The sequence below is a fragment of the Miniopterus natalensis genome, chromosome 19 (assembly GCF_054644295.1).
Source record: "Miniopterus natalensis isolate mMinNat1 chromosome 19, mMinNat1.hap1, whole genome shotgun sequence".
Lineage (NCBI taxonomy): Eukaryota > Metazoa > Chordata > Mammalia > Chiroptera > Miniopteridae > Miniopterus > Miniopterus natalensis.
In genome coordinates this window covers 14428684-14496244 of record NC_142099.1, presented here as the reverse complement: position 1 = coordinate 14496244, position 67561 = coordinate 14428684, and the positions used below count along the sequence as shown (strand labels likewise).

Sequence of the window (67561 nt, the reverse complement as noted above, 5' to 3'; positions counted from 1 at the left end):
AACTCCATCGTAGAAAAGGTTGGGAACATGGAACTCACTGGTTCACTATGAAAAAAAGTTTAACTCTGGCCGGGTTAGAGCTTCCTCCCAATGTGCCAAGGTTGTGGGTTCAATTTCCTGGTCAGGGCACATACAAAATTTCAATGAATCAATGCATAAATAAGTGGAACAACAAGTTGATGTTTCTCTCTTTCTTTTCCTCCCTTCCTCTCTCTTTAAAAATAAGTAAAAATTTGTCCTGCCGGGCATGGCTCAGCCGTTGAGCGTCGACCTGGGATCCAGGCGATCGGGGTTCAATTCCCGGTCAGGGCACATGCCCGGGTTGCGGGCTCAATCAATGACTCTCTCATCATTGATGTTTCTATCTCTCTCTCTCTCCCTTTCCTTTCCTCTCTCTGAAAGCAATAAAGATATTAAATAAATAAATAAATTTAAGTAAATAAATAAATAAAAATTTAAAAACCAACCAATAAAGTTTTTTTTAAAAAACAAGTTCAGCCCTGGCCAGTATGGCTCAGTTGGTTGAGTGGCATCCCCAAAAGATTGCTGGTTCAATTCCGTTCAGGGCACATACCCAGGTTGGGGGTTGGATCCCTAGTCACCCTGGTAGGAGTACATACAGGAGGCGACGGATCGATGTTTCTCTCTCCCCCTCCCTCTGCCTTCCTCTCTCTAAAATTGATAAAACAAACATTTAAAAACAAGTTTAGATACCACTCAAAGCACTTCTGGGCATGTGGGGGCCTGATGGAAAACTAGCAGGAAACAGAAGGAAAGTTCATCAAGGAATTATCCAAATAATTCAGAAAAGATAATAAATTTTGGTTTAGAGTACCAAAAAGCAAAGAGATGAGTAATCCAAATGATAAAAGATGTGCCATAATATACTCTGTCACCCTGGGGAGGGACGGAGGGAGGAGGAGGTACAGCTGCCTTGAAGCATTTGACAGGATAATCAATTTAGCTTCTATCCAGAACTGGCTAGAAGCAATGGGCAGTATTTAATTTAGACTCAAGGAGAACTTCTTTGATGGTGATAGGTACAGAAGCATATTGGGGGGTTTTCTTTATCATAGTAAAACACATGTAACATAAAATTTAACATTTTAACCATTCTAAGTGCCACTTAATTCAGTGGCATTAAGTATACTGATGTTGTGTAAAGATCACCACTATTTCCAGAACTTTTTCATCATCCCAAACAAAAACTCTGTACCTATTAAATGGTAACTCCCCATTTCCCACTCCCTACCCTCCAGCACCTGGTAACCACTGTTCTACTTTCCATCTCTATGAATTTGCCTATTCAGGTTCCTAATGTAAGTGGAACCATACAATATGTGACCTTTTGTATCTAGCTTATTATTTACTTAGCAAAAGGTCTTCAGAGTCCACCCATGATAGAGCGTGCATCAGAATTTACTCCTTACGGTGAATATCATTCCTTGGGATGTATGTACCATACTTTGTTGATCATTCTGTTGATGGACGCTTGGGCTGTTGCCATCTTTTGGCTATTGTGAGCAGTGCTGCTGTGAACAGTGGTACAAGTTATCTGTTTGAGTCCCTGCTTTTAACTGCTTTCATCTAGGAGTGAAATTGCTGAATCATACGATAATTCTAATTAGCTTTTTGAGGAGATGTTAAACTGATTTCCGCAGGAATGTATTAAACGGAGGCTGTGGAGTCAACTCCTACAGAGGATTAAAGACCAGCAAATGGCAATCTAAGTGGGTCTGTGCCACTGGGCCCAGAGAAATGGGTAATGCTAGAAATACCAGAGCACCCAGGGCTGGGAGAAGTGTGCTGAGCCAGAATAGGCACTCCCAAGTTTTGGAGGCACAACCCGGTTGTCTCTCTTAAGAAAGTATTTTATTTCTTCTTGGCCTCACAAGAGCCTGAACCTCAATGGCCACCACTGTCCTCTCTGCTCCAGCTGCCAAGAGTGACAAGATACACACACCCCGAGACTGCTGAGCAAGAACAGAAACAGACATTTTCCATTAAGCTAAGCCCAGTGGGATCTGCTAATCTATTGGAGCCTCATTCCCCATGGCAGCCTCCCTCTTATCTTCTCAGGCTCTGGTTCTCACAGACTCCCTCTCCGAAAAGCAATCACTAGTTGCCGGGGCCAGGAGCCAAGGAGGAAATAAGAGCCCAAGCACAGACAGACAGAGACAGAGAGAAAGACAGTCTCAGTCTCTCTCTCCACTACCCCACCACCCCCACTCCAGGCTCCAAACTCAAATCACTACTATACTCTTCTCTGCTATTATCCCAATTAGCTAGATTTGCCAACTTTTTTTACTCTTTGGTGTGAAATATCTTCTGCTTACATCTGCATTTTAGTTAGGTTATCATTTTCTCTCCCATGTTGCACTTCTGACTGTACTGCTTTCCTATTTCTGTCTGCCCAAGGCTCTTCTATCTTTTCTATAGGTATATGATAGACAGAACAAAACATATCTGGGTACAAATACGACTTCTGCTACTACCAAACTGTGTGGTTTTAGGCAAATCACCTCTGTTCTCTGAATTTCTAGTTCCTCACCTGTAAACTGGGAATAATACTTAGCTTACAGAGTCACTGAAGTGCCCAGCACAATGTCAGACATTAAGCAAGTGCCCCGCAAGTGTTAGTAGGGAACGCCTTCCCTTTCTATCCAGGGCTAAAACTTAGCTTATGCCACTGCAGTCAACTCTTAATTATTTGGTTAACAGCAATGACCAAAATTAGTGAAATCTCAATCTCACAGCTTCAACAGCTTCAACCTTTCCACTATCTGGGTAAACAATCTGAAAGTACGGGTAATACTAATCCAGATAACTATAAAATTCCTATTTGCTTTGGCATGCACATTCTTACAGAAAACTCTTCCAGGAGACTTCTCTAATTTTGGTTTTCTACATCTTAATTTTAGAAGTCTGCATACTCTAAGCCCATGAAATCAACAACAACCAATGTCTGGAGGTTGTGTGGGTTGAAGCAAGAAGAGTAAGAAGGGAAAAGGAGAGGATAGTTTCCATCTCATGGACCATTCCTAACTCCTCACATAAATCAAAAGCTGAAATTTGATTCTGCAATGCACCTGGAGAGAGAATACGGTACTAACCTGTCCCCTGACTGCAGCTAATGGATGAGTGACCCAAATCAAACCAATCTCTCCCGGAAAACCAGAACTGGGACTAAGATTGTAGTTCAATCTGTGCTGATCACTACAAGGAAGGAAGTGTAATCAAGAAGGTGTGGGTGGCATCGTTCACCTGCAACAAAGACCTTAAGAAGCAGAGGGAAAGGGTCTGTAGACAAAGAAGAATGAATGAAATGTGCAAGAAACCGTGTGGGTCCCAATTCCTGATTCCAAGCACTTTCCAAGGTACCTCTGTATATTTATGACGCATTACTATTTAAAGGAGCTCGAGTTAGTTTTTGATACTTGCAACCAATTAAATCTAACTAATTCACAATCTGCTTGCTTCCTTAATACCCTAAATAACTGGTACCACTACTCTCCCAGCTACCTGAGCCAAAAGGCAGGGAGTCAACCTTGAATCCTCCCCCACTTGATCCATGATATCCAGTCAATCCCTAGTCTTACCACTTTCTACCTCCTAAATAGACCTAGAGCCTCCAGTTCTCTCCACACCCAGCTACTCCCTTTTCCAGAACGCCATCATCTCATACATCGTGTCTCCTCCATCTTGCTCCCTCCAGGTCTTTCACCACTCTGTGATCAGAGAATTCTGGTTCAGCCTTAAGGACTCTTCACTATCCCCAGAATTACACAGAAAGGCCTTAGCATGGCATCTAAGGCCCATTATCATCTGGCCTCAGCCTTTCTCTGTAACCCCATCTTTCATCACTTCCCCTGCCCACCTATGTGCTCCAGCTACTGTACCTTACTCACTTCAGGTTCCCCCAAAGCATTTTCATTCTCTCACCTCTAGGCTTCCGCATATTTTATTCCCTCTGCCTGATGTGCTCCTCCCCACCCCACCCCTTTCTCTGGCTACCTCCTCCTCATCTGTCTTATATCTGTTAAGATATCTCCTCTTTCTGGAAACCTCCCCAACCTCTGGAGTGGTGTGCCCCCATGGCACCAGCTCTATTATGGTTCTCCTCTGACTTGACCTAAAATCTATTTCCTTGTTGGTTCCTCCAATAAACCACAGCCTCTTTTGAGCAGGGTCTATCCTGTTCACTACTATACTCTTAGCTCCTGGCAGAGAAGTAACTCAATATTAAATTAATCAATAAGAGTTCGGAGTTAATTACTTCTACTTTAACACCAAACTCAAAAGGGAAATTATTTAAGGAAACCCAATTCATTTCTTTAAATGTGTACTAAGAGCCTACTAAGTGCAAGACACAAAAGATTAGATCCAGAGGGACTTAGAACTGGAGGGGGCACAACAATTTTAAAGATAAAGGTCACCCTGGCCTGATCATCTTGAATTCTCTTAGGCCATCTTTCCCCAGGAATTCTGTGTTCAGAGAACAATAATAACTCAAACAGGACAAAAATGGGAAACGGAACCAGCTAAAAGCTGGGACTTAATTTTAACTATCCATGTCACAGCTCACCTCAGGAATTTAGTGAATTATACTTACAAAGAAGGGACAGAGTTAGGAGTCCTCAGAGTTTTCTGCCACTTCAGCCAGTCTAAATTGAAGATTCTATAGTCTCTACCAGCAACTCTTTCTACTGCTACCTTCACAGACCTAGAAATGAGTCTTTCCACTGTTACTATGGAAGGAGGGAGGCTGGTTCAAAATGCCACCTTCCCCCACATATCACAATTAGGCTGAGATAAAGTTTGGGAGAAAACTGTGAAGAGACCTGGAACCAAAAGAGAATGCCAAGGAAATGAACCTATTTTCCTCTGTCAAATTCAGGGACTTTTCCTTTATTTCAGATTAAATCAAGGTCAAAGTAAATTTCAGTGTGGCAACGAGGTTTTGGATCCTAGACTTAAAAATGACAGACTGGCCCAGCCTGGCGTGGCTCAGCGATTTAGCATTGACCTAGGATCCGGGAGATCACGGTTCGATTCCTGGTCAGGGCACATGCCCAGGTTGCAGGCTCGACCCCCAGTCAGGTCATGCAGGAGGCAGCCGATCAGTGACGACTCTCTCATCAATGATGTTTCAACTCTCTCTCTCCCTCTCCCTCCCTCTCTCTGAAATCAATAAAGATATATTTAAATAATAATAATTTAAAAATAAATCAATAAAAATGACAGATTCAGGTCCTGCCAGTGTGGCACAGCAGTTGAGCATTGACCCATGTACCAGGTCACAGGTTCGATTCCAGTCAGGGCACATGCCTGGGTTGTGGGCTGGATCCCCAGATCAATATTGATGTTTCTCATAGATGTTCTCTCTCTTTCCCCATCTTCCTTCCTCTCTCTCTAAAATCAATAAAAACATATTTTCAAAAAATGACAGACTTAGGTGAGAAAGAAGGGGGAAATAATCTGCCAGAAAGTTTGAAACAAGTTAAGGAGGGAGATTCTGGAACCCCCCCTTCCATTCACTTGAGTTCAATCACTCAGAAAATATTGAGGTAGTATTCAGTATGTGCCAGGCATTGCTTTAACTACTAGAGACATAGCAGTGAGTAAAACAAATCATAAGCCCTGTCTTTGTGGAGCTTGTAAACTAGCAGCAGGAGGGGCAACAAGACCAGATAGTATGTTAGATGGTGGTAAACGCTATGAACAAAAATAAAACAAAGAAAGGGGGAGGGAAGAGTGGGTAATAGGAAGTTGCAATTTAAATAAGTAGGCTAGGATGTCCTCGCTGAAAACAAGTCTTTTAAGCCCAAACTTGAAGGAGGTGAGGGAGAGAACATTAAGATACCTGGGGAAGAAACTGAGGGACCAGCAAGAACTAAGAATGGAAATGGCCCCTGGGCAGTGTTGGAAGTCTAAAGAAAAGCAGTAAGAAAAGAACAAGCTTCTCCTGGGGGGTTACCAAAGGTAAGCCAGGGTCTGACCAGTTAACTCTTCACAAGAGAGGAAGGAAGGAACTCAGGATAACTCTAAAACACTACCTGCCCCTAGGCTTAAAGTCTCCTTTATCCCCAAAGTACTCCAAAAAGGCCTTCTAGTTTTCTGTTCTAATACACAGAAAATATAAGGTTGGCTGCCTCTTCTAGAAATAGTACCCAAGCATCCTAATTCACCTAGGCTTGACACCACCAAAATGGTGAAACCGAGGCACAGACCTGGAGTTTAGACAGACCCAGCTCTTAATGACTCTGCCCTTTACCAGAGTCAGTAAATGCTGATCTTAAATGCTGAATAGCTGCTTTTCACCTGTAAAAGTTAGGTTATCTCCCACAGTTCTGTCATAATTGAAGGGTCAAAGCCTGCCAAATGGTCTGAACTCAATAAACACTCAATTTCTTCCTTAACTCTCCTCAAAAATAGAATCCAGGATTCCTATCCTTTTCATTCAGACCCTGATGCTTTTAAGTTCAGAGACAAAGGAAAAGGTTAGTCTTGAGTTCAGCAAGGGCTCAAGAATCCTGTTCTCCTGTCACTTCCTCAGGTACAAGAGCGAGCAAAACCAAGTGTCCCTAGGCCTGAGCTTGGGTCTATCATCAGTGCCAAGTGATGGTACGTGGCCCGTCCGCAGGCGGGTCCAGCTTCGAGAAACCGCATGGACAAATACCTTAATTCCCCAAAGTTGACCAACTTCAGCTCAATTAATTGCACTGTGCCAGGAATCCAGTGGTCTGGAATCAACGGGCGCAGTTATGGGAGGAGTCCTACAGCTGAGCCCATGCCCAAGCCTGATGGACAGTTTGGGGGTACCCTCCCCGGATACTCACATCCCCCTTATGTAGCTCTGGCGCGGCAATCTTCACCGGCTCTGTTCTCTTCTTTGGCTTGGGAAGCCCCAGGGGGGGCCCGGCACCGCCGATTGGAGGGGGCAGACTGAGGCCAGGGCCGAGGGCCGAGGGCATCCCCAATCCCAGCCCCTCCCCAACTCCCGCTGCTTCAGCCGGGCTCACGCCTGGAGGTGGGGGGAAGCCTCCCAGGCCGAAGGGCAAGGGGGGAGGAGGCTGGAGCCGGGGGTCTCCGCTGGGTGGGGGCAGCAACAGCGGCGGGGGAAAGGCTGGGGCTAGCATCTGAGGGGGCGGAGGCAGCAAGGCCGGACCCTTGGGTGCGGGGAGAGACGCGAACAAGCCCCCTACGGTGGGCCCAGATGTAGGTGCGGCCGCCTCCTCCTCCGGTTCAGCTTCATCCAGCTCACTTTCATCGCTGCTGGCGTAAGCAACCAGCGACATGGCGCCTCCGCTTTCGGGGCGCCCTTGCCGGCAGACTAGGCCTACTTGAGACCGGGGATGCCCGGAGGCCTAGTGGGCCCCGCCACTTGGCGGGGTAGAGAACCGTGAAGTCCACCTTCTCCGTATTCTAGGGCTATCCCCGGCAGGATCCCATCGCCACAGCTGATTTCCACCAAATAAGACTTCCCTCTTCACTTAAGCTCTTAGTCCCGGGCAACTACACACAGCTAATGGCCGCCGAGTCACTCCGCCCCCTCCTCGTCTCTCTAAAACAGGAACTACAACTCCCAGAGAACTTTGGACATAGCCCCATTCTCCACGCAGGGAGCTCAGTGCAAGGCACAGCGGGAGTTGGAGTCCGAGAAAGGATTAAGGGGCGCGCAGAAAGACAGAGGGCCAACCCGCCTCTAGCGCGGGGTCTTCTGGGATGAGTAGTTTTTTTCGAGGAGGGATGTCTTCCGACAATTCTTAGGTGACTGCAAGCCCCACCGGTCACCGCGGTAGTCACAGAGGCGGGTAGGAGAGCATTTCGGTGCTTGAAGTTTCCTAGGGTAGCCCCTTGAACGCTAAGATTTATGGGAGATGTAGTGCTCCTAAAAACTGCAAGTGATGTCGGGAAGGAGAGGGAGTCTGGGAAGGTGGCGGATTGGGGAAGATAGCTTAAAGGGAAAGGGATATGGAAATAAACTGATGAAGTTCCCCCAGTTGGCTGAAACCGGCGTTGGACCTAAAAAGAGCCAGGGCACTAGAGACCGCTACGAAATTGGGCTGCGAGCCAGAAAGAAGCGAGATTTCAAGGCTAACAAATATCTGGGAGCTGAAATAAATGTGACTTAAGAGGGAGGAGGTGATCTCCTTCGTCTTGACCAAGGTGCACATCCAGGAGCAAACCTAGCCCATCCAGCCTGGGGACTGGCCTCTCTCTGCAGCTACCAGTGAGACAGGGCCCTGGGAGTCAGAGCCAGGTATTTGAGGTTAATCCCTTCCCCTCGGCCCAAAGGAGACAGCTGCATCACAGCCCCCTGCACAGATCCGGGGCATCACCTGAGTCCATCACTGCTGTGACTCCCACGTACTCCTCTACACGTCCTCCACATCTGGCTCTGTCTGTGCCTGCTGTCTGTCGGGCCTTTTTGTGTGCCCTGTATATGCCCATGGTTCTGTACCTGTCCTTCCCTGTCCATCTGTGACCTTGTGTCCTATTCTTGTTTATCCATCTTTGTCCCTTCCTGTCTGCCTGTGACTGAGTGCCCTCTACTTGTCAACTCTGTCTCTATGTGTCCTTTACATGCTAATCCACCTCTGTGTGGGCGCCACCTTCCTGCTCCCAGACAGCAGAAGATTCTACTGAGCTCAGCCCAGAAAAATTGTTGAAGTTTGGGGAGCAGGCTAAAGAGGAAGATGGAAAGGATGTTGAGGGAGCAATGATGGTGGCAAAAACGAAAGGGCAGTGAAAGGCCCAGGCCTGAATCTTCCATGAAGCCTGATATGGCCCCCTCCACTGCACCCTCACCATGTGTCTAAACCTCACCCTGCCTATATAGGCAAACTCATATGCCACCTTCTCCGTGAAGCCTCCTTAAATATGTTTGCTCCCTGCTCTGGGTGTCCAGAGCATTTTTTCTGCATATCGAGTCTTTAATGTACCTGAGATCATCTGGAATGCTTCTTAAAAATGCAAATTACTGAATTGGTCGGTAAGAGATTCCTATTCAGTAGGGGTGGGGTGGGGTGCGGTGGGTTGGGACCCAGAGTCAAGATTTTTAAGAAACTCCTCAGTTAATTGCAAAGCAGGACCACTTTGAGAAGCTAGACCTTCCAATCCTGGTGTGCTCTGCACAATGCTGACTCCTAATACCTGCTTTTCAAATCTAGGTTCCCCAACATATTTTCTGGTGACTTTCGGCAGTCACTTATCTGAGTCTCACTCTTCTCTTTTGAAAAATGGATAAAAGTATTACGGAGCCCTGTCCTACTTCCGTGAGAAACACCTGCTATTAACACACAGTGAAATGATTTAGAACACTAAGAATCCTATCCTTAGTGTTCATACTGCCCTGCAGAGAAGAAAAGTCCCATGAGGTCAGGGACCTATCTTTTACAAATATTTTCAAAGTCAGTCCTCTTAAAGATTAATGATTCATCTTACTAGGTATATACCCTGCCCTCAAATGGTTTTTTTCACACAAGAAATTGATAATATAAACTTCAGGAGTGGGAAGGGGATTTATTTCTTATGTATACTCTTTCATACCTTTAGAAATTTGTAACCTGTACATGTATTATCTATTCAAAAGTAGTAATCATAGTAATAAAGTCTTCCAGTAAAAGATAGTGAATTGGACATATATCTAATTGGATGCTCTCCTGAAATCCTGCTAAAACTTCAATAAAGCAATTTTTTGTGAAAAGGTACTAAAGACCATTTTGAAAAGATTTTTTTTTTTAAATATATCTTTATTGATTTTGGAGAGAGGAAAGGAGAGGGAGAGAGAGAGATAGAAACATCAATGATGAGAGAGTCATTGATCAAGCCGGCAACTGGGCATGTGCCCTGACCGGGTATCGAACCCCTATCGCCTGGATCCTAGGTCGACGCTCAACCGTTGAGCCACGCCCGGCTGGGCCATTTTGAAAAGATTTAAACCCACAAAGATGGGACGTTGAGAAGAGGAAACCACAGTTACAACATTTTGGAAGATGGAAAGCAAATGCCCCAGTGGTAACTGACTTGCCACATCCAAGAGCTGGCCTTGGGGAATGTGAGAATCAATATGATCTATTGAAGAGCCTCAAAAGGCTCAGCAGGACCTCTGGAAGTGAACGAGACAGGAAGGGAACAAAATGAGGACTGGTTAAAAGCTGTTTAAGAAACAGCTATGGCCCCTCCCCTACTTCATGCTAGTGAGAGACTGGCTCTACCCAACCCCAGAAAAAAATAAAGGAAGGCTTGCCCTGCCTGGTGCTCAGTGGTTAGAACATCTTCCTACACACCGAAGGGTTTCAAGTTCGATTATAAGTCAAGGGCACACATCTGGGTTGCAGGTTTGGTCCCTGGCCCCAGTAGGGGTCCTTGAGGGAGGCAACCAAACGGTGTTTCTCTCTCTCCCTCCCTCCCTCCTGTCCCTCCTTTCCATTCTCTCTAAAAAAAAAAAAAAAAAATCAATGGAAAAATATCCTTCAGTGAGGATTAACAAATAAATAAAATTTTATTATGAAGGATATTATATAGTTATAAAACAAGCATTTTAAAGAAAAATAACTAATATTATCATACTAATAGTAAACACACAGTAGCCAACAGTACCTACTATTAATATATTACATATATCACATATATTAACTGATTTATCAACATCCCTCTTTACAGATGAGAAAACTGAGGCACAGATAGGTTGAGTAACTTGCAACAGGTCACAGAGTTGATAAGGGTGGAGGTGGGACTCAAACCCAGGTAACCTGGCTCCCAAGCCCATCCCAGCTGCCCTCACCCATTGTAGTAGTGCCAGGGCATAATGCTGGTACCTTAGAGGCTCACTGCAAAGGAACCCATTTTCTCAAACTAATTATCACTCAAGCACTGGCCAAGTAGCTCACTTGGTTGGAGCGTTGTCCCAATACACCAAAGATGCGGGTTCTATCCCCATAAATGGGTGGAACAAAATCAATGTTGCTCTCTTTCTCAAAATAAATAAATATCACTCCAAATATAATATAATAAATACAGTGATAAACAATTTTTATAAAATTGATCTTAGAGAGGGAAAAAGGAAGAGAGAAACATCAATCAGTTGCCTCCCGCATGAAGCCCCAACCAGGAATCAAACCTGCAACCCGGGCATGTGCCCTGACCGGGAATCCAACCCTCCACCTTCTGGTGCACGGGACAATGCTCTAATCAACTGAGCCACACCAGCCGGAGCAGTGATAACCAATTTTATCAAACACTTATTATGTTTCAGGCTTTGTTCAAAGCACTTTCAATACATTAATTCATTCCTCATTACAACCCATTTTACAGACATGGAAACTGAGGAACCCCATTTTACAGACTTACAAAGACTCAGGTCAATTAGATAGCTTTCCTAAAGTGACACGGTGTGTTCGTGATGGAGCAGGTACTCAGACCCTGTTATCTCTGATTCATAACCACTCTGACTACTCCTAAAATGCATAAAAGCATGGCTACTCTTTCATTTTGGGTGGCACTTATTAGATGGGGCAATAGAGATACCATTTTGCAAACCACTGGTCTAAACACCCATCTTCCTCTCCTGCATTTCCCAGTGGGGGTAACCGGGGGCCAAGAAGTGGTGATGGGAGTAGGTCACACAGTGCTTGAGGGCTGGAGCCAAACCCCTCTACTCTCTCTTCAAAGTTTAAAGGGAAGGAACTGACATTTCCGTTGAACCTAATGAGGTTTTGATACAGATGATCTCCTTTACCACCCCATAACATAGCTATTTGTATTTGTATTTTTACAGTGGAAAAAATTTTTGCTTAGTAATTCTAGTTAAGTCATTTGCCAAAAGCAAAATTCAAACCCAGGACCCCTGCATACAAACCCAGGTTGTTGCCACTAGATCACATAGCCCTTCCGCTAGCACCCTCAGCTCCATCCCTCCTGCTGCTGAGTCAACCTTCCTTCCTGATATGGACAGAATAAGTCCACCCCCTGACCTTGCTCCTCCACAGACATCCTTCAGAACCCTACAGCCAGATCTGCGCTCACAAGCCTTGTCTGCTTTGGGGCTTCAAGTCCCCTGACTTCTGTCCTGACCTCCCTCCCACACAAATGCAGGCGCAAGCAGGAGCATCAATGGCATCACTTCACTGAGACATTTGTGAATTGGTTCCAAGCTGGACTGGCAGTCTGGGAGCCTATGACCTGTGTGCTCTAGATCTTACTACTCAAACAGTGGTTTAAAGCAGCAGCAGCAGCAGCACCTCGGGGCTTGTTAGAAATGCAGACACCCCAAACCTGCTGAATCAGAATCTGCCTTTTAAGTGTTTTCCAAGGTGATTCGTTTGCACATTAAAGTCTGCACAGCACTGTTAGGCCTGAGTCCCAAGGGAAGCAGGCTTATGCCCACCTGCCCCTGTAACTGACCCTCTTCTGCCCTTGGCTGGGTTGTCAGGGGCAGCTGTGAGTTGGTTGATGTTATTGTAAAGAGAACTTGGATATTGAATTGCACCCAAGGCCTGGGAGATTACAGCAACAAAGGGAACCCTGGTTGGTTTATTGCAACCAGCATCTGCATGGTGGACTGAGACAGGCCCAAGAGACTTGTTGCGAAAAGAAGTTAGAAACCTTATTGCCACCGCCAGACAGGATTTTATGTCGGAACAAAGTGGAGAAATGGATAGGACTCTTGGTTCTAACTAAATTGACGTGTGCTAAATTGGAAATTAGTTTTTAAATGTTTGTTGCATTGAAACTGTGCATATGTATAATACTGACCTGGACACTAAAAGGAAACCTATTGTGACATTGGGTTTACTGAAATATCTTTAAAAACTTGTGACAAGAGTGTCTTCTAACAACAGTAAGAACAACAAAGAAAAGTACTAGCCTGACAGAAACTGGACTACTACACTGGCTGCATTTCAAAGTAGAGTGCATTGTAGAATAAACACCTACTGGAATCTAGCTGCTCTGTTGCAACAAGTTTGGGTTTGCTATTGAACGAATCTACAAGTCCCTGGCTAAAGGCATGCTCTTTTCTTGCAACAGGACCTTGTAGAGTGCCCCACTGTGCCAGCAGCCTGGGGCCTGGAGCCTCTGTGGACAGAGCCAGAGGGACTCCTATCACAAGGGGGGATGATGCTAGGAGAGCACATTATTATATAGGCAAAACTTATGAAGTAAATTGCCATGCGCAGGACAACCAGCTGACATGAAGGGCTGTAGAACTGCAGGCCTCAGCTAATGATAAGCTCCTATTCCATGCCTCTGGTGTTGGCAGGGCAGCAATGTTATCCCATCTTACGGTTGAGGACACCGAGACTCAGAGCTAAATTCAGGGGGTCGTCCAAGGTCTCATGATGGTGAACAGCAAGCAGGGTAGGATATGGACCTGGGCCTATTGGTTACATCCTACATTCCCCTGCAAGGAAACTACATATGCTTTGAAGTAGGATCAGGAAAAGTGTGGGAAGAAAAACATGCATATTTTACCTATTCAAACCTAGCATATTTTGTTGCAAAATTTTAAGGATCTGGACACCTATAACATATAATTCAAATATCTTATTTCTAAGAGACCATAGGTATCTGGAATTTGGGCAAATCCAAGACCAATACAGTGACAGTAAATCAAAGATGCAATTAAAGTCTTGTTTGGTTCAGTGGGAAGAGAGCTGAGTTCGTTTTGGCTTTAGGTAAGATATAACCTAGGTGAAAATGTAGTGTCTGGGATCCAGCTAAATCACATTCGTACTTTAAGGCCCAGCTCTAAGTAGCCAGCCACCTTTGTGAAGCCTTCCCAGATTCTTTCCCACTCCCAACCCCCAAGAGAGGTAGTGCCCGGCTCCTGGTCTTCACAGTTTACTGATGAGTTGGGATTTACTGGCTTCTACTATCTCTTCCCACTAGAATAGAACGCATCTTCGCGGGCTTAGCTAGTCCTACAGCCCAGCTCTCCTTTGCCGGGAAGTAGCAGAGAGAACTGGGATCTATCTAATGGACCTGGAACGTGGCCACTTCGTGCCATAATCCCTCTGCCACCTCCTGGCTACCAAACGCGAACTATTTCTCCTCAACAAAGACCACCGTGCGGTGCAAGCCCCGGGCGTTTCCGGGGCCACCCCACAGACTGTAAGCACGTGGCGGCCCGGGGCAGACGTCTGTGCTCACCCCTTGCCCCAGTGCCCGGCATGCCGCGAAGCACGGCCAGCGCCGAGCACAGGCTCGTGGATTGGGACGGAGCCGAGGGCAGGAAGCCTCGGCGAGTAGACGTCGCCACATGACTGAGTGGAGGCCACGGTTGTGAGTGCCCCGCGGGGCCGGGGGAGGGGCGCCAGGCCGCTCCGTCCAGCCGGGCGCCAGCTCCTCCCGCCGGGGCGGGTACCCACCGACTGCGGGCACACAAAGCCTGCTCAGCGAGCTCGGCGATCGGCTCCGCACGCCTGTGTCACCGCGCGCCGCCAGAGAGGCTTGGGGTTGGGCGTCGGGCGGCGGCAGGCCCGAGCATCCGGAAGCTGCGCGCATCGAACCTCCGCGGGTGGGGTGCGGAGGGGAAGAAGGAGGAGTGGGGGAGGAGGGAGCAGGAGTGGGGATCGGGAGGGGGGTGGAGGAAGAGGCCTCGCGCAGAGAGGGAGCAATTTAATTTCAAACACAAACAACTGCACGAGCGCGCACCCACCGCGCCGGAGCGTCGCCCGGGATCGGCGCCCGCCCCGTCCGTGCGGCGCGCGCGGGGGAGACGCCGTGGCCGCGCCGGAGTTTGGGCCGGGGGCCGCCATCGAGGCGGGGGCCGCGCGAGGGCCGGAGCGGAGCGGCGCCGCCACCGCCGCACGCGCCAACTTGGGCTCGCGCTTCCCGGCCCGGCGCGGAGCCCGGGGCACCCGGAGCCCAGCCATGTCGCGATCCAACCGGCAAAAGGAGTACAAATGCGGGGACCTGGTGTTCGCCAAGATGAAAGGCTACCCACACTGGCCGGCCAGGGTAAGCGGCGGGGCTGGCCGTCCGATTCCCCCTCCGGGCTTGGGTTGCATAACACCCGGGAGGGTGCTGGCGCTCCGCGAGGGGGGGGTCTGGGACCCCGACTTTTTCCCAGCGCCTCGAAGCCCGCTCGCCAGTTATATAATGGGGGAGGCGATGGGGTGGGGGCGGCGAACACCTGGCAAGACCGCATCCGAGCTTAGAGGCGTGTGCGCGGCGTGGGGACCCGAGGGCGCGGGTCACTTCCCGACTTGGCTCTGCGTGCTCACTTCTGCCCCCAGCCCCCGTTCTCCCAGCGGTTTCGGACCTGCTGCCTGGGTTTGGGCCGGTCGTGTAACTCCTCCCGCCCCCCAGGCGCCACCGCCACCCCCTCTGGGACCCCCTTAGAGACCCCCAGTTTCTTCATTGATTGTAGCCCCTGGCTCAAACTCCTTCCTGGGTTAAATGGTTCAAGAAGGATCCCAGCCCAGAAAGGAATAGATGGAGGCAGAGTTCGCTTCTAGAAAACTTTGGTTCAGGGCGTCCTTAAGAGGTCTGAAGTTGGGAGGGTCGAGCAGTGGTTGGGGTCGGTGTAAAAGGTGATCTACCTGGTTCGGAAATTATCCTCCAGAACTCTTCACTCCTAAGCCCCACAAAGATATGCCTCCATGTGCTGCCAACTCAAATTTGGGGCTGTGGGTGCAGGGGCCCTGTGGGGCAGGGATGTCCACTCCACACTGCCTCTTCGCGGAGGCGGGGCCCGGCGAGGCGCAGAGCGCGAGCTGCTGCTACAGATCCCCTCCACCCCCAACGTGAGCCTCTCGCGCCCCAAAGGCCGAATCTGCCATGTGGTGGATCAGCCCGCCAATATGAGGGCCCCTCCCCCCTTCCAGCACCTGGCCAGGTGGGAGGGTGGGGCCCAAAAGTCCTTCTGGGTGTGTTGTCATGTTTTCCCTGAGGACTGAGACAGGTGAAGTAAGGAGCGAGAAAGGTGGCCCGAGGGTGTTGAGGGTGTCACAGGGGCCAGTGCCTCTGGCAACTTATTTCAAAGTTGTTGTAGGGGAGGCCTTGGTGTTAGGTACCTAGAGTGCCTAGTGTAGGGCTCGAGCAGAGTAAAATCCAAAGGCAGAGAGGGGTGGAGGGAGGGCGTCTTCTGGGCTAGGGGGCCAAGTGTAGAATTTCCTTAAGGCTGTGGTTTGTTCTTCTTGGTGTGAGTCTGTGTCTTCATCTGGCCCAGATCCTGCTCTGAGTTTAGGAAGTTACCCCAGGCTCCCTGGTGTCCTGTTCAGTGTCAGGCCAACTTTGGGGTCACTCTGAGGAAACCCAGAAGACCCTTCCTCACTCTGTACCCTCTTCTGAGGAGTATCCCTAATCCCTTGAGCTCCTTATTTCCTGAAACTTTTAGATGTCTGGCCTCTGGAATGGGAATGAAGTGCAAAGAGAAGCAGGACTCTCCCAGCTTCCAGGGCCTCCTAAAGATTAGGGGAGGCAGCAACCACGGAAGCCTTGTGTGTGCATGTGTGTGTGTGGCATGTGAACACTCATGTACTTTACCCTGCACCTTTGATCCAACTTTCTTCTTGGCCTAGATGCCAAGGCCCTGGTGGGCAGGACAAGAACTGAATCCAGGTCTTTACTGCTCCTGCCTCCTGGGGTGGGACAAAGTCCAGAGACTAGGCTAAGGCCTGGGGAGGGGGTACAGCTGGAATGTAGTTTGCAGGGAACCCCTTCAGCATCGGGGAAGAGAAAAGGGATCAGGGAGACACTGATGGGCCTACATTGACCCTGTGAGGAATCTCTTAAGATTTCTGGCCTTTGGAGTGAGGGCAAGGCCTGGGGCTGGGGATGCCATCCATTTTGTCTCTTCCCAGTGGCCTTCAGGGCCGAGGGTGGGACAGGGAGGCCGAGGCCCTTCCTTTGTTGATGCCTGGGCCTTCTAGATAAAGTTAGGGCTGGGGAAGGGAGGGGAGAGAGATCAGACCAGGATCCCAGGGCTCAGGCCCCACCCTTTGCCTGTGCTCTGGCCCATGACTGTCACAATTAGGGGGGAGCACTACATCCAAGGCTGTTATTTCTGACGTGCATCCCCCTTAAACACCAAAAGAACAGACAAATCAGTCCCCTCACCATCCGTTGGATGTGCTCTTAGTCTCTAGAGTGGTGAAGCCTTTATTGGCCTGGACCCTCCTGAGATGGAGTAGGAGCAGGGGACCACCCCTCTCCCCTGGTGAAGGCCACTGTGTGGAATTCCTTTCAAAGCCCCTGCTTTTGGGTAGGATGGCTGATTCTGGGTGAGACCAGAACAGCCCAGGGCTGGGAGAGCCCAGCCAAAGGGGCCACGTGGTAGGCAAGACCTACCTGGAAGGATAGTGTGACTCCATCCTGACCTTCTCCTTTCCCTCTTCCTCCTGCCTGACTTCCTGGGGGATCTCCAAGCACTTAATTAACCTCCAAGACTCAGGGACCTCCCTGTCCCCCAGGTTCCTTCCTCCTTTCTCCCTTCCTGTTTCACAGTCCCAGAAAACCTGAGCAGTCAGAGGGCCTCACCCATCTTTCCTCCCTCTGCCCCTCCCCCACATCCAGGCACTACCTTCTCTTTTCTGCTTCTTGGGTTTGCCACACTTTCCCGGCCCCAACTGTCTCCTGCCCCAGATTTTCCGGTTCCTGGGTCAGGTGGGGCCTTGGCCCTGGGTGTGGTGGTTATAACCCTGACTGGCAGGCACTGTGGGCTTAGCCACCCTAGGCCTAGATTTGGTCCGAAACTGGGGTGCGATACTCAATCCTCTCCCCCACTCCTCACCTGGGAACTTCAAATCCCTCTTGAGACCTCAGGGTGTCCAAGGGCTCTGGGAGAACAGGATTTCATATGCTCGGCCTGTCGGATGGAGCTAGGCAAATGCAGAAGGGTGGAATTGGTGGGCCTGGCCTGGGAGAAAAAATAACTTGCCTGGATTCCTGGAATGGCAGAGAAGTAGCAAAGCCCTCTCCCCTGTTGGGCCAGTGGAGGGGGTATAGTGGGTCTCCAGCACTGATCTGGCCCCACCCTGACCCACTTAGCCTTGACTCATTTGTTGAGTCACAGCCTGGATATAAAGGCACCGCCTGGGAGACATATGTTTGTATTGGGGGTACAAGCATTCTCAGGGACCTCATATCATCTTCTAAATGCAAAAAGGCATTTCCTTTGTAGCTTGAAGGGTGGAAGGTCCACTGTAGAAGGGATTTCTCCTGGGGCTTGGGGGTGGAAATTTTATTAAATGAAAAGAGCGCGCACCTCCTGGCCCCTTTTCCACAGGTGCCCACACACAAGGTGAGGCAGGGGGGTAGATGCCCATCTGCCCAGGCCCTGGCCTCCCTTCTCTAGACCCACCTTATATTTGGCTAGAGGCCAGCAGGGTGGGTATATCTGGCCTGTCTCATTCTATTTTTAATTCCTATCCATTCTTTTATTTCTCCCCCACCCCTGAGGTTCGGTGGCTGCTGCTTCCTGAGTCCTGTTACACTGGTCAGCTACCTCTCTCCAAGTTTGATTTCAGCGGGAAAGGGACTGGTGGTCGGGGGAGTTGCTTTGCTGTTGCTGTGCTCAAGAGCACTTACCCCTCTCCTGAGCCTCACTTTCTCCCCTTTCATCACATATTTTCTAGGAGCATGTTCATGCTCTGGCTCTGGTGTGGGCCCTGAAAATGCAGAGCTCCAAGTTTGCTGCTGCGCTCTCAGCTGGAGATCATTAGATCCTACCCGGCCCTGTTCCCGGTGCAGAGATCCACCGGGAAGAAGCCTAGGGAAGGGGCTATTATTGTACTGTGCCATTCTTCTGGGATCTCTAAGCCCTGGAGGCTCTCATTTTGTTTTATTTTTTTGTTTTTTTGCTTCTCCCTCTGAGAAGAGGGTGGGGAACTAGCTGGTAACTGGACCCAGGTGTCCTGGCGGAGGACTGGCTCCTCTTCCTCCGCCCCCCTCCCCGCCACCCAGGTCTAGCTTCCTGAGAGGGCCCAGGCCCTCCAGCCCTAACTGTGGTTTCCAGCACAGCCCTGGGCCCCAGGAGCCAGACTCTAGGCTTGGGGGTGGGGTGTGTGTTAGTGTCCCCTCCTCCCCAATCCGGACAGAGGGCCTGGGGGGAGGGGTGGTCACATTCCTGGTAGCTGAGTGGCCCCTGGGGGCGGGGTTGAGTTGTCATGGCGATGGAGATCGTGTGTTTTGGGGGGTTGGGGGAACAGTGTCCCTTTCCACCTTCTGCATTCACACCTCAGCTCTCCTGGTCGCGGGGGGGCGGGGGTGGACAGTGAGCAGTTGGTGCCGGGCCTTCCTGGGGGGAGGGGCTGGACCTCTGTCCCCAGAGGCCACAGGGCAAGTGGGGGAGGTGCCCAGGAGCATGTAGACTCCATGTTTGGAGCAAGATACCCCTCAGATTCTTGCCCAGGGTTCCACCCTCTCTTCTGGGTCTATCTTAGCTCATTTCCATCCTCCCAGCTTCCATGTCTCCCGGGCCCCCCGGTCAGGTACTCCATTCCAGTCTTGATGCGTTAATCACTGCCTTGGCCTGTCGGCCCCTTTCCTATCTGCGCCTGGGGCCCAGTCAACATGGCCACCTGGCCTCTGTCCGAGGGAAGCCTGGTTGCTGGAGCTGCTGCAAGTGCTGCTGGGAGTTGTAGTTTTCCCTCAGTTCAGTTTGGCCTGGGCGTCCATGGCCTGATCTGAGAGGCTGGCTGGCCCACTGCCTCTCTGCATTTCCCAGGCCTCAGAACCTCTGCACCTTCACCACCAAGGCATGTGGGGCAGGGGACCAACTCAGGAGGTCTATCTCCAAGACCTGGCCTTCACTAACTTGCCCTGTTATTTTGGGCAAATCACTTTTCAAAGTGTTCCCCAGAAGCCTTTGGGGGCTGCTACTGAGGAGGGCAGTGGAGTAGGCAGCCCCTTAGCCTCACCCCTCCACTACAACCAGAGCTGTCTGCTTTGATCTGTTTCAGAGATTCATTCAACAATCTTTATTGTGCATCTTCTGTGTGCTAGGCACTGTGCTGGGGGTAAAAACAGACCTGCTCTCTGATTTAAGGGCAGGTATGCTCCATAGACATTAATGAGGTGATAATATGAATAACTAAAATTGGAATTGTGAAAAGTACTGTGAAGGAGAGGTGCTAAGAGTTTCATCTGGGAAGCTGCCCAGGTTGGGAGAGATGGAGGACTTTCTGGAGGAGGTGATGGTGGGGCTGAGGTTGGAAGCTGGTGAGGCATTAGTGAGTATAGGAGGCTGAAGGATCGCCCACTGGTAGAGGCTGAGGAGAGCGCACACATATGTGGGATGTACTATGTGCCAGGTTACAGTCATTTAGTCCTCACAACCCTGTGGCTTAAGTACGATGACTATCTCCATTTTACAGCTGAGGAAACTGAGGCAGAGAGGTTCTGTAAGTTGCCCAATGTCATACAAATATTGGCGGCAGTTTTAGGATTCAGATCTTGACATTATGAGCCCTAGATTCATGAAAAGCCATCGAAAGGTTTCCAGCAGGGGGAGGAAATGTTCATTCCCATCAACACTTCAGAAGGCTCACTCTGACTGCAGTGGGGAGAATGGGTTGTAGTGGGGCAAAAAGGGAGACTGAAGGAAGAGACAGATGCTGTAGTTTTAGTCCAGGCAAGAAGTGACAGTGGTTGGACCAGGGTGATATCAAAGACATGGAGGGTAAGGATAGGATCTGGGCATGTTGAGGGCAGAGTGGATGCTGTTTGATTTGTGAAGGAGAGGGGGTGACTAGGGTTTCTACTGGGCTGTCATGTCTTACTTTGTTTCAACAAAGTTCTACTGTTAAGAATGATTCCAAAACCACCATGGTGACCTCCTGGGTCCCTCTCAGTCTTACACTAATGCACCTTAGAGGGCAGCCCCTCCACCCCCAAATCCACAACTTCAGACCTCCAGTTCAAGCTAACTCCCCTCCTCTCTCCACAGATTGACGAGATGCCTGAGGCTGCAGTGAAATCAACAGCCAACAAATACCAAGTCTTTTTTTTCGGGACCCATGAGACGTGAGTGAGGGGGCAGAGGTGGGGAGGGCCCCAGGCAGACCACTTGGGGAAACGGGTGGTTACTGGCGCCCCTTCCCTGGCGGGCTGCGCAGCTCAGAGGCAGTGAGGGGCTTGAGAGCACAGTCTCCCATCTCTCACCAGGGCATTCCTGGGCCCCAAAGACCTCTTCCCTTACGAGGAGTCCAAGGAGAAGTTTGGCAAGCCCAACAAGAGGAAAGGGTTCAGCGAGGGGCTGTGGGAGATCGAGAACAACCCTACCGTCAAGGCTTCTGGCTACCAGGTGAGTTGCCAACTGCCCAGGAGACCCCCTGGAGAGCAGGTGTGGCCATAGGCTCTGGGCACCCGCGGCCCACACGTGATGCTTAGTCTTCAGGAATGGGTCTCAGAAACCAGGGCTTTCAGAGCAGTAGCTCATAGGGCAGAGGGGCGGGGGGAGGCTTCTGGCAAGAGGGGATGGGGTTGCAGGTGTGTGGTGTAGTTGTGAGGCCTGGGGGGCAAGAACAGGATGGAGGCGGTAAGTGGGGAGGCCTTTGTTGGGCCCAGCTAAGTGTAGGATTTGGCCTTAACTCTTCCGCAAAGGCTTCCTGGAGGAGGTGCTCGTGAGCCGGGCAGGATGAGGCGGGAGGGTGGGGGGCGGGGGTTGGCGGGGAAAGGGTCCCAGCTCCCTTTGGGAGAAGTTGACCCGAGGTTTTGCCTCCTGCTCCAGCCCTCCCCCCTCCTGCACAGAGCCCTGCCTGCCCGGCCAGTGGGTTTACCCTGGGGCTAATCCGACAGAGGTGGGTCTCAAATCACTTGTGAGACTGGGCACCTGGGTGGGGGTGGGGGAGAGGTGGGAAAAGGAAGGAGTGAGTGGCTGAGGGAGGGCTCTGGGGAGGGGGCCTAGCATGGCAGCCACTGGTGCCACTCAGCCTCTGCCGTCACTGCCACAGTCCTCCCAGAAAAAGAGCTGCGTGGAAGAGCCGGAGCCAGAGCCCGAAGCCCCAGAGGGCGATGGTGACAAGAAGGGGAATGCTGAGGGTAGCAGTGATGAGGAAGGGAAGCTGGTCATCGACGAGCCCACCAAGGAGAAGAATGAGAAGGGGGCGCTGAAGAGGAGAGCAGGGGACCTGCTGGAGGTAACTGTCCCCCAGGGTCCAGGAGCCGGGCTCCCAGTCAGAGACAGACTTGGCCTCTAGTCTTGAGGAGTCCCTTGCTGAGAGGATGGGACACAGAAGTCATTTCAGCCAGCATAGGGCTCGGGGGGACTGCGGATACCCAGGAAGGAGCCTCTGGAGAAAGGGGGGGGCACCAGCCGGTGGCTGCCATCCCCCTTCTCCAGCCGCAGTGCACCTCATCTCTACCAATCCTGCCTAGGACTCCCCAAAACGTCCCAAGGAGACAGAAGACCCGGAGGGGGAGGAGAAGGAGGTGGCCAGTTTGGAGGGTGAGCGGCCCTTCCCTGTGGAAGTGGAGAACAGCACCCCCTCTGAACCCAGCTCTGGCCGGGGGCCTCCGACAGAGGAGGAGGAGGAGGAAGCAGCCAAGGAAGATGCTGAGGCCCCGGGCGTCAGAGAGAATGAGAGGTGAGCGAGCCCTGCCCTGGCAGCTGGGAGGCGGAGACGGAGGGGGAGGGCCTGCAGCTGTCAGCCTGGCGGGGCTGGGGGCTGGGTGGGCTTTGCCAGGAGATGGCACTGGCTGGGGCGAGGGCAGGCCAAGGCCTCACCATTAACCCTTCTCCCCCTCCCACCCTCCCCCACAGCCTGTAGCCACCAATGTTTCAAGAGGAGCCCCTGCCCCGTTCCTGCTGCTGTCTGGGTGCTACTGGGGAAACTGGCCATGGCCTGCAAACTGGGAACCCTTTCCCCACCCCAACCTGCTCTCTTCCACTCACTCTCCCTCCCCAAGCCCAGCCCCTGGAGATTGACCTGGATGCGGCAGGCTACCTGGCCCTTAGCTCCATGTCGCCTCCATGTCTCCACACCCCTGGGATCTGAGTCACGGCCATGTCTTGTGCTCCATGGGATGAGATGAGGCCATTATATCCCTCCCTGCCTGGAGCTGTGTCCCACAGTTTCTGGGCGAGCTGTCTCCACCTCCTTACACCCCTTAGCCCCTTCCCTGGGCATTGTGGATCTCTGGGTTGGTTGGGATAAGAGTTAGGAGTAGAAAGGGTGGGCTTCTGGGGCCTGAGGGGGACAATCCTCAACTTGGGGTGGTGAAGTGGGCAGGAGGATGGCATCTTCTTGAACTCTTGTCCCTTCTCCCACACCTATTATCCCAGCTGCCTAGATTCAGGGAAAGTGGGACAGCTAGTGGGGGAGGGACTCCTTTCCATAAGCCCTTGATGATAACACTCATTCTTCCCTTTGCTAATCCCAGGAGTTCTAGAGGTTGTTACTCATCAGAAGATTTTGGGGCTCCCAGTTGTTTGGGGCAAGGACCTGGGATCTGAAGGGTTGACTCACCCAGCTTAGGTGGGAGTATTGAGGAATAGCTGTCCCCTTTTAGATCTTGGGCCAGAGATGTGATACCCTGGGGAGATCCCTAGCTGCCCATCACCTCTCCCCACAGTGCTCAAGGCCAGCCTACAGTCACATGTCACCCAGACATAAAGGAGAAGACACATTTTTTAGGAAATGTTTTTAATAAAAGAAAATTAAAAAAAAAAAATTAAAGACCCCTATCCCTTTGTGTGCCCCCCCCCCTGCTCCTTTCTTCCCCACTGTTGCCCTCATTTCTGAGGTACACTGGGAGGCTCCCCTTCTGTTTGGGCTTGATGACTTTCCTTTTGTAGCTGGGGCTTTGGTGTTCCTTCTGGTGTCATTTCCCATCCATATACTCCCACCTGGTGCCCTCAGTATTGTCAACAGATCTGATTTGTAAACCCACTGAGAGGACGGGGAAATGAATGCCCTCTCCCAACCTCTTTCTAGTGGTCTCTATGCCTCTTCCATCTCGTGTCCCTGTCACCCTTGTCCCTCTCCCTAGGGCTCTGATGAAAAATTGCTGACTGTAGAAGTTTAGCTCTCAGAACCGTAGACAATTTCAGTTCTAGGAAAATAAACCCATTGATTACTATGTTGGATTCTGACTGATTTTTGGGGGGTGTATTGAAAAGAGGGGAAGGGGAATACAAATGATTTCCAAATTAACTTTTCTCAGTGAGGTAGGTGGTGTCAGCCTCTCTTCCATTCTCAGGCTGTTCAAAATACCAAAATTCTACATGAGGGCAGTCACAGAACAAACTACACCATTTCGTTTTACTTCCCTTGCCCAGCTACTGTTTAACATAGGTTGCCCCATAAGCACCTGGAAATATTTTTTAAAAGGTTGCACAAGATGTAGGGTGTAAGAGGGTGTCAATATCAGCCAAAGCGCAGGATAGCCATGGAAGTGGGGGTATTTGGGCTGGTTGTAGAGGTAACTGACACCCAAGGTTGGAGCCAAGTATGCCAGGCCCCCTTAACTGGTGATTAGAGGCGCGGAGGTTGATAGGGTGGAATCTTCCCAGCACTAAACCAGTGAAATGGCTGGATTAGACCACAGGTTCCTTTCAGATTTGACATTTTGTGACTAGATCATTGACTGGCATTGGAAAGGCCCACGTTACATCCCTTCCTTTAGAAGACCTATGACAGTTTTTTAATCTGTCTTGGCCGCGTCCAACAGAGAAGGGCTTGTGGGGAGAGTACTCTCTGTAGCCTTCCTTGGAAACAGTGGCCTCTGTTTTGAACTGGAAGCCACAACCATCTAGAAAATGGAGCCATCGTCTCAACTACAATTCCCAGCAGCCTTCACAATACGTTCGGGAATGTGCCAGGTGCGGCAGCCTATCCCGCTTTGCCTCCAACTTCCGTCATGCTTCACCGTGATCTTACGCTTCCTTGATTTCCTACTCGACTCAATTTCCTGTTTCAGCTTGCTTCGTAGCGTCGGACTACAACTCCCAGCATGCAGAGGGGCTAGATTGAGCTTCCGCTCTGCGATTAGACTACATTTCCCAGAAAGCCGAGGGGCAGAGGCGAGAGGGGCTCGGGGGCCCACGTGCTAGAGGTAACAGGCGGAGACTCCGCGGCACAGCGGAAAGCGGAGGAGAGGTCGGCGCAGGCGGGGAAGGTGGGTGCGGTAAGGGCCTTCTTTTTCCCGGGCTGTAGCTCAGTGGTATCGCCTGAAGTTGCCCTGCACCGGAAGCTTGGAGCACGTGGGTGGTGCAGACTGCTGGGGCTGGACATCTCCCGCACCTGGGAAGGGGCTTGGCGGGGAAGCGTTTGGAGCTGGGGCTTGAAACACGGACGCTCCACCGCACTGCCTTGCACGGCGCTTCCAGAGCACGGCGCCAAAGCCCCACTGTGAAAGGGACACCAGCCTCTCCAGGGTATGGAGGGGAAGAAAAGGACAAGATCCGGGGGGCTGGCTTTTGGGATTTCCTCCCAGAGCTTTAGTTTTTAAATGACTTCATGCAGGAGTCGTGGGTCTTAAGATTGGCTCTGCTCCAGTCAAACTGTATGAGCTAGAACGGGCACTTCAGTTCTCAGGGTCTCGGTTTCCTTGTCTCCTGTCTACCTCCATCACAGGGCACTGTGAAGATCAAATGCCAGTAATTCCCAGTATTAGACTGTCTGTCACATAATAGTGCTCACCAACCATTTGTTGAATCTGAATGGGAACAATGAAACTCTTACATTTAAGTACATTAATTGAAAATAACATTAGGCCTTTTTCATATTGAGAAGTATGAGGGGAAAAATGACACAATATCTCACTGTTTAGATAAACTGTTTTTTTAAAATACACGTGGTTAAAAAATGCAAATGTTATGGCAAGGAACCAGATGGAAAGTAACAGCTCTCCCAAACTGTTCCTCTCCCACCAAAACAAGTACTGGAGTTATTTCCTAATTCCTTCTGATAAATATTTATGCCTGTACCAGAAAAAATATATATATATTTTTTAATTTACTCAAAACAGATAATACTGTTCACATTATTCTTTAAGTATTAAAAATAATTGGAATGACACCAACAACCCTGTAAAGTTTTATGGATGATGAAACCTACACTCAGAAGTTAAGTTGGGTCCCAGAATAAGATGATGGTGAAGGAGGAAGTAGAACCCAGGTGATCTGACTCCCAGTCCAGAGATGTTTATACCATCATAGTGTACTTTATTTGTATTTTGAGGCTAGACTTCATTCTTAGCTATAAAACAAGACAAATGCTACCTCCTTTCTTAAATGATATGCTACAGGAAAGCACTTAGCATGGCACCTGGCAGGTAGCAAATGCTCAATAAACGGAAGCACTTTTTTTTGCCTTCAGTTCACCACCTTGTTGATTTAGTTCATCACCCAAAATTGGGAGGCTTACAGTACATAGTTGAGAAATTAGGACACAATAATCCTAGAGTCTGGCTCTGGGTCCTTTTCTTTTAGAAAAGAAGCTGAGGGAGGAGTGGTCTTTTCCTGACTGAAGATGGGAATTTGAAGTGATGTAGGAACATTTCAATCCCAGTTTTTCTCTCTTTGTTCCATTTGTTTTACCTTATAACTGCCTGGTTTTTGGCCTTATGCCAGTGTTTTGTTCCATCACCTGTTTTCTTCCTATCCTGCTGTGCGTGTATTTAATAACTTTTTCTTGAGTACCTCCTATGTGCCAAGCCCTACTGAGATCTGTTGGATTCAGGGGGAGCTAAATAATGTGGTTCCTGGCCTCAATGAACCTTTTGGACTAGAAATCAGATATATGTGGGTTCGAATGCTGATTCTCCTGCATAGTAGCTTTATGACCATGGCCAAGTCAATTAACCTCTCTATTTCCTCATCTGTAAAGTGAAGATAATACCTTGTGGGGATTCAGCGAGATGAGACCCATTGAGCGATGGAGTAAATGCTTAAAAAAAAATCCTTCCTTTGTTTCTTTGCCCCTTGTTTCTACCTGTCTATCCCAGAGCTGACTAGGAAGGTTTCTGGGTCTTTTCCAGGCCAGGGGATTTCTCACAGCCTTCAGCCATGCGTTTCTCAGCCCTGTTGGCCTTGGCATCCAAGGTCACTCTGCCCCCCAACTACCGCTATGGGATGAGCCGCCCAGGTAGCCTGGCAGACAAGAGGAGGAACCCGCCAGGGACCAGGCGGCGCCCAGTGGCTGTGGAACCCATTTCTGATGAAGACTGGCATCTGTTCTGTGGGGATAGGGTGAGAGCCTCAGATGGGGTAGAGTGGTGGGGAGCTCCTGGGGAAGGATCTCCCTCCCTCACCCTCATGTCTTGCCACAGGTGGAGATCTTAGAAGGCAAGGATGCCGGGAAACAAGGCAAAGTGGTTCAAGTTATCCGGCAGCGAAACTGGGTGGTCCTGGAGGGACTGAATACAGTAAGTGAAGAGTGGGATTGTGGATGCTCAGGAAGCCTATCCCATCTCTCTCTCTATTAAAGAGCAGCACAGGGAGTCAGGAGACTAGCTGAGGACATGGTGAAACAACTGAACCTCTGTTTTTCAACATGGACTGGATGCTCAGAGCTGCAGTAGGCAAGTTGCCTTCATTCCGTTTGGTTTCTGATAACACCCCTCTTTTGGACAGCATTACCGCTATATTGGCAGGACCAAGGATTACCGAGGAACCATGATCCCTAGTGAAGCACCCTTGCTCCACAACCAGGTCAAACTTGTGGATCCTGTGGACAGGCAAGCATATGGGGTTCTGGTCAGAGGGTTTCCCATCCTCTGAGTTTATGCAGGTGTTAACCACATTTATTTGATGGGAATGGTGGTTTGGATGGTCTGGAAATTGAGAGGGGCCATCTTGTGGACATGGCCCCCTGTAGGCAATCCTAATACAGAGGTAGCAGTGAAACAAGATACTGACCTTAGTATTTTCAGCCATTGAATTTTAGGCTGTGGAGTAGCAGGGAGACCTGGCTCCCAGGCCAGGCTCACCTCTTCTATCCATTAGGAAACCTACTGAGGTGGAGTGGAGATTTACTGAGGCAGGAGAGCGGGTCCGAGTCTCCACAAGATCAGGAAGAATTATTCCCAAACCTGAATTTCCCAGAGCTGATGGCATTGTCCCTGAAACATGGATTGGTGAGGCTGGGTGAGGGACAGGAAGATGGAGGTGGGGGGGTGATAAAAGTGGGAGTAAGAGATGTTAAGAAGACTTCACTCTTACCTTCTTTCCTCTGGCTCAATAGATGGCCCCAAAGACACATCAGTGGAAGATGCTTTAGAAAGAACCTATGTGCCCAGTCTAAAGACACTGGAAGAGGAGGTGATGGAGGCAATGGGGATACAGGAGACTCGGAGACACAAGAAAGTCTACTGGTATTGAACCTGGGGAGAGCAACTTCTCCTCTTCCTTGTCTTAGCCTTGAAGGCTGGGGCCACATCTTCAGACATCAATAAAGAGCCATGAGTCCTCCTCTCTGTGCAATTACTGTCTTCTGGCACCCCTAACGCCACTGTACCTGTTTCAGGGACTGGAGGGTAGGAGCATCTGTCCCAATGTTATGACAGAATCCAGAATGGAAGTTAGCTAGCCTTAAGTTGGCCTTCCCAAGGGGCAGGGCTTACAGCGTCCGGGATAGAGACCAAAGTAAGAGAGGTTCCCTCCAATGGAGACCTCTGAGTAACAGAAGATGCCACCTGTACTGGAGGGCAGTGGAGGTTGGGGATGTAAGACCTAATTGTCACACCTGCAGCATCTAAGTAGGGAGGGTGCACATCTGTCCTTTTCTATACTTGCTAGAAATGGAAGGGAAATAAAAGATTTTAATTTTTGTTGTTAATTCTCACCCGAGGATATTTTTCCCATTATTTTTTTTAGAGAGAGAGAGGGAGGGAGGCGGAGAGAGAAACATCAATATGAGAGAGACACATCAATTAGTTGCCTCCCACAAGCACCCCGACCAGGGCCAACGATTGAACTTGCAACCCAGGTACTGTGCCCTTGATCAGGAATCAAACCTTTGACATTTTGGTGCTGCCAATGCTCTAACCATTGAACCACATTGGCCAGGGCAAGATTTTCATTTTTTAATAAATTAAAAATAAAATTTTACATACTATTACATAACTCATGGAGGGAGAGAAAGAGTACGAAGCTGAAGGTCTGTGGGGCACCAAGATTCCACAGAGGATGCAGGATGCTGGTTCTCTGGGTGAAGAGTGCAGACTCTGCCACCCACTGTGGTACCTGGGTGATTTCGGATGGGGTCCAAGATGTGCCCTTCCTCAGGCTGCATCAGCTGTCTTCGGTCTCCAGAACAGAGAAGGCCTGACCCAGGGGCCTCTTGGTGGCCACCAAAACCAGGTTTCTCGGAGAGAGTGCAGGGCTGAAGATGGGCAGGAGCTCAGAATGGAAGCCTGGGAGAAAGGCAAGGCTACTAAGAAGGGGAGAAATGAAGCCCACTCTCAGCTCCACTTCTTGCCCAGGCTGCAGGCAGGCATAGCCCCTTTTCCCCATGGGAGAGGCTCCAAGAGACTAAGAAAACCCAGTTCTCTACCAGGAACACTGGTGCCTGATGCACTGACTTGGGAGGAAGCAGTCCTCTGCATATTGTAAGTTCTCAATGCCTGGGATGCTCGCTTAAAATGCACTTCAGGCATGCACTCCACAGGCTCATTCAATAGGAATCTATATTTACAAGTCTCCCACCCTACTCCTTTCCCACTGGTGACTCTGAAGCAGGTGGTCTAAGAATCACCACAGTGATGAACTGTGGGACCCAGAAAAAGAACCCCAGAACTCCAGCCCCTCTAGCCCTGGGTCCCTGCTATAGGTCACCCTCACCTTGCTCCTGAAGGTACAGTAGCCGGTCCAGTAGAATCAGTGTCTCCACCAGTGGGGCCAGCAAGAGGGCCAAGCTGAAGAAGGCCACCACACGGTTCTCCTGGGCCTGGTGGGCCTGAAGGGCAGCCAGATTCAGTGGCAGCTGGGGATCCAGCCCCACCCGCTGTAGCCCCCGCTGCACATATCTGTGGGGTCAGCCACACATGGTACTCAGTTTGGTTTTAGGAACCTCCACCTCCCACTCAAACTGTCCACTCCTAATTTGATTCCAACTTTGCTTGATTTGCTACCCTAATTTGCATTTTTTTTTTTTTTTATGATTTTAGAGAGGAAGGTGAGAGAGACATCAATGTGAGAGAAACACAATGATCAGTTGCCTCCCATATGTGCCCCAACTGGGGTATGCACTCTGACCAGGAACTGAACCCATGACCTGTGCACAGGACAATGTTCCAACAGGCCAGGGCCTAATTTGCATTTTTAAGTGTTTCTCTGGCTGTGAGCTATCTGTCCAATAACAAATCGATCCAAAAATGTATTTTCAGCCAGATCTGTCCAATTACTTAGCCATATTCTTAGCATTTAAAAATCCTGATAGTCTCCTGATAATAGAGTGACAACTCCCTTTTAAAGAAATTTGGAGAAGCTTCTCCATTCAGAAAACTCAGAATCACTCTCCTGGGGGCATTTAGATTTATTTACTTTAGGAATTGCTAACAAGTGGGAGGGGAATCAGACTTCCAGGTGGCTCCCGACCCGCCCTCCCCCCCAAAACCTCACTCTTCAATCTTGAGCTCATGGACTCTAGGGATCCCTTGCACGCCTGGTCGACGGAGCTTGGGCTGGGCACGCCGGATGACCGTCTCCAGTGCTGCCCGGTAGCAGTGGGTTCGAAGGCCAGGGCCTGCTTTCTGTAGCCTCTCAGCATATTCCTCCAGGGCATGGCAGGCCCCCTCCCGCAGCCTGTAGGACAGTTCATAGCCAGGCAGCGCAGCCACCCACTGACTCAGTGGGTAGCCACCAGGGTCACTCAATTTCATGTAGCAGCAGCCCACTGAGGCCAGGGCCACCACCTCAGGGCAGCAGGAGAAATGCCTCAGCAAGGCAACACTCAGGTCCCCACAGGCATGGAGGCCTGTCAGCAGCAAGCGGGCCTCACCCAGAGGTGAGTTCTCCAGCGGAAGCAGAAGCTCCTCACACGGGGTCCTGGGGTCTACCCAGCAAACCACATGGTGTGGGGAGCGGCGAGAGCGAATCTGCACCATCTGTGGAGGCAGGAAAGGAAAAGGCAGGTGGGAAGTCTGTTTGCTGTCCCTATGCCACCTTAGGCTTCAGGAGGGATCTGTCCTCTGTGTTTCCTCCACAGAGGAAGAAGCTAGGGCATGGGAGAGAGCTAGACCTTGAATCAGAAGGGATAAATCATGGATCTATCATTAACTGCAAATTTTTTCATGTGAGTCTGTTTCCTCATTTGTAACGAGTCTAATACCTGACTGGCCACTTCACAGGTTGTGAGATGGACATATCAGTGTGGAAAGCACTTTGTAACTAGTGTGCCTCTAAAACGTGAAGAGGCTTTGGTGAAGGGGAAACGTGGGGAAAGGGGTAGCAGAGATAGGGACATCATCTCAAGCTGAGAAACTTGAAAGAGGGAATCCAGCCCGGCAGATTCTACTCTTGCAGTCCTGGGTGCAGTAAGGGCAGGCCTACCTGTGGGTTCCTCTTCTCCTCTTTTTCCAGAGCCTGCAGGAGCTCCTGGTCCAGATGCTGGGCTCTCTCCACCAGTCTCTGATCCCCTTCAATGCTCTTCACCTTCAGCCCCAGCCCCAGGGACATGAAGCGGGAGAGATGGCCCTGGAGTCATGAGAGGGAGGGTAGAGACAGCCCTGTTCAGTGCTCTTATCCACTGTTACCTTCTCTATCAGTAGCCTAGACACCTGGGTCCCAGGCCCCCAGAAGACTTAAATTCTGCCATTTACTTCTACCACTCCTTGGTAACTGCCTCCCTGAACCTAGGGCCTGACAACCTGTTGCCTTCCAGCTGTTCTATCCCCATGACTCAACACCCCCCCACACACAAAAACAACCCACAAAAAAACAGAATGTTAGGAGTCTGTCTGGCTCACCTGGCCTGAGCCTACATCCACAACCTGGGTGCAGCCTGTGAGGTCACTCAGCTTTTTCACCAGCTGAAAGAGGGAACAAAGGTCTCTTGGCCATTGGTTCTTGATTCCCATGGCCATCATCCATAATGAGGGTGGAGGAGCTTAAGATGGCAGAGGAAGAGGGTTAGAGGGTGCCATGGGAGCGATGAGATAGGGAAGCTAAAATGGGTGCTGGCCCTGAGCTCAGGCTCCTCTCCTTGCTCCTCTCAGGTCAGTGATTCAATCTAAGAGCAGATTATGGAGGTGTGAAAACAGGAGTAAGACAGCAATTCAGACATAGCTACCAACACACCCAGCAAAAGGATAAAAAAAAAACACCAACATCTCCCCCAATCCCCAAACCCAGCCTTGAGATATGATTTTAGTATGCCTGCCAAGGAAGGGACCCTCTAGGGCCTCTGGTCCTGCAGGTGAATTAAAGTGCCCACATCTTTGTAACCCACCAGCTTCAGTCCCCAGGCTCCCAGACAACACCTAAACCCCAGGCATGTCCTCACCTCTCCCATCCTCCGGATCTCATGCTGCTTCTTGGGCCTGACATGTTTTCGGAATGGAGCTCTAAGTCTGGAGCTCTGGCTGGGGTTCTCCGCAAACTCTGAGGGGGTCTGAAACCCAGGCGTCCGGGTAAAGGCCAGCGCATAGGCGGTGGACTTCAGGGCCAGCAGGGTGAGTGGCCACACCGACCTGTACCTGAGATAGCCCAGCCCAGACCCCCAGTGAATAGTCCCATTGTGTCCTGAGTGCACCAGTTTACAACCCAGGAAGCCCTTGTGAGACTCTCTGAGCAATGGCTGGCTGCAGGGTTCAGTGCCAAGTCCCCTAGCACAGGGCCCCCTTGCCTATACCTGACCACTTCCCCTTCTCCAGGCATCCCCAGCAGCAGTGTGGCCAGCTGTGGTGGGTCCAGTCCATCCAGTGCTTCCTGCCATGAGCAAGGGAGTGTGCCCCACAGGTTGTCTGTAAAAAATTCCTGCAGAAGGGCAGAAGGAATCAACAGGCTACTACCTTTCCCATTCTTCCCCACCCCACTCTCAACACAGGACCACTGGCTACACCAGCAGGTACCTCCTACTCATGCGAGTCACCTCTTCTCTAAAGCCTGCTCCAGCCTCTCACTCCTTCCTCGGAGCCCGGAGTGCATTCTGAACTCACCTCTCCTTTTAGCAATTTCCCACTTACTTATGTGTCTGTTCTCTCCACTCAACTGAATGGAGAACCTAAGGGCAGGAATGGTGTATTCTTTATATCAGCATCCACAACACCACAGTGACTAACAAGCTGTACTAGTATGTTACCATTTAGTAACCTACCCTTACATATACCAGACACTTGATATGCCAGAATGTATTTTTATTCATTCATTTGTTGAACACAGATTCTGGAGCTTTGTTTATGTACTTTTCTAGGCTCAGGGGATATGACAATGAACCAGACAGACAAAATTCTTATTCTTGCACAGTTTACATAAAAACAATTCTTTTTCAGAACATCAAATGCCACATGGACAATAAAACACTAACAAAATAGTAGGAGACTGAGAGAGAACTACTTTAGAGAGTAATGAGGGAATACTTGAGTTGACACTTGAGTTGAGACTTGAATGATGAACAGGACACAGGCATGTAAAAAAATTCAGGTAATAGGAAACACTTATTAAATACTTTAATATTCCAGGTACTGTTCTAAACATTTTATATATATGTATTAACACCTTTAATCCCCAAAACAACACTGAGGTAGCAACCATTTTTATCCCTCATTTTACAGATAAGAAAACTGACACACAATTAAGCAACTTGCCCAAGTCAAAAAGCTAGTATCGCCCGGCCAGGGGTGGCTCAGCGGTTGAGTGTTAACCTAGGATCCAGGAGATTGGGGTTCAATTCCTGGTCAGGGCACATGCCCAGGTTGCGGGCTGCAGCCTATCAATGACTCTCTCATCGTTGAGGTTTCTATCTCTCTCTCTCTCCCTCTCCCTTCCTCTCTCTGAAATCAATAAAGATTTTTTTTTTTTTTAAAAAGGCTAGTATCAGAGCTGGGACTTGAAATTAACCCGACTCTAGAATTTTTGCTTTTAACCATACTACTCTATTGCCATTCTGTTGAGGACAAACATTCCAGGCAGATCTGTAAGAGCAAAGGCCCAGATGCCTGCCATATTTGTGGAGCAGAAATCAGAACACTGGGGTGCAGTATAGTGAATGTGGAAGAGAATGAAATGTGATGGGATTCAGGAGACAGGGGACAGATCCTGTAGGGCTTCATAGGTATCACTGGTATTGGTAAGGAGTTACGATTTCATCAAAACACCCAGGAAGGGACTGCCATGATCAGAATTATATTTTAAAGAGATCAGTCTGGCTGCTTGTGAAGAACTGATTATGGAGGGGCTGAAGTAAACAAGGAGATTAGTTAGGAAGTAGTCCAGGAGAGAGGTGATGGTGGCTTGGCCCAGGGTGGTAGTCATGAAATGGAGACAAGTGGGTGAATCTGGTATCTTTTCTAGAGGTAGAGCCAACAGGAATTATTGAAGGAAAGAGCTGAATCAAGGATGGCTTCTGGGCCTGGCTGGTGTGGCTCTGTGGTTGAGCATGGACCCATGAACCAAAAGGTCATCAGTTTGATTCCCATCAGGGCACATGCCGGGTTTTGGTTTCCTGCTGGATCACCAGTTGGGGACATGCAGGAGGCAGCCCACCGATGTTTCTATCCCTCTCCCTTCCTCTTTCTAAAGTCAATAAAAACATACTTTTAAAAAAAAAGGATGGCTTCTGGGTTTGGGGGCTGAACAATTCAGTGGATGCTGGTGCCATTAATACATCATCTCATTTATTCTTCACAATGATTCTTCAAACAGGAATCCATTTTACAGCTGAGAAACCAGGGCTAGGAGGAATTTTTATTTAATGCCTATGGTTAACACAGTAGGGGAGGCAGGATTCTGTTGGAGTGTGCCTGATTCCAAAGTTTAAATTATCCATGACATTACAAAACCACAAATTTATTCAAAGCGTGGGTGAATAAACTTGTGTTCTTGGAACACCTCACATGTTCCTAGGAGACTTCAACGTAGCTGCAGCATGGCTCAAATGGCCATGCGTTTTATTACTTTGGATTTGGAAAGATTAGAGAAATAACCTATATATTAGAAATATTAATATTTGTGTCATCTGTAAAAAAAAAAAAAAGAATCGCTCCAGTTTTAACCCCTTCTTATAAAGACAGAGTGGAAGTCTTAGAAAAGAGATCAGAAGCTAAACTCTCCAGGTTCTTTCCCTGTCGTGGGCACCTAGCGAAGCACACAACCAGGAGGACCCCGCCCACAACCCCGTGGCCTCACGATGATGTAGGCGTCCAGGATGGAGCGGTAGAGAGACAGGACACGGGTGAGATTCACAGCGAGCTGCCGCCTCTCCTCGTGAGAGAGGCCCCGGGCGGAAACGCCTGGCATCCGGGGTCCAGCCGGTGGCGCTGGGAGCGAGAACGCGGTGAGGAGGAAAGCGGCGTCAGCGCCACGCGCGTGCAGGACCCGCGCCGGGCTCAGCTCCGCAGGCGGGACGGGAAGAAGGCGCTCTGCACCGGCCCGGGACGCCGCCTTTCCCGGGTTCCTGGTAGAGGCTTAAGACCTGAGGCGTCCTTCTGACGTCACAGGTTGCGACACCCACAGCGCGAAGGTGTCAGCGTCTAAGATGACCGGGGAGGGGTCCCTGACAGTGACGCCACAGAGGCGGGCCGCGGCGACCAGGTCCCGCCCATCCCGGAAGTGAGGTCCGGGGCCCCGGCGAGCGGCGGCTCCCGTTCGTCTCGGCCTCCCCACACCGTCGAGTTGGACCTCCGCTGGGCTACAGGGGCCGCGGAGCGCACCCCGCTCCTGCCGCCGCGGCCCTAGCACTCCGCGTCCCTGGCCTCGCTCCGGGAGGCTGGGGGCCCTGAGAAGGCGGGCGCCGACCTCCGGCGCGTCCCCGCCCGCGAGTCAGCCGGCCCCGGCCCCGGCGCGCGCCAATTTCCGTATCCGGCTTCAGGCGTTTCCGGGCGTAGCGGGCCCGTCGGGGAGGTAGGTGGTGGTGGGAAACGGGCTCTCTGACCCGGACCCCCGAAGTGTGCTCGCCGAGGTAGACAGCTCCCAGCCTCGGCTTCCCCCCCTGCTGCCATGTGTTGTCAAAGGTCTTTTCTTCGGAGGACTTGGGTGAGAAGCATGTGGAGGTGGCCTCCACCTGGAAACCGGGGGAAGGGGTACCCGGAATTATATCTATTTGTAGGGCCGGCACTGGGGAAGCCTGGCTAGTCTAGAGGTCATCTGTGCGGTACTCGTCACTGGTTTTGAGCGTACGTAAACGTCCCTTCCCTGGGCAGATGTAGAGCTCACCTATTCTGGCTTCCCATATTCAGAGAGAGTCAAGCTGGCTGGCTCTTCAACCCTCTGTTTACAAGTGAGACAGATCTAGAGGGGGGGAAATGACCTTCCTAAGACCTTAGGGCTGGTGAATTGTGGGCTTGTCTCAGACAGTGCTCCTTCGGTCATTTCACATTACAGATTCATCCCCCCTCTATCTGGGAGGTTGCTCTGATGTATTACCTCCCTCAAGTCCAATGGAGATGGGTCTCATGGTTCTCCCAGGCCAATTGGGCTCTGTTATCAGGTTCACTTTCTTCTCCAGGGTATACCACAAACCTCCAGATGCTGGTCTGTGAGATTCAGCAGGGGATGAGTCTATCCTTTCATTGGTAAGCCACTCTTCCCAACTGCTCTCCTACCATCCACCATCTTCATGTCTACCTTACTCCTCAATCTGGATTTTGGCGAACCTCCCCCCAAAAAGGCATTAGAAGGGAATGCCAAGCACCAAAAATTTGTCAAGAAGCGGCGGCTCTTGGAAAGGAGAGGCATTCTGAATAAGAAGAACCAGCCCCCTAATAATGTGCCTAAGTTGCACTCAGAACCTCCAAAGAAAGGGGTAACTCCCCAGGTGAATGGCACTTGGAAAATTTCTCCCCTTCCAAAAAAGAAGAAGACTGCTGCCTCCAGCACTGGGTCAGGGCAGTCCCTGGACAAGAAAGCTTCTGTGCCTTGGCTGACCCCTGCCCCTTCACAGAAGGCTGGTTCTTTTGTGGCTAAAGCAGATTTGCTGGGGGAGTTCCAGAGTTCTCTTCCAAAGATCAAGAGCCACCCAGCTCGCCCCCAGAAGAAGGACCCCCAGAAGAAGGACCCGCAAAAGAACCCGTCTCAGAAAAATATCCCACAGTACTCCACTCCAGCTCATTCAGAGAATAAATGCTCTGGAGCATCCCAGAATATGCCAAGGAAGATGGTGGCAATTGACTGTGAGATGGTGGGCACAGGACCCAAGGGGCATGTGAGTTCCTTGGCTCGATGTAGCATCATCAACTACAATGGAGACGTGCTCTATGATGAGTACATCCTTCCCCCCTGCCACATTGTGGACTACCGTACCAGATGGAGTGGCATCCGAAAGCACCACATGGTGAATGCTACACCCTTCAAGATTGCCCGCGGCCAGGTGAGAAGCATGGGGCATAATGTTAGCAACAAGGTGGGTGGGGAGAGGTCCAGGTAAGTGTGGACAATGTTGGTGGCAGGAGAAGGCAGAATGTTTACAGAAGGATCTGGGACATTATTTGTATAACTGGAATAGGTAGCCTGCAGTGAAGGGGATAAAAGTCAAGGGTTGATGTGTCAGATTTCTCATTTCACCCACTGAGCAAACCTATATAGCCCTGTGCTGAGTAGTGGGTAAATAACAAATGGAACAGGAAAGAAGAGTGAGCCAGCGGACGCCTCCAGAGGGCGCCCTTCATCCGTGTCTTTGTAATTTCAGCCTCAGGTTCTTTGCCTTCTCTAGACGTACTCCTCTGTTCCAATAATTGCTTATATTGCCAGAACAGTCTTTTGGAGGAGGCTTATCAGAAGTGAAATGGTTGGATTTTTTTTTTTCCAAACTATAAGAGAAAGTTTCTTTAGAAAATCATAGAGGTGGAAGAAGTGAGTGTTAGAAGAAATGGGCTCAGAAAACAGGTTACCGAGGCAAAAGAAGGGGCCCTTGGGGCTAAGAGAGAACGGTAAAGGTAACCCACCTGGGTGGGGGGAGGGGTAGGGGAAAGGTGCAGGTGTGCTCCCAGGAGGGGAGAGCACCAAGATTTTAGAAAGAACTTGAAAGGAAGAGCTGAACATCCTGTTCATTAGGGGCACAGCTGAACAAAGGCTTGGGAGGGAGAGGCAAGAGATGGGATGGGTCTGAGAAAGCAAATCCACTCAACTTTAACAAGGGCTATGTGTTGAAGTTAATGCAAAGTAAAGGTGTTGGTGGACAATAAACTGCAGGTGAAGTCAAGAGAATATGATGAAAGCCATAGACCCTCTCCCCCCAAAACACAAACAAATATATATATATATACACATGTATCTATCTGCCTGTAATTTGGGGCTTCTGTCACCTCCTTGGAGCTCATCTATGACTCCATTTGTCCCAGCCTTGTGCCTAATGATAATAATAATGATAATGGTTAAAGGCCTTCAAGTAGCAAGCCAGAACTGAACTAGATAGTTACATAAACATCTTCAGTGTGAGTGTAATTTGGGGCTGTAGGCAAATTAATCTATCATTGGGGTGGAAATTAATGAGAAAGTAAGGAGCCACTGAGGTTGTAAGTCCAAAAAGGGTTACACTGTGAAAAATATCCACTTTCAGGGGAGAGGTTGAGAGACTGGGTGAAAGAAGTGATGTGATTAAGAAGTACATATTGGGCCCTGGCCGGTGTGACTCGGTTGGGCATCGTCCTGGGCACCAAGGGGTGTGCGATTTGACTCTTGGTAAGGGCACATGTCTGGGTTGCAGGCTCAATGCCTCGTAGGGGGCATACAGGAGGCAGCCGATCAATGTTTCTCTCTCATATCTGTGTCTTTCCCTTCCTCTCTTTCTAAAAATCAACCAAAAAATCTTTGAAAAAAAGTACAAATTGCTAGTTATAAAATAGTCATGAGGATATAAAGTACAGAATGGGAAATGTAGTTAATGATATTGCAATAACTATGTATGGTACCAGGTGAATGCTGGAAATATCAAGTGGAACACTTGTAAAATATATGATTGTCTAACCACTATGCTGTACACCTGAAACCAGTACAAAATAATATTGAAAGTAAACTGTAATTGAAAAATTAAAATAGCCCGGCTGGCGTGGCTCAGCCGTTGAGGATCCAGGAGATCAAGGTTCGATTCGTGGTCAGGGCACATGCCCAGGTTTCGGGCTCGATCCCTAGTGGGGGGCATGCAGTGACCCTTATTGATGTGTCTATCTCTCTCTCTCTCCCTCTCCCCTCCTCTCTCTGAAATCAATAAAGATTTTTTTTTTTTAAAAAGAAAAAACACACAAACTACTTTCACCTGAGTCTTACTCCTTACCACCTCTTCCATGACGATTTCAGATCTTGAAGATACTCTCAGGGAAGATAGTGGTGGGACATGCCATCCACAATGACTTCAAAGCCCTTCAGTACTTTCACCCCAAGTCTCTTACTCGCGACACCTCCCATATCCCTCCTCTCAACCGGAAGGCTGACTGCCCAGAGAATGCTACCGTCTCTCTGAAGCATCTCACCAAGAAGCTGCTAAACCGGGACATCCAGGTAGCATCTCCCCAAATGCTGCCAGGCCCCTTGCTTGGACACTGTGGAGGCCTTTCTAGCTGCCTCTACAGACTCTGACCCCAGAATTCCTTTGGTTGTAGAGAGATCCAGGCAGCTGCTCTTATGGGAAGAACTTTGGGCTAAGGGACTAATTGGTCTCTCCATGTGTTCATAAGGATAATTCCTATTCTCTACCTTACAGTGTTCCATAGGGTACTTGGGAAAGGGAAAAAAGCCTTTAAGTGGGTGTAAAACCCTGAAAAAAGAGGAAAGCAGATAGTGGTAGTGGTCTAAAGACCTCAGAGCAGATGCAAGGACCTCTCATGTATTTCACATGTTTGACATTCAAGAAAGGGTGACCTGCCAGGTAAGAGGGTATAGACACATGTTATGTAGAGAGAGTTAAGGAACTGAGGAAAATGGAAGACTCAGAAGGCCTGGTTATGATAGAGATATCCTGTCTCTATGGAATGTAGAAAAATGTGGCATATACATGTTGCCACAGAAGAGATTGAGGCAGACGTTAGCAAAGATTTCCTACGAGTTGAACCCTTGAAATAAGGGGTAGGGCCCCGCCATAGTTCTACCTTTGCAGCCCACTAACTCTGCAGAAACAACTGCTTATATAGGGGTTGGGGGCAGCCAGTAGGGAAGGAGGGGAAAAAACAAAAAACATTCTTATAGCCTCATGCTTTTCTCTTCCTCCCTCGTTCAGGCTGGGAAAAGTGGACATTCCTCTGTGGAAGATGCTCAGGCCACCATGGAGCTGTACAAGTTGGTTGAAGTTGAGTGGGAACAGCATCTGGCCCAGAATCCCCCAAAAGATTAGCAGCAGTGGGGACACCGGTGATGAAAGGAAGCAGAGGCAGCACCGCACCCAGGAGAAACAGCAGAGAACCAATGGATGGCGCTACCAGCTCCACACCTTTAGAAGCTTGAGTTGTTGGGGAGAGAGAGGCTCTACCCCAGACTTTTAATATCCATTGAAATCTCACCTCAGGTGTTGTGTTCTGTGTCTGATTAAGTATCCCATGGAAGGAGGAAGTCTGTATGTCAGCACCCAGCCCTATACTGTTTACCTCTTAAATGGTGCTAACCACAGGTCCCAGGGTGCTTTGTTCTAGTCCAGCTTTTTGACTTTCAAGGGGCAGGGCATAGTGGGAAATTTAGTTTCCCAAACTGCCTTATAATTAGGGTGGTTGTATGTCCCACTGTATGCCTTTTGTTCTCAAGTGATTAACAGCACTCTTTTTCACTCAGAAGTATCCTGGTTGGATGATAAATTGTATGATCACATTCCATATCAGAGTCTATATCTAGTCTGTCAGGATAGCACCTGTTTTTCTCACGGTGACTTTGAGAGGAGCCATCCCTGGTGAGGTTTAGTTCTTAGGGTTACAAGGCAGTAGAGGTAAGAGAATGGAACTTGGAAGTCAACTTCTATGACTTAGGAAAGCAATCTCTTTCCTAAAGCATTAGAGGATTAATTTAACTTCGATCCCACTTGGTAGGTTAAAAAAGAATTTAAAGTGTTTTAATGGGTTTTTAGTTTTTTATTTTGCTAAACCAAGCCTCTAAAATAGACTCAAATTATTCCCTTGGTAAATTTTTTTCCTTGATAAATTTTAATAATGAAGAAACAAATGTGTGATGTATGTTTGTTTGTTTGTTTTAGAGAGAGGAAGGGAGAGAGACAGAAACATCAATCTGTTTTCTACTGTACGAGCCCCAACTAGGGATTGAACCCTCCACCTTGGCATGTGCCCTTACCAGGAATCAAACACTTTTGGTGTACAGGATGATGCTCCAGTCAACTGAGCAACACCAGCCAGGGTGTGTGGTGTTTTCTTTTTAAATATCACATTAAATTGTTTTGTCACAGGTGTTACAGAGCTATAATTCTGTAAGCAGGTTCCAGAGTCTCTGGATGGCACTGATTGGGCCCTTGTCTGCTGGAAGTCATCAGGAAGCACTGACCAAGCCTTTTTGTGTAGCCCACGTGCTCTGGTACCTTGTCCTCGCCCCTACCGCATAGCAAGGACCACACCTCAAATCACACCCCAAGCCATTAGAGTACCTTTACATGGAGTGCATGTGATCAGGAGAGTGACTTGGAGAGTGGGCACATGGGAGGGATGGGGCAAGAAAGAAAGGGTGCTTCGTGATGCCAGCCTGGTTGCTGCTGCTAGCTCTTGGTGCACACCCTCATTTTGGGAAGGTGAGTTACAGGTCTAACCTTGTGTCTGGGATCACTGTCTTGAGAGAATGCAAACTCCATATATATACCAGGACTTGTGCCCTCTTGAGTGGCTGGTTTGGCTCCAGGGGGCCAGTCACAGTCATGGCTGCTTATAGCAAGGAATTTTCTGCAGCCACACCAGACCTGACATGGTCTTGTCACGTCCTGTGCTGCAGGATCTGCTTGCACAGGTAGCTATTGAGCTGTGAGCAAGTTGGTTCCTGCTGAGCCCAACATGAAATGTCCATGACACCTCACAAAGAGGTGCCAGGTGCCCTACACACTAGGAAGGCCACACCCCACCTGGGCATACATATGAAAGCACATTACATTCTGCTTACACACACGTTACATTATGATCAGTAAACTAGGAAATTCTCATTTGAGTTTAGTTTTTAGGGTACCTGTTGACTGAAATAAACCTGGCTTTGTGTGTGTTTTGGTAAAGTAGCAACTGGCTTTTATGCTTCATCCCCTCACCCCCATGTTCTGAAGGGCCCCTGATTTCAGTCTATCTTTGGAAAGAGCTCAGTCTTACTTTGCTCACCAGGAAGAACCTGTGGGACTAAAGGACCTTGCATCTGTTTCCTCACTGTTTTCTGTCATCACACTTTCTGGTCAGAGCCCAGCTTGCCCTGCAAGGATGCCTGGGGATCCCCTGTTGTTATTTCCTTTTATCTGCCCCTCTGTCCCCAGGATCCTGGCTTCATCAACTGATAAGAGCCCCATTGCAGGTTGCTGCCTGAATCCCTATGGTCCAGCAAGTCCTGCTAGACCATATGCATGATAAAACACAAGCTCTTGTAATAATATTCTCTTTGTGGCACAATGTTTTCTAATGGCTAAGAGACCCCTTACTGCAGGTGAGCACTGGAAAGGGCAAAGCATGAGAACTACATCTGCCAAACAAACTTGATAGCCTAAAACTTCACTTAACCAAGCGGTTCTCAAAAGAAGAAGGGGGTCCTGGCCGGTGTGTCTCAGTGGTTAGAGCATCAGCCTGTGCACTGAAGGGTCTTGGGTTCAATTTCCAGTCAAGAGCACCTACCTGGGTTGCGGGTTTGATCCCCAGCTTTGGTCTAGACACATGCGGAAAGCAACCAATCGATGTCTCTCTCCCAGATGTTTTGCCCCCCTTCCCACTCTCTCCAAAAATCAAAGGAAAAAAATATCCTCTGATGAGGATTAACAAAAAAAAGGAAAGAGGTGTGTATTTTGAAATTTCAGCCCTGGCCAGGTAGCTCACTTGGTTAAAGCATCCTCCTGATATACCAAGGTTGTGGGTTCGATCCTTAATCGGCACATACAGAAATCAACCAGTGAATGCATGAATGGATGGGACAACAATGTTTCTCTCCCTCTCTCTCTCAAATCAATTTTTAAAAAATATTTCAGATGACAGCACTGCCCCTCCCTCTACATTCAAGAACCACTGATCTAGTGAAGGCTCCAAGGAAGAATCATTTAATTCCTAGTTTAACAGATGATTACAGCTAACAATAGGAAAGATCAACAGTACTGTAATTATGAACTTTCCCCAAGGCACATTAGCCCAAGTCCAAGTTTAGAGAGGAATACTCATGTAGGCAGTGTGCCACGTACATCTATGAAAACCCCATATCTTAAGTCTGTATTGTTCACAAAGCACTTTCACTTACCTATAGTGTAGAGCAAGTCCACCAAACCACTTTTGTCATAAGAGACTTATGAACATGTAGAGAACATGAGTTTGTTTGAGCCAAACTGACTACAAATTTCAAGAAGCAAAATCTCAATAAATTGAGAAAATGCTCCTGAGAATGGCAGTTTTACAGCTTATTTTATACATTAAAATCAAAAGAGGAGACATAAGTGGAGGATGGTTTACATGAAATTCTTTGGTGGAGATTAGGGAGGTGGGAGAAAGCAAAGGAGGGCATCTCAGATTGTATAAAGAGTAAAACTGAGACAAACTTTTATATTGGTGGGTATGGGTTAGTTAACATAGCACATGGAGTTGGCATGTGGGGGGGGGATGACAACATAACAATGAGGGGCTCTGTGGCTGCTCTGGTGAGATGGGTATGCCCTGGGGTCTGGAAAAGAAGAATGACATTCCACGGGTATGTTATCTTAGATTCAAAACAACGACAGGCTCAGTTAAGATTAACCTTTGTCGCCTTGGCCACTGTGGCTCAGTTGGTTGGGTGTCATCCTGTGAATCCAAGGGGTGTAAGTTCAATTCCAGGTCAGGGCACGTCCCCAGCTTGCGGCCTAGATCCCCAGTTAGGGTCATGCAAGAGGCAGCCAATTGATGTTTCCCTCTCACATTGATGTTTCTCTCCCCCTCCCTTCCTCTCTCTCTAAAAAATCAATAAAAATAAAGACTGACTTGTCAAGAAAGCTACAGGCCTTGGATGCAACTACCCAGCATGACCTGCATTTAGGAATTTTTATGTTCAGACTACCCTGTGTGGTTACTTTCGGTCTCTGAATTTATAAGGCCCACCTTGCAGACCTCCCCTGAGCTTATCAGGGTTAGTATGTGGCCCCTTTTCATCCACAGCTGTATAGAGTAACAGCAAGTTACCTTGTTTGACACTGGGCTTCAAGGTTGATTTTACCACTTAAGTCTGTGACATTGTCACTACTTCTTGGAGCCTAATGGTTCTAGCTTCCAAATCCTGGATCTTTTCTAACCCTTGATGTTTAACTGATGATTGCTGTCATTAATATTAATAGCAACTATTTATTGAGTGCTTCTCTGTGCAAGGCACAATGCTAAGTCCTTTAGGTGCATTTTCCCATCTCTGTAAGGGAGGGGGTGGTGTTCTAACAGCCGAGGAAACCAAGGATGACAAAAGGTAAGAAATCTTCCCCAGGCCAAATAGCTGGAGGTTGGTGGTACTGGCACTCAGACCTGCCAAGCTTGCCAGTCTGAAGCCTCTGCTGTTAACCACTGCCCTACTCCGCTGTTAACACATCCAAGTGGCGTCTGGTGAGACTTGGAACCCTTCCACTCAAATTTTTACTGAGAACCTGCTATGTAGCCAGCCATTTTGCTAGGCATTAGGGAAATAGCATTGTCTTTGCCCCCAAGTTGCTTACAGCAACGTGAGGAGGAGCCTGTATAGTAATTTCAGTGCACAGTGGCAAGTGCTGTCCACATTCACTGAGAGATCTGAAGCAGGGGAGTGATGTTATCAGATTTGTGTATTAGGACGATGATGCTGGCAGCCAAACGGAAACTGAATTGAAGAAGGGCCAGGAGATGAGTTCTTCTGTTTGAATAATTTGGATGAGTAAAGACAGAGGCCTGAATCAATGAAGTGGGAAGATGCATATGAGCATCACTGAGGAGGTAGAACCAACAAGACTTAGAAATCAGGGCAAGAGGACTAAAGGTAGCCTTGAGATTTCTGAATTAGTGAACAGACGACTGTGGTGCCATTCACCAAAATAGAGAACATGGCAGGCAGAAGAGCAGGTTTTTGTAGAGGATGAATTGGGTTTTGAGTGGATTGACTTTAAGCTGCCTGAAGATAGCCAAAGGGAGAGGTCCAGCCAGCAGCTGGAGATACCAGACTGGAACTTAGCAGGGTAAAGAGATCTGAGCTGCAAATTAAGCCTTAGAGACAACAGTGCAGCAGCGGGATGAGGCCTTTATGTATGAAGGTATATAAAGAGCAGAAGGTCAAGATCAGAATCTCAGGAAATACGTGTACTCAGCGAAGCATGAAGAGTATGAGCTCTCCCAGTGAGCAGCTCTGGCCTCAGCTAGGGCTGTTTCACTCTCATTTTCAAATCCGAGTTTTGTCAGAGTACCTCTTTCATGCACCTAGCAAGGACAGCTAAGTAAATGATTAAATCAAGAACAAGAGTACTGCCCTGGCCAGTGTGGCTCAGTTGGTTAGAGCGTCGTCCTGGGCACCGAAGTGTCTCAGGTTCAATTCCCGGTCAGAGTACATCCCCAGGTTTTGGGTTTGATCCCTCGTATGGGGCACAACTGGTTGATGTTTCTCATTCACATCGATATTTCTCTCTCTCTCTCTCTCTCTCTCTCTCTCTCTCTCTCTCTCTCTCTCAAATCAATTTTTAAAAACCCAGAGGAAGAATATTTCAGAGAGCGTGATGGGTGCAAAGGCCTGAGGTAAGAGATATGCTTGGAGTATTCAAGGAGCCACAAGGAGGCCAGCATGGGCAAAACAGAATAAACTGAAGGGAAAGCTGTTGTAGGGGAGAATCAGTGAGCAGGGGAGATGTAGGAAGAAATAGAGAGCCTTATAGGCCATTGTAAAAACTTGGGCTTATATCTGCAAGAAACAGGGAGCAGGATTTTGAGCAGAGAAGTGGTATGAACTGACTTATGGTTTAAAGGACTCCCCCTGGCTGATGTGAGGGGGAAAGAATGTGAACAGAGAACCAATGTGGAGGCTCTTGCTGTAATCTAGGGGCTGAGGCAATGGAGGTAGTAAGTGGCCTAATTGAGAACAGATTAATTTTACACACACAGATGATCTTTGATGTGGTTGATCCTGAACAAATGTTTAAATCAAAGCCAATATCTTTGGCCTTTCAACTCCCAACCCAGTTCCTGTACACACTGGCTCCCCAAAGAGTGTTCAGGGAGTGCATGTGTGCCTCAGAAGTGGGGGACCCACATGTGCTCAGGGGTGGAGATTTGCTGCAGACTCTGGGAGAAAGTCAGGTTGCATGTTCTCTCTAAGGCACTGACTAAATAGATAAGTGACACGTAGTGGCACTACTGAGGTGAGAAAGGTCTCTCACTCCCCAGCCGTCCCTGCCCCAGTTCCTGGCCTTTGTGAATTCCTACATGGGTCTGTTCTGGTGTCCTCTCTGCCCTCCCATTGCTTAACTGTGCTGACTTACTGGTCTTGTTTCTTTCTTTAGTATGTATGGCTTCTAGCCTTATTTAGGGACACTATCGATTCTATGCTTTCTTTTTTTTAAATCCTTACCCAAAGATATTTTTGCCAATGATTTTTAGGGAGAGTGGAGGAAGGGAGGGAGGGGGGAGAGAGAGAAACCGATGTAAGAGAAACACGTGATTGGTTACCTCCCACACGTGACCCGTCTGGGGTCAGGGATTGAACCTGCAACCCAGGTACATGCCCTTGACCAGGAATCAACCCTGAGGCCAGTCAGTGTGCAGGCCAAGGCTCTAGCCACTGAGCAACACTGGCCAGGGCACCTCTATGCTTTCTTTGAAAGAATGTATATAATGCATAGGATTTGGGAGAGACATGGTGGGGGGAGAGGTGGAGAGAGAAGGTATTTTTAAAAATTTGGCACAGAAAAGCAAGCACACCTAAATTCTCTTCCAGGCTCAACCAAATTCCACCCTGAAGTGCTTAAGAGCAAGGCTTTAGAATCAGACACATCTAAGGCAGCACAAGGAAAGCTCTTGCACAGTGTGGGCTCAGTCATGCCCCTCCTCTCCCAGGCCTGGGTATTGAGGGTTGGGCCTGCGCCTGTGACCTGACCCCTCTGTCCCAGTGCACAGCAGCACCAGAACCTAACTTGTCTGGCTTCCCTCAGCCAGAGGCAACTTCCCCAAAGGCCAGGCCCTTTATTCCCTTCCACTCCGTGGAATCCTGTTCGGTTGCCTCTTTGGAAAGATTCCATGAGAGGGATCCAAACCATAACCCAAGGAGGAAGAAGGCAGATGCCCTTGCTCTGGGAGCTGGGGCCCACACCCAGGACCCACAGGGAGGCAGAGGCAGATAATCCAGCCTGGCAGCTTGAGACCTGAGGTTGGGCTGGCAGAGTGGGGAGATCTGGGAAGCTTTCCTGAAGTGGGGGAGGTGAAGCTGGGGTAGGAGCAAAGGGGCCCAGGCTGGGGAAAGGGCAGAGTACTCTGGAGGCTTCCTCAGAGGCTAGAGCCATCCCCCCCCACACACACACACACACAACACACCTCTGTGTACTCTCCACTGCAAGGCAGGGACTGACTCCTCCCAGCTTCGGAATCAGCTCTCTGGGTCTCCTGGAAGCCTGGCACCAAGGGGTCAGGGAGCTTATAAGGGGAGACTGACTGGACCCACAGAGACCACAATGCCCACAGGCAGTGAGAAGGGCCCACCCCATGTGTGCTGGACTCAGGATGGCTCCCTCTCTAGGCTGTGAGCTCAGTGGGTAGACTAACCAACCCAAAATCCAGATCATCTGGAAACCTGTGTCTGACAGTCCCAGAGCTTTGGGATTTAGGAGGTGTGAAACCATGGCTAGGAGGTTGGCAACTGTGAAATCCAGGAGCTACTGCCTCCTTTGATCCCCCAGGGACATGTCCCTGCGGATTCCCAAATGCCAAAGCTCCCGCTTGGATGTGTTCCCCAGGTTTGTGGAGGAGACACAGGCCAGGGAGGCCGGGAGTTTCTCAGGCGCTGTGCCTGCTCAGCCCGGCTAACTGAAGTTCACAGGTGCTAGCCCAGCGCTCTGGGAATCCAGGCAGGCTGAGAGGCCCTGATGGAGGGGATGGGGTGGGGGGTACTGGGCAGTGGGAGGTGGAGACTGTTCAGTCTCACTTTGACAGCTAACATTTTCCAGAGCTGGCGCCCGCAGGGGAAAGGAAATCGGAGCTTCCCACCTCACACATCTTTTTCCCATTTTGTTCAGGCTGCCCAGGGAAAGCCATTAGGGCTAGGTCAGGCTGGGGCCTCCCCCGCCACCCATCTCTCCAGTCTACTATAAGGAGGGGCTGGGGGGGGGGGTCACTGGAAGGACAAGGCCTAGTCTGGCTAAGGGGCCAGACTCTGAACTCATGCCCCTTCTTAATTCTCAGCCCGCTCATGGTGGTGGCAAGGACGAGGAATCTGGGCTCCTGGGACCTCAATTACTCTGCTTAAATCCTCCTGCACCTCTGATTCTGTCTCTAGGGAGTCTGGCCCACTGGCCCCAAGGGTCCAGGCCTCTTCTGAAGCAAGGAGGGCTCTGGAGTTGGGGAAGCTGGTCCTTATTACTTGACTCCTAGGGCCCCAGACTCCTCCTGGAGCTGCTAGCACAGCTGGTTTCCATCTGCCCCTAGGAGCCAGGGTGAGGGGGCAACTATTGTGTCTGGAGATAGTAGCTGCATTTGGGGGCTAGAGACAGGAGGAAAATAAAAACTCTCAAGAGCCTTGCAGAGAAGTTCTCCCTAAGCTGCCTGCCCTCCTTCCTAAGGCCAACCCATCAGCCCCTCTTGCCTTGAATTCCCCCGCCCCCCACAGTGAGTCAGTCCATTACTCTTTCTAGCCCTACCCAGAACCTCAAAGCTCAGACCTGGGACCCCCTCAGTGTCTTCTCTGGGACCTTGCCCTTGTCCCCTCCTTCTTGCCTCTTTCCTCTTCAATCCTGGAGTCTGGTTATCTGGCCCTATGCCCACCTTCTTCAGTTCAGGCTAGAGGAGGCACAGAACACCCACCCAGTCTGCAGCCCTGCTGATTTATCCAGAAACTCCATCCAGCTCATCTCCATGAGGAGAGGGATTTCCTGGACCCCTGGCTCTTCTACTCTCCAATCTCAGAGAGTGGGAGAGGTGGCCTCTGGGAGAAGAAGGCTTGGGATCCCTAGGTCCAGCACCCTGGGCAACAGTGGCAGGGTTCAGGGTTAGACTGCAGGCTGTCCACCTCTGTGTCCAGGTGTCCAGCCTGCCAAGCTTGCCACAGCAATAGCCTTCTCCCTCCTGCCCTGGGCTGCCAGGGGTTAAAGGGCCAGTGAAGGGCAGGAGGTGGGATCAGCATAGGGGTCTGGCCCTAGTCACTGGATCATAAAAGCCAAGAGGAGTTTAACTGCAGGTCATGTTGCTGATTGACTTCTCCATCAGCAGTGCTGCCCTGGAGGGGAGAAGGAGCCACAGCTGGCCAGGGTCAGACCCAGGTCCGTCCAGCTTTAGATGTTGGCAGCTGTCCCCAGCAGTCCCAGCCACACTGGATCCCCACCTCCCCTGGAGGTTCTCTGAGAAGCAGGGAGGCTCGGAGGAAGAGGAGTCAATTTGGTGCCTTTCACTGCAATAGGAAAGAAAACCGAGCAGGGGCCTGAGTGGGGAAAGAGATGACCACCCCATTCCCATGCCCAGCTGGCAAGAAGCAGCAGCCTGGGTGGCGGAGGCAGGGCAGAGGAAAAGAGAAGCAAAGACCCCTGGGTCAGAGAATAAGATCAGTGGCAGCTGCCAGCACCTGTGCAGGGTCTCCAGGCTCTTCAGTGACTACCTGTGTTCTGCCTCCCTGAAGAGGCCAGCAGAGCCAAGGGCCTCTTTCAGGGGACAGAGATTCAGTCCAGACATATCCTCAACCAGTGAATCCCACCTCCTCTGTCTCCCTTGCCCCTCCGTTGGCTCAGCCTGACCTGCTCAGCACGCTGGCCCAGCCCTGAGGAGAGCATTAGCAGATGGAGCTGGGAACCTGGAGGCAGAGCCAAAAACAACAGAGGAGCCGCCTAGCTGCCTAGGTGCTGTGCAGTCCATTTCTGCTCGAACTATAATGCCTCCTATTGCGGCTCCTTCCCCACTGTGGTTCTGACCCTACTGGGCCACACCTGCCTCCCTTTACCAGGGCCTGGAGCTGACTCTAGAGGTCACTGTCAGGTGATCTTTGAGTCCAGCTGCCCATACCTTCCCTAGTTCTCAAGGTCTCTCCTCAGTGCCCAAATGTTTCTGGGAAATGAGTCGCCTATTTTCTGGATCTCTGGCCCCATCTCCCAGCTTGTGCTTCAGCTTGCTGGAAGCCCTTTTTGGTCTAACTCCCATCCATCCTGCTGCAGTGGCAGTTTTATTTGGGAGAATCAGAGCCTTACCAGATTTGAAAAAGGCTGGTTCCCTGAATCCAGGGAGACCGGAATGGAACATTCCACTTTGTATGGAGGATCAGACCAGACCGGAGGCAGGATGCTCAAGTCCACACTCTGTGCTAAGTGAAATACTGAGGGTTCAGGGAAACCAGGAGACACAACTGTCCTGGCCCAGCCACTCCAACTCCTTTCTTCCACTCTCAGACCTCCCACCCTCTGTTCAAGTCCTGCCTTCTTTGCTGCCCCTACATGGAGTGTCAGAGACCCGGGTCCACCCCCACCTGGGTTTCATTTTTACATGACTCCCAGCCAACAAATTCTCTGACCCAGCAGATGCAATAACACTGCTCAGGGTGAGGCCCTTCCACAAGTGCTGAATTTGGCCAGAGCTTCTCTTTGGTCCCAGTTGGGGGTGAGGGTGAGGGGTACATGACACTCCCACTCTTCCCATTCCTCCTCCCACCCAGCCTCAAGGGAGTGATGGAGAGGGATGGGGAGCCTCCTCTTCCCGCAATACATCCACTCTCATTCACACTTCTCCGGCCATTCAGAAGCCTGCTCATCTCCATTCCTTCTACTGCAAAACCAGCCACTTTCCTCTTAGCCACACTGCAATGCGAACAAAGTCCCAGAATATTCCTTTCCTAACTCTCTCTAGCCTGCTTCCTCCTCACCCCACCTCCATCCTGCCTCTGTTCCCCCAGCTTTTCTCACCAACTTTGCACCTTCCCCAACTTGAGTCTTCAAATTCCTGGGGAGCCCCAAGAGGGATACTACCAAGGCACCTAGAAAGGGGGAAAGAGTTGCCCCCAGCAGACCTGCCGCAGATCTGGTCATAATTAAAAGACCAGAGATACTGAAAAATTCCTTCTTATTGATCCCTGTGGGAAATTAGAGCCAGTTGTTTGTGACTGAGTGGCTGATGCTGACTAAGCTCCTCCCCATTGCCGGGTTCCAGGGCCCAAGTCCTTGCCCATCTCTCTAGGCTCCTCCATTCTCCCATTATCCTGTTAGTCCCCTTTCTCCAACCCATCCCCACCCCCAGCCATCTCATCCCATTCCCTTCCCCCTACTCCCTGCCCCAGCATCTTCCCTAAGCTCGACCCCCACCCACTCTGTGCCCACCCCTGCACTTTACTCCTACGGGGTAACAGGGCTGCTGGAGGCTGAGACCTCCAGCCTCGCTGCTCAGCACCCTCCTCCAGACCCTCGGACCACCTCCCTCAGCCTCGGTTGGGGTGCAGGGGCTGGAGCTCAGGCCAGAGCTGCCAAACCACAAACACATCTGGAAAAAATTCCCCTCCCAGCCTGACTTCCCTTTGTCTTCTGTCTTTTTGGAAAAACTGGCCGGCTGGGTGGGGGGGAGAGTGAGGAAATAAAGGGCGGGGAGTGGGCCCAGGCCTCCCTTCCCCCACTGAGGGAGCTCCTGTCCAGCCTCCCCAGGATCCTCAGCCAGACCATGTCCCTCCTTGGTGCTACTGTAGGTCCAGGCTCTCTCATCCTGGTGATCATCTTCTGGGTGAGGTTTTAATATCCTCAGTCACCAGGCTTGTGGAGGCGAGGGCCTGCCTTGGCCCTTCTGTTTGCAATAGGTTATCTGTTGAGTGGGAGACTGGACTGTCCTGCCTGGGGGCTCAAGGGGGCTGGAGCGGAGTGGAGATGGACATAGTGACTTGGGTGGAGGAGGCAGGGGGCAGTGAGGGGGAGGAGGGGCAGTGGGAGTCTGGTTTCAGCCATATGCCCTCCCTTTGGCTGGGAGCCCGATTTCACTGTCAGAACCTAATCCCTCTCCCTTTACCTACAGCACGGCTGGAGCCGTGGGTGGGGGAGGAGCACAGGCAGAGCCTGCAGCCCCAGGCCCTGAACATCCCCCAGGGACACCCCCTTCCCACTTCCACCTCTGCTTTTGTCTGTCCTTTCTCAGAGAGCTCCTCTACTTGCTGCCCTCTTACTTCCAGAAGCCCAGCCCTCTCCACCCCAAAATAAGCTCGGCTGCATAAAACCAGGACCCCTAAAACCAGGCTGAAGCATCCAGCTCCCTTCTTCAAGTCTGACAGTTTATTGATTACTGCTGATGTGGGGCCCCATCAAAAAGTCCTCTCTACAGTCTAACCTCCGTCTCTCCTGCCCCAGAGTCACCCTAGATGCTTAATTTTTTCCCCTTCATATCTATTATTCAGAGATTTCCCTCCTTACAGCACAGGGGGTCCACCCCCAGTGCGTTCTACAGTCCTCGGTCAATCCTCCAGCCCCTGTCCTTTGGCTCTAGGCCTCTAGACCCCTTCCCAGCTAAGGCCCCCAACCCTCCGGACCGGTCCGGGCTCTAAGGGACAGGGCTCAGAATCTGAGAGCCTGTCTTCTGCCCCACCCATGGCCACGCTGGCAGGGAGAGACCAGGGCTGGGACCAGATGTGGGGTTTCTCCTCCCCGCCTCGGAAGGAGCTGGGAGCGTAGTCCTGGAGGGTGGCGGGGGTGGGGAGGGTGGGGACGTTGGGGCAGCTGGGCCTAGCGCGCGGATTCGCCCAGGGCACCTGAGCCGCAGCGTCCCTCCGCGCGGGACAGGCCCGGACCGCTCCGCGGGCTCAGGGCACCGCATCCCGCCCCGAGCCGTTCCTCCGCTGCGGGCAGTCTCGGGTCTCCAGCCAGTCTCCGAGGCTCGCAGCCTGGCCTCCATTTCTGCTTCGTGGTCCCCCGGCCCTATCCTTAGGGGTCTCTGCGGGAAGCTGTGCCCTGCCCCCCCCCTTTGATCTCCCACTTCAAAGCCGCTCCCCGAGGGGCGGCCGCTCCTTCCGCTCGTTTTACGGCTGAGAATGGTGACACCTGAGACCCTGCTCCGCCTCCTTCCCCGGGCACCCAGCCTCCTTCCAACAGAGGCAACTCTGCGCGCCCGGCTCCGCGTCCGTCCCCGCCTCTCCCCCCCTGCCTACCGCGATCCCTCGGGGGTCCGCGCAGCCGAGCTCCGGGGAGGCTCCCTAATAAAGACCCCGTGTCAAGTGATTGGCTGTGACCTCTGCCCTCCCCAGCCTCGCGCCTGCGGCTCCTGCTTAACCCTTTGATGCGCGCCCTGCACTTTAAGAAGGACGAGTCTCCCAGCTCCAACTTCTGAGGTCCCCAGATTGTACTGGCCCCCGAAACCCAGTGGGGAGTCGGATGGGGGGGGCTGCCCCGTTCCAGCCCCTTCGAATCGTTCCAGCAGGAGGCGGTTTCGCCTCACTGAAGAGCCTGGCCCAGAACCCCGGGGCTCCTAGCCGGTCTCTGAGTTCAGAGTGGTCCCCGGGGATCCAATTCAGGCTTCAGTGGAGCCGGAGCTCGGGCGCCCCTTCTCTTCCTTCACCAGCTCCGGCTCGCGAGCGGGGGCTCACCCGCTGGTGATGTCGCCAGGTTCCCGCACCAAGGAGTTGGGTAGTTGTGGGGAAGCGGCAGGACATGACCCTGGAGCTCGGACTGCAGGACCTTAGACCTGAGCGTCTGCGCCCGGGGCCTGCGCCCCCCCCTCCCCCCGTCGGGCTGAGCGGCGAATCCTAGTCCCGCTCTGGGTCCGCTCCCCATCCAACCTTCCCCGCCGGGCGAGCTATCTCGGTCCCCAGCAACCCCTGGTCCCGCCCACGGAGCTAGATCTGGGGGCTGGGGGCCAGGGGGTGGTGGCGGTAACGCAGGGCCAGGGCTCAGGGCCCCCCAGGTGGGGTGGGAGGCGGGGCGGGAGGAGGGGCCACCTCGTTTTTTGGGCAGGGGCGGGCCCGCACAGGGTATAAAAACTGCCCGCGCGGGAGCCCAGGCCAGCTTCGGGGTTGTCCTGGGACGTGTCCTTCTTCCTGCGTCTCACGATCAGGCGAAGGCGGCGGCCACATATCTTTTGACTAAAGGACTCAGCGTCCAGTGCTCCAGCCGAAGGATCTAAGGGTACTGCCCCCAGCGCCGCCACCATGCCCAACTTCTCTGGCAACTGGAAGATTATCCGATCGGAAAACTTCGAGGATTTGCTCAAAGTGCTGGGTAAGGAGATTTTCCAGCACCTGAGAGAGGGGAGAGGAGTGGGGGCCCCCGGAACATTTGGAGGTGGGTAAGAGAAAAAAAAGAGGGGGCTAGAATCAGGGCTTGGGAGCCGAAGCCCCCTGCATCCCCAAGAAAAAGGGGCCTTACACCTGGGGCCCGGGGCTCTGGGTCGGGACACCTAAATCCTGCTTTCTCTGGCCGGGCGCCCACCGATGCCAGCTCCTGCGGTGACTCAGCTGTGAATCAAGTAGAAACCAGAAGCACGAGGTCGGTATCCCTTGGGGTGGGGAAGAGGGGCTCTCTTCAGTTCAGAAGCTGCAAACCCTGAGAGGCAGGGAGCCTGGGACCCTCCCCCACCCAGCCCCTCGGAGACATTTGGGCCTCCTTCCCTTGTCCCCACTGGTCGCCCAGTCCCAGGGCAAGTTCATTACCCCTGCTCTCCGCCGGCCAGGTGATGGCCACCTGAGTGCCCCCTTGGTCCCTGTCCCATCCCCCTTCAGCACTTTCCCCTTGGCTCCCTCCTCACCCCCATCTGTGAGACACATATTTTCCTACTGCGAGCTCGAGTCCTAAAATCGCTCTAGATAATTATCACTTTCTTCGATTTCAACAAATGGCCTCGTGTGTAATTTCCTCACTCCCCTTTCCCAAAATCTGAGTTCTTGGCTCCCTTCCTCCCTGGAGACCCACCACAGCCCAGCAGGGTTAAAGATAGGGGAAGTGGTGCCCACCCAGACGGCCCTTCCCAGTTCTTGAGGGCCCTCTGTCTGGGAAAGGGGTGAAAGCTAGGAAATGGCTGGAGAGGGGGCTCTGGGAAGAGATGGAGGTTAGTTAAGCAATTGAGAAGCCACTTGGGAGCCCTAGAGCCATACGTTTTGGGACTGAACAGAGAAAACCCAGTCGGGCTGGGTGGGGAGGTGCACCTTGTGTGGGGCAGGGAGCTGTAGGAGTGAATTTGAACCTAGGAAGGGTCTGGAATGCGATAGGGAAAGCAGGGATATCCATCGTTCCTTGCTGTCAGTTCTTCTTGCAGTCTAACCACAGTACAGGTAGTCACGTCAGTCTTTCCTGTTCTGCCCTTGCTGAAATGAAAGACTGAAAAGATAGAAATTTTCCCTTCAGAAAGCCTAGATGTCGTTCCCTCCCCCATCTTCTCTGGATTTGGCCCCTCTCCCCCAGTGGATGAGGCACCCGCAGTCCCCAGCTGGACAATAAGATCCAAGGCTCAGCCTTGTTGTCTGTCTGGCTTCATCTGTTTGTCCTCCCTGCAGGGTCTCTCTCAGAGCCACGTGCGCTTCTCAGGTCCTGCTGGGGGACAGATTGAAAACAGAACCATTAACACAGTCCTGAGTCAGCCCAGGTTGGCTGAGCCTGGACCCAGCTCCACAGGCTGCAGAGGCTGGCTGGAGGGCGTCTCTTCTGAACCCCACAGCCTTGCCTCCACAGGAACCTCAGTCCCTTCTCACCTTCTTTTGCCCTAGTCAAGGGTCCCTCTTCTAGTGAGGGATGCTCAGGTATTTGGAGGATAGCTGTCCCCTCAGTATGATGGCCATGGCATGGACAGGTTCTGCTCCTGTAACAGGAAAGATGGGTGTTAGATAGTACGATGGACTCCCCAGGCAGCAACAGAGTGAAGTAGTCTCTGTGCAAGAAGCTGGAGTGGGACGTGTCTCCTCTACCAAGTCAATTGGACCTGGAACCTCAGTCATTTCTCCCTGGACCCGAGATTAGCAGTCAAGAACTGGGCTCCTGGGGCTCCTGAGTGACAGGGCTCTCCCCCTCCCACTCCCGCTTTCTGGACCAGAGTGGGCCTGCTGTGTTGCCAAGAGGAAAGAGGATTTGTTTCTCTAGGAACCCAGGTCTAGAGGAGGGGCAAGGAGTTTGGGCTAGATCAGGAGTGGGGCAATCCCGCTCACCCGGCCCAGCCCAGCTCGGCCCCCTCATCCCCACCAATGGCTTCTCTGAGGGATTCTGCTCCAGTCAGGGTGGGAGCCCAGGCCAGGAAAAGTGGCTTTAAGTTTAGACCTGGGCCCTGGCCAGAGATGCCTCCCTGCCTGCTTGTCTTTCTGTCAGAGGGGTGCTTTCTTCTTGCTCCCCCAACCCTCTTAATAACTGGGGAGCAGAGGGAAGTCCAATCTGGGAAAGAATATGGGGGACAGGCACAGGGACTCTGAATGAGAATGCCTTACCACTGAGGTGGGGAGGGTGACCCTGGAGTCGGGGACATATCAGGGGAGATGTCCCTTTCTGTCCCTTGACTGGAGAAGGGTGTGGGAGCCTTCCAGGAGGGTAGATGAGCAAGAATCTGATGCAGAGAATGTCTGAGCCCCAGCTCTGGCTTTTTTCTTTGCCTTCCTTTTATCAGTAAAAGTAACAGCAACAGTAAGACTAGCTACTGTTTCTTAAAAATTCAAAGGTGTGCCTGGCATTGTGTGCTAAGCCCTAAACACACCCACCTCATCACGTTTGCTAGACTTTAGAAGAAGCTATTGTCTCCATTTTACAATTGAGGAATCTAAGGCTCAGAGAAGTTAAGCCATTTGCCTAGGGTCACCCTGTCTGCAAGGAAGGCTGAACCAGGTGGAAATCAGGGCCTAATGGATCTTCCTCCAGAGCCTCTGTCTTCCCCAAGCTGCTGGCCACCTCTTCCCCTGCCAAGAATCCCTGGTCCTTCTCATTTTGGGGAGGGACAGAGATGGGGCAAATGAAAGCCTGCCTTGCACCAGACAGGGGAGGTGGATAGCACAGAGAGGGAAGTGGTCCCTACTTCCAGGACACAAGTGTGAGGCCTGGCCTGGGAGCATCTGCCCTGCACTTGGGCAGAGGTGAAGACACAGTGGCTCTAATGAGCCCACCCCAGCAGAGGGTCTCAAGTAGGGTAGACAAAAGGCCAAAAGCGAGGTGGGCAGAGCCAAGGTGAGCCCATAGCAGGATGCCTGCTGGGTGAGAGGAATGGGGAAAAGCCCCCCCTGAGAACTCTTAGAGTGAAGAGCTTATACTGGGGGGTGGTGGGGGGGTGGTAAGTGATCTAGGATGACTCATGGTGGGGGCGCGCAGCCAGGAGCAGGATCCTTAAGGGCTGGCACTGCCTCTCTGCCCCTCCCTAAAGCCCACCACCCATCAGGGCTGCAACACTTGTCTGCTCCTTCAGTGCACTTTCTTGGAAACTAGGCAGACTGCTCCAGCTGTCTCATGGTGAGGGTGTAAACCAGGTGCCTGGAGCACCCCGAAACATGAGCCTCTCTCCTCTCTTCAGGGGTAAACGTGATGCTGAGGAAGATCGCTGTGGCTGCTGCATCCAAGCCAGCAGTGGAGATCAAACAGGAAGGAGACACTTTCTACATCAAAACCTCGACCACCGTGCGCACCACAGAGATTAACTTCAAGATCGGGGAAGAGTTCGAGGAGCAGACTGTGGATGGGAGACCCTGTAAGGTGAGTGCCAGGAAGGAGTCCCTCAGGGCCATGGCTTTATTGCCCTGCCTCTCAACATGCCATTTTCTAGTCTTTTCCTGGATTCCTTACTCTTTTTCTAATGGAGAAAGTCTCTAGGTAGTGGTGACTGGTAGAAAGGGGGTACATTCCCTACCCCTCTCACTACATTGTCCCTGCTGTGGACTCAGCTCACTTGGCCACCTCTCTCTTGCAGAGCCTGGTAAAATGGGAAAGTGAGAACAAAATGGTCTGCGAGCAGAGGCTTTTGAAGGGAGAGGGCCCCAAGACCTCCTGGACCAGAGAACTGACCAATGATGGGGAGCTGATCCTGGTAAGTCCTGCTTCTTCCCAGCTAAGAACAAGCCCACTGCTACCTCGGGCGATTTTCTGGGACACTCCAGGGTGCAAGGGGTTCGAGGACAATCATGGTTGGTCTCCCCAACTCCTGATGGGGCTTCTGGGGTGTAACTACACTGTCCCTGCCTCATACAGTGCAAATGAGAAATGACGTCCTTTCTGTGTGGAACAATGGACATTCATTGAGAGGTCCCAGCAGTTCTTCAGGGGATCTCCTTGGCTTGGGAATGAGGACATGAGGTAGACCCCTAAGGCTCTGTTGCTACCCTCCTTCCCATGATGCCCAGGCATCTTGGTATCAGCTTCTGACTGTTGGTCCTGTACCAAGAAGCAGGTTTGGGCCTAGAGACAAAGCAGAGTTCCTTCATTCAACCCTCCTCTTCCCAAGCCACAGGACCAGAGGCCTCCCAGGCTAACAATGACTTCTAATTTCCTTCCAGACCATGACGGCGGATGATGTTGTGTGCACCAGGGTCTACGTCCGAGAGTGAGTGGCTATGGGCCTGATAGATGCCCAAGCCCATCCCCAGCCCATGCTCCTGTTTCACTCCCCTATTCCTTCTAGGCTAGCTCTCCCCTTCACCCATGTCACTTCCCCAGGGAGCTGGGATGCCTCCTGCAGGGGCTCTGCTATTTTTGGCCCCTCCCCCCTTCCCTATACCAACAAAGAGGGATGGATTGCAAAATCCCAGATCACCCATTCCAGAATCACCCCGACCCCCGACCCCCTCCTCCAAATAGGCAGTCCCACCCCAATCCAGCCCAGAACAGTCTCTCTTTCTGTGAGGGGACCTGAAGGCCTAAGAGGGAAAGACCGGCCTTCTGGCTTCCACTTTGTCCCTGTAGCCTATACAGTATAGAATATTTATTGGTTAATTTTATTAAAATGTTTAAAAAAAATAACCTGTCCCTGGCTCATTGGAAAGGAGATGGACGTGTGTAAGTGTGGGAGCTGAGGTTTCGGCAGCAGGGATGTGAGTTACGATCCTTCCCTTCATTCTTCTCACCACCACCCCTTCATTCGCTGCTCAGTCTATGAGCATCACCTCCCCTTTCCTTCCTCCAGCCTCCTTGGTCCCCCCTCTGGCTTCCAAGGTCACCAGGGCCTCATCCTCCTGACCTCTCAGAGGGGTGCTTAACACTAAAGAGCTGATTCCTATATTCTCCCACGTTCTCCACTAAGGTGACACAACTGCCTCCTCCTCCTTCCATTGTTCCCTCTCTCCTCCAAGCTCAGTCTGTGGGCACCCCAGGCCTAGCCTTGGCCTCCCACACGTTCCAGATGAGCTCATCAATGCCCCAGGCTGGCCTTGCTCCTGCCCAGGTCTCTGTGTCTGAGACAACCCTTCTCTGCCTTGAGATCTCTCTCATAACCCTTTTGCCCTGGCTCCTGGATCTTCCAGGCACCTGGGATCCTTCTCCCACCCACCCTCCTGAACCTCCACACTCAGGTCTGTACTGCATTTTCCCAAATTCCATCCCGATCTCTCTCAAATGCTTGCCCTTCTTCCCCAGGCCACTGCCCTAGGTCAGACCTTGTTATCACTCACCAGGCTTTATACAGCAGCAGCTTCTAACTGGTTTTCCTGTCCTTCTCTTTCCTTCATCGTGTCATGACAGAGCAAAATGAGCACAAGAGTTAGAATAAGAAAGTTTTGAATCCTGGTTCGGCCACTTGCTTTGTGTGACCTCAGACAAGTTAGTTTCTCTAAGCCTTAGCTCCTCGAACAGCCTGAAGCGGCCTCTCCCTGCATCAGTGCTGACAGTCTTTGGACATGCTTCATAGGCTCTGTGTTGGCAGGTGAGCATCCTCTCCCTGCAAGACTAAACTGCCCTGGGGCCAGGGCCTACTGCTCCTGCCCCATGAGAAGCCACATACTGCAGCTGAGGGCAGAGGGTCAGGGCCAGGGAGTTGAGGAGACAGAGTCCAGAGTCTCCTCTGAGTGTAGGATGGGGAGGTGAGGGGTCCTTTCATTTAAAATCATCTCACTCTCATTTCCTGAGTGCCTCCTAGGATCTGGGTACCCTCTAGGTGCTGGGAACACAGCTATGAAAAAAATAGACAAGATCCCTGCCCTCATGGAGCCTGTGGGGAGAAACAGACCTTTAATGGGGAAAGGTAGACAATTGAAAAATAAACGCAGCACCTGGCTGGCATGGCTTAGCGGTTGAGCACTGACCTACGATCCAGGAGATCGTGGTTCTGGTCAGGACACATGCCTGGGTTGGGTTTCGGGCTCAGTCCCTAGCAGGGGGCGTGCAGAAGGCAGCTGATCAAGGACTCATATCATCATCGATGTTTCCATCTCTCTCTCCCTCTCCCTTCTTCTCTCTCTGAAACCAATAAAAATATATTTAAAAAAAGCAAATGCACCAATAAATAATTGTATATTGTGCAGGTTCTGTGAAGGAGAGGGGAGCAGAGGGGAGTGCATGAGAAAGGAGGCCTCGCTTAGACTGGGGTGGAGAGAGGTGGCGGGAGGGCAGGTGTTTGGGAGGGCAAAGCACTTGGGGGTCCTGAAGCACCTAGTGGGGTAGCGCAGAAGGAAAGGTGCTCTAGGCAGAGGAAACCACAGGGTAAAGGCCCTGAGGACAATTTGGGGCTGAGGCCAATCTTCTCTAAAGTCCAAGCTTCTCAGAGCCCAGCCACAGGAGGGTGAAAAGGCTCAGCCACTGAAGCCCAGGACAGGAAGGCAAAGACAAGGGAGGGGGCATGTGTGATTCTCCCTGGGGTGGGGGCTGACATACATGGCAGGGGCACCAATAGGCTGGGAGAGTCTGTGCCAACATCTTAGGAAAGCTGAGGTGCATTTGCAAGCACATACCCAGGACACAGGAGCATGGAGCTCGGAGGGAGGCCTCGTAATGTCAAAACCAAGAGATTCAGGGCATAGCTGAGACCAGAGAAGAGAAAGCCTGGGGGGAGCCCAGGGTCCAGAGTGGTTTTGAGGGCCCCAGAACCCAAGGGCAATTTCCTGCCTACATGTGGCAGGAAGAGCCAAGTTATAGGAACCCATGAGGGAGGAGCTGGCAGAAGTGTGGCCAGAGACAGGAATAGAGGAAGAGAGAGACAGAGACGCAGAGGGAGAGACCGGCTGAGAGAGACTGGGGGAGGGGGACACAGTAGAAAGTAAGTGGGGAGGGGGGGAGGAGACCCAGACCAGAGAGGAAGAGTGGGGGAGGGGGAAGAAAGGGCCCCAGGGGTTGAGGGGGTCAGAGGAGAAGGGACCTACTGGTCAGGCCCTCTGACCCCAGGTCCCTACAAAAGGCTGCCTCAGGACCTCCACAGGCACAAGATAGATGGGATGGAGACTGAGGGGCCCTTTGTGGTGGGGGGAGTGGGGATTGTAGGAGATGAAAGGGAGCCGGCTCTGAGGAGAGTCCTCCAGGGTCCCCCACCTCTTGTTGGCTCCCTTTCCCCTCCCTGCAGTGACCTCGGGAGTCTTCCAGAGTTAGTGGGGGATGGGGGAGACACTGAGGGGGTAATGGGGAGGAGGGGAGGAGAGGAGGAGCTGAGTCCAACCAGGTATTTCTCCTGGCTGGGCCAGTCATTACCTGAGAAAGATGGGTGACAGAGCAGAGGGACAAGGGGAACCTGGTGGGGGGGGTGTCACTCAGTCTGTATAGATAGTGAATCAGAGCGTTGTCCCAATACACTAAGGTTGCGGTTCAATCCCCAGTCAGGGCACATATAAGAATCATAAATAAGCAAATGCATAAATAAATGGAACAACAAATCAATGTCTCTCCCTCTCTCCCTCGCTCTAAAATCAATAAATAAAAAGAAAATGAAAACGAATCAGTTATGCACAAAAAAGACACAAACACAGTGCCCACAGAGGCCCAGCAGTATGGCTGAGACTATTGTCTCAACGCCGGTCGGGGGCCCCTGGTCAGGTCCTCCCACCTCTCCTTCAAGCCTGCCACTGCCCTCCTGACCTCTTGGCTTCTTCCTGCCAGTCGAGAAACCAGTTCTGTTTCTGCCCTGGATAAGGATCTCTGGGCTGGGCTCTTCCCAGGCAGCGGCAGAAACCTGGCAGGCCACCCCCACCTCCGCCCCTAACCGGGGCTGCCAAGTTCCCCACTCTAGGCCCACCGAGGGGCCTGGTTCCTTCCTCACATTCTCTCCCCGGGCCAGCACCGCCTCCCTCTGGCCCCTGGGCACACACCCCTTGCTGCCTCCCCTGCCTCTGGGGCAGCTTTGTAGCTCTTACAGAGGAGGGACCCTGGGGAAGCTCCCGCCTGGCTCTGGGTCCCTAGGTCCCCAGGAAGTATCTAAGCCCCTTCTCTTCCAGTGACACTTGGAGCCTCCAGAGTTCCTTGCCAGCTCCATTCCTACCTGAGAACAAGTTCTCCTCGGGAGAGCCATGTAGGAGGCAGGGTCTGTCCCTTGGCTTTTCTCCTGGGTGTCCATCCCCACTTCCCATTGTTTCCCATTGGTCTGCATTGCCTGAACCACCTCTGCCTCCTTCCTGCCCTTCCCCTGGCTCCCCACAGTGCTCTACAGTTGCTCCCACAGCAGGGTCAGCCCTCTGCACAGTCACTGGCACTAAAGGGGGTAGGGTGAGACAGGGTTGACCACGCTTAACCCCAGCCTATGGACTCCTCTGGAACCATCATTCATTTCCCAGGACATTCTAGTCGCTTACTCATCCCTTGTAGCGGCAGCCCCAGACTCTTGCAACTAGAAGGAAGTTTAAAAGGTCATCACCTCCATTCTTCTGCCTCCTCAGGTCTGCCTGACCTGTACCTCTGCCCAGAACCCCAGAAACCTCAAACTGTTCCCTGTTCCTGTCCCAGCCCACTATAGGGTTGGCCAACCTCTCCCAGCTTCCCCCAGGGCTCCAGCCACTTGCAGGGGGCAGGGAAGGTTCACAAACAGAAAGGAGGCAATTCTGGAAGCCATCAGGGGAGACCTGGGGGAGTCTGGAGGAGACAGGACTCAGGCCTCGGCTCCCACCTCCACCCCTTGAGGTGAGCAGGTGTGACAGGCCAGGCTGGGATTCCAGCTGGTGACTCAAGCTGGAGCAGCCTGACAGCTTCACAGTCCTCAACAACAAGCCCTCCCTTCTGGCCATCCCAGGTGGAGCCTCAGAAGCTGGGAATTCTAGAACCAGAGAACAGAGTCCCGAAAGAAAGGGCCCTCAGGGATCATGCCTCTCCTTTGTTCCAGAGGAAACTGAGGCCCAGAAAAAGGGTGTGGCTCACCCGGGGAGTCACTCAGGCAGCAGGGGCGGGGAACTCACTGGTAAGGTGAAGGGGCTGCTTGAGTTCACTACAAACTGGCATGGTCACAACGGGTGTCAGCTGGACCCTCCTATCCTTTCTCCCTAGTGAGGGGAGCAGGTTTTACAGTGTGGAGAGAAATATTAGCTTTCCCATAGTCTGTCTTCCATCTCTCAGCCTTGAGTGGGCCAGGCCTGTGCCCCTCAGTGGCCCTCTCTCCTCCTGGGCTCAGGACAGGTGTGGGGCCCTTCAGGCTCAGGTGGGGAATTAGGGGCTAAGGTTTCAGTGGGAGCCTAAGGGCATAGGGATCCTGCACCCAGCCTGGGGAAGGAACACTAAAAGAGATTATTTTTTTCTTTTTTTTGGTAGTTTTTTAAAAAATATATGTTTTTATTGATTTTTTTTAGAGAGAAAAGAAGGGAGGGGGGAGAGAAATATCGATGAGAGAGAAACATCAATTGGCTGGGGATCAAACCCACAACCCAGGCATGTGCCCTGACTGGTGACTTCTCCGTGCATGGGCCAACGCTCAACCACTGAGCCACACTGGCCTGGCTGAAGGAGATTCTTTAGAGGCTTAATCCAGCCCCCAAAACCACTTCATCCTACACAGGGATGTGCCTGAGTATAAGGAAAACCAAGGCCAGGTCATTGCCTACTTGGCCACACTGGGCACAACTGTCATCACTGTTTTCAGGGGTGCCTATGAAGGCAGGCCCCAGACCTGGGCCAGGCCTTGAGCAGATGGGCAGCATTTATTCTTTTGACTAACATTTACAGAGCATCGGTTATGTGCCAAGCACTGTGGTGAGCAGGGCCAATGCAGTCCCTGACACAAGAGCTTCCCTTTGTCCTTCCACCCAGTGAGGAAATAGTCACAGTCACCGAGCTCCTATTATGTGCCAAGCATGTTGTTCCTGCACTTCTCCTCAGTTCCAGAGCCAGGATGGGACCTCTGCAGCCATCTCTGTGGGACAAGGGGTCAAAGAGGGCCCTCTCTTGCCATCACTGGCTTCTGCCATCCTCAGGCTGCTCAGCCTCAGCTCCAGTCCCTTTCCTCACAGCTGTGTATAGGGGCTAAATCTTTCAGTGAAGCTTTCCTGTAATTGTCCCGTCATCACAGCTGGACTCAGAAGGCAGCCAAGGAACTGCAGAAACACAGAGGCAGAAAAGTGAGGTCATCCTGTCTGGCAGCCTGTCTCAGGGCCAGAACATGCGCCACAACCCAGCTGAGTCCCAGTGCCTAACAGAGCAGGACAAATCCACCCTCCCACAACCTTCCCATTGTCCCCATTCCTCCAGGGAAGTCCTTCCTGAGGGCTAACTTAATTGCCTCCTGCTTTAGCTTCAGCACCTCAGCAGGATGGAACCCAGGAGACAGGCTCCTTTCCTCCAGTGGCTTCAGGGACTAGGAAGGGGAGGAGTGCGGGTGCCCCCGGTGGGGCACTTTCTCCACCCCTCTCCCCTTCCTTTTCTTTTTCTCTCCTCCGCCCCTCACTCTCCGCCTTCCCTCCTCTCTGCTCAGCTGCCTGGCTGGGAGCCAGCATTGTTCCGCCTGCTCCCGCTCACTCCGCCTTCTTTCCTTGCCCCTCTCCCCAGCCAGCCCACTGGGCACCGGCAGGCCCAGGCCCTGGTGCAGTGGCCCTCGTGGGGGGGGGGGGGGGGAGACCGTAGTCCCGTCCTCCGCTTCCTCATCACCCTGCTCTTCTAGTCCCCACTGATGGCCTCCACCCCAACATAGAAAGCTGGGGAGCTTGGGTTACTCAGGGCCTCAGGTTATTTTTAATGCCGCCAGCTCAGAAGATAAATATACCTCCCCCTCCCCCCAGCTGTCCTAGACACCCCACCCCCCTCCACACACACACACACACACACACACACACGCACAGATTCCTTCCTTCTCCCACCATTCAGCCAATCCCCTCGGACTTGCCTGGCCTCTAGTCCTCACATTCCCTCCTAGTGGGTCCCCCTCAACACTGGACTCCCAGCAGGAAGAGAGCTTGACCCCAAACCCCGCAGAATAGGCGGGAGGTGTCCTGGCTCCACCTAGTGCTTTCTTGAGACATCACATCCAACAAAGGGCTCTCTCTCTCTGTTAATCCTCACCAGAGGATATTTTTTCCATTGATATTTAGAGAGAGTGGGAGAGGGAGCTGGAGAGGGGGAGAGGGAGAGAGAGAGAGGGAGAGAAACATCAATGTGAGAGAGTCACATGGATTGGTTGCCTCCCACAGAGCCCCCAGCCAGGAGGATGGAACCAAACTCAGCTCTGGGGTGTTGTCAGACCAGCATGCAGTAGGGAAGTCAGTCAGCAAATACCTGGTGGGAGCTCGGCGAGATCCTATGAGAAACTGACCCCACCTGCATCTTCCTCCCTGGTATCCCAGCCCAGCCCCTGCCAGCCTTCAGTTTTTCTTCATCTACTTCTCCCCAAAACTGAGTTGGAGCGAGGGTGGGATAGGAAGACTTGATTTTAACCAGGGGAGAGGGTTTGAGTCCAGGATTGGTCATCTCCTGTCCCCATGGGGCCTAAGGTGGCCCTGCTTGAGGTGCTAGGAGAAGCATGAAGCATAGGTCCTCTCTGATCCATCTCCCTATCTCCACCATCACTCCCTTCCCAGAGAGAGGGAAGTGCAGGCTGAGTCAGAACTGAGTTCAAGCTCTAGCTGTGTGATCTTGGGCAGGTTACTTATGATTTGTTGCCTCAGATGGAAAACTATGGGTGACAATGATGATAATATTACCTGCCTCACTATAAATCATCTTGCTTTAAAAAAATCCCGCTTCCCAGCAATAGCGGCCCCTGGTGGTCATGCTCTGCTGCAGCACCTTCTACTTTCTCCAGGGTGGAGACCTAAACTGAGTCAGGACTGAGGCCCGCTGCTGCTTAGCAGGTTGCTCATTAAAACCACAGGCCCAGAGGGTGAGAGACTGAAGGAAACATCTCATTGTTCTCCCTTAACAACATTGTCCATGCTCAAGGTCCTTCCTTATCCACCCACCCCTACATTGCATCATCCTTCTAAATCAAAGCCCCAGCCCTCACAGTTCTGTGCCTGCATCCCTCCCCGTCTCTAGGGCCAGGCCCTTTACATGAAAGTCTTCCCTGTCCACTTCCTCCATTCCCACACCTAACTCTTCCTGGAACTGATACATCCTAAATATTCTCACATCTCTTCCCCCACTCTGCCCCTAGGTTCAGGTCTCATTACCACAAGCCTTGATGGTGGCAACTGCCAGGCCATCCTGCCTGTCTCCCCCACCTCACCCCAATCCTCCACAGTGATCTTTCTAGGCTAGGTCTCAGGTCCAAAGACAGGCAGTGGGGAGAGAAGTGCTCTGCTTTTCACACACACACCCCTCTGGTCTCTCTCAGGCTCCCTCCTCCACTGCAGAAGGGAGGAGGGAGCAGGGGCGAGTGCCACCTACCTAGTACTACAGTCAGCTTTCCTCAGATGCAATCTCCCTTGGGGCTAGTGATGCCCAAAGCTTGCTGACCCACAGGGGCTCCTTTCATGGAATCCTCTTGGCCCACAGAACCTTACTTCTCTCTCTGTGTGGCCCCCTCTATTCCTGGCCACCTTTCTTCGGGGTCTGTTTCCTCTACTCAGTAAGGCCCAGAGGGCAGAGGAGCAAGACCCTTGTCCTAAAAGACAGCTGCCCAGAATCAGGGCACCAGTGGGTCCTTCAGTCAGACCCCCAACCTTGAAGAGTGGTTCCCATGGAAGTCCTCACCCACTGACCGTGGTGGCCTCAGCCTTCCCCTCTGAGCAGAAGAGCAGGAAGCCACAGCCTCTGTCCGTGATGCTTCACACAGCCTCTTTGCACCCCACCTGCCTACTCTCCTGTAGACTGGGGCAGAGGTAAGACCTTCAGGGTGGGTCTGGCAACTTTGTTTAGGATATGCGTGGTATCAGAGGCTATTATTTTTATTTTCAGGGCTTAGCTGCAATCCTGAGACATGAGTAGATTCAGGAAGTCTTTATCAGCCCTGGCCGGGT

The 67561-nt window shown here is 51.3% G+C and overlaps 6 protein-coding genes across 8 annotated transcripts in view; 4 read left to right on the top strand and 2 right to left on the bottom strand.

Moving 5' to 3' along the window:
• The window catches only part of PRCC (proline rich mitotic checkpoint control factor), a 22433-nt gene extending 14891 nt beyond the window's left edge, over nt 1-7542 (bottom strand). Inside the window, exon 1 of the mRNA XM_016221594.2 lies at nt 6840-7542. Coding sequence (XP_016077080.1) covers nt 6840-7298 — 459 coding nt within the window. The 5' untranslated portion in view covers nt 7299-7542. The remainder of the gene's footprint in view (nt 1-6839) is intronic.
• A 7310-nt stretch (nt 7543-14852) lies between these two features.
• On the top strand, nt 14853-24030 carry HDGF (heparin binding growth factor). Its single transcript, XM_087828314.1, has 6 exons — nt 14853-14964; nt 20897-20973; nt 21115-21253; nt 21903-22088; nt 22327-22535; nt 22712-24030. The coding sequence occupies exons 1-6, from the start codon at nt 14878-14880 to the stop codon at nt 22716-22718; spliced, it is 705 nt and encodes a 234-aa protein (XP_087684440.1). The 5' UTR covers nt 14853-14877; the 3' UTR covers nt 22719-24030.
• A 964-nt stretch (nt 24031-24994) lies between these two features.
• On the top strand, nt 24995-28363 carry MRPL24 (mitochondrial ribosomal protein L24). 2 transcript variants are annotated; one of them, XM_016221600.2, is made up of 6 exons: nt 24995-25068; nt 26932-27142; nt 27223-27318; nt 27527-27630; nt 27899-28029; nt 28137-28363. In XM_016221600.2, the coding sequence occupies exons 2-6, from the start codon at nt 26960-26962 to the stop codon at nt 28271-28273; spliced, it is 651 nt and encodes a 216-aa protein (XP_016077086.1). In that variant the 5' UTR covers nt 24995-25068; nt 26932-26959; the 3' UTR covers nt 28274-28363. The 2 variants fall into 2 exon arrangements, with proteins under 2 accessions (XP_016077086.1, XP_016077087.1); XM_016221601.2 differs by having other exon boundaries at nt 25036-25077.
• A 600-nt stretch (nt 28364-28963) lies between these two features.
• METTL25B (methyltransferase like 25B) lies at nt 28964-35626 on the bottom strand. Its single transcript, XM_016221620.2, has 8 exons — nt 35240-35626; nt 32745-32869; nt 32397-32589; nt 31861-31923; nt 31445-31588; nt 30515-30999; nt 29735-29919; nt 28964-29307 (listed from the first exon to the last, which is right to left on the bottom strand). Exons 1-8 carry the CDS (start codon nt 35348-35350, stop codon nt 29186-29188), a joined length of 1428 nt encoding a protein of 475 aa, XP_016077106.2. The 5' UTR covers nt 35351-35626; the 3' UTR covers nt 28964-29185.
• Nucleotides 35627-35673: 47 nt separating this feature from the next.
• ISG20L2 (interferon stimulated exonuclease gene 20 like 2) lies at nt 35674-41007 on the top strand. 2 transcript variants are annotated; one of them, XM_016221623.2, is made up of 4 exons: nt 35674-35953; nt 36558-37418; nt 39344-39544; nt 40260-41007. In XM_016221623.2, the coding sequence occupies exons 2-4, from the start codon at nt 36669-36671 to the stop codon at nt 40371-40373; spliced, it is 1065 nt and encodes a 354-aa protein (XP_016077109.2). In that variant the 5' UTR covers nt 35674-35953; nt 36558-36668; the 3' UTR covers nt 40374-41007. The 2 variants fall into 2 exon arrangements, with proteins under 2 accessions (XP_016077109.2, XP_016077108.2); XM_016221622.2 differs by lacking the exon at nt 35674-35953 and adding an exon at nt 35961-36085.
• Nucleotides 41008-54304: 13297 nt separating this feature from the next.
• Nucleotides 54305-59234, top strand: CRABP2 (cellular retinoic acid binding protein 2). The gene is made up of 4 exons (XM_016221653.2): nt 54305-54539; nt 57796-57974; nt 58189-58305; nt 58772-59234. The coding sequence occupies exons 1-4, from the start codon at nt 54470-54472 to the stop codon at nt 58820-58822; spliced, it is 417 nt and encodes a 138-aa protein (XP_016077139.1). The 5' UTR covers nt 54305-54469; the 3' UTR covers nt 58823-59234.
• Nucleotides 59235-67561: the final 8327 nt, after the last annotated feature.

Excerpts from the sequence above, each read along its gene's own strand:
- HDGF (XM_087828314.1), top strand. The coding sequence starts at position 14,878 with ATGTCGCGATCCAACCGGCAAAAGGAGTACAAATGCGGGGACCTGGTG. Across the intron at positions 21,254-21,902 it reads TCAAGGCTTCTGGCTACCAG|TCCTCCCAGAAAAAGAGCTG; the intron begins GTGAGTTGCCAA and ends TCACTGCCACAG. Across the intron at positions 22,089-22,326 it reads GAGCAGGGGACCTGCTGGAG|GACTCCCCAAAACGTCCCAA; the intron begins GTAACTGTCCCC and ends AATCCTGCCTAG.
- MRPL24 (XM_016221600.2), top strand. The coding sequence starts at position 26,960 with ATGCGTTTCTCAGCCCTGTTGGCCTTGGCATCCAAGGTCACTCTGCCC. Across the intron at positions 27,319-27,526 it reads TCCTGGAGGGACTGAATACA|CATTACCGCTATATTGGCAG; the intron begins GTAAGTGAAGAG and ends TCTTTTGGACAG. Across the intron at positions 28,030-28,136 it reads TGTCCCTGAAACATGGATTG|ATGGCCCCAAAGACACATCA; the intron begins GTGAGGCTGGGT and ends CTGGCTCAATAG.
- METTL25B (XM_016221620.2), bottom strand. The coding sequence starts at position 35,350 with ATGCCAGGCGTTTCCGCCCGGGGCCTCTCTCACGAGGAGAGGCGGCAG. Across the intron at positions 31,924-32,396 it reads AGATCCGGAGGATGGGAGAG|CTGGTGAAAAAGCTGAGTGA; the intron begins GTGAGGACATGC and ends TCCCTCTTTCAG. Across the intron at positions 29,308-29,734 it reads ACTGTACCTTCAGGAGCAAG|GCTTCCATTCTGAGCTCCTG; the intron begins GTGAGGGTGACC and ends CCTTTCTCCCAG.
- ISG20L2 (XM_016221623.2), top strand. The coding sequence starts at position 36,669 with ATGTCTACCTTACTCCTCAATCTGGATTTTGGCGAACCTCCCCCCAAA. Across the intron at positions 37,419-39,343 it reads TCAAGATTGCCCGCGGCCAG|ATCTTGAAGATACTCTCAGG; the intron begins GTGAGAAGCATG and ends TGACGATTTCAG. Across the intron at positions 39,545-40,259 it reads TGCTAAACCGGGACATCCAG|GCTGGGAAAAGTGGACATTC; the intron begins GTAGCATCTCCC and ends TCCCTCGTTCAG.
- CRABP2 (XM_016221653.2), top strand. The coding sequence starts at position 54,470 with ATGCCCAACTTCTCTGGCAACTGGAAGATTATCCGATCGGAAAACTTC. Across the intron at positions 57,975-58,188 it reads TGGATGGGAGACCCTGTAAG|AGCCTGGTAAAATGGGAAAG; the intron begins GTGAGTGCCAGG and ends TCTCTCTTGCAG. Across the intron at positions 58,306-58,771 it reads ATGATGGGGAGCTGATCCTG|ACCATGACGGCGGATGATGT; the intron begins GTAAGTCCTGCT and ends ATTTCCTTCCAG.